The sequence below is a fragment of the Lynx rufus genome, unplaced genomic scaffold (assembly GCF_022079265.1).
Source record: "Lynx rufus isolate CCGP_SWC_20201006 ecotype Redwood Valley unplaced genomic scaffold, mLynRuf1.p SCAF_9, whole genome shotgun sequence".
NCBI lineage: Eukaryota > Metazoa > Chordata > Mammalia > Carnivora > Felidae > Lynx > Lynx rufus.
In genome coordinates, this window is record NW_025814897.1 from 61,891,609 (window position 1) to 61,963,697 (window position 72,089).

General features: G+C 39.4%; 5 protein-coding genes and 2 pseudogenes across 5 annotated transcripts; 2 read left to right on the forward strand and 5 right to left on the reverse strand.

Annotated features, from left to right (window-relative positions):
• Positions 1 to 802: 802 nt before the first annotated feature.
• Positions 803 to 1,738, reverse strand: LOC124505754 (olfactory receptor 51B2-like). Its single transcript, XM_047071787.1, has one exon. It carries the CDS (start codon positions 1,736 to 1,738, stop codon positions 803 to 805), a length of 936 nt encoding a protein of 311 aa, XP_046927743.1.
• A 7,063-nt stretch (positions 1,739 to 8,801) lies between these two features.
• LOC124505823 (olfactory receptor 51B2-like) lies at positions 8,802 to 9,695 on the reverse strand (annotated as a pseudogene).
• A 7,449-nt stretch (positions 9,696 to 17,144) lies between these two features.
• On the reverse strand, positions 17,145 to 18,077 carry LOC124505769 (olfactory receptor 51B2-like). Its single transcript, XM_047071804.1, has one exon. The coding sequence runs from the start codon at positions 18,075 to 18,077 to the stop codon at positions 17,145 to 17,147; it is 933 nt and encodes a 310-aa protein (XP_046927760.1).
• Positions 18,078 to 24,073: 5,996 nt separating this feature from the next.
• LOC124506265 (olfactory receptor 51B5-like) lies at positions 24,074 to 25,686 on the reverse strand. The gene has a single exon (XM_047072290.1). The coding sequence runs from the start codon at positions 25,684 to 25,686 to the stop codon at positions 24,718 to 24,720; it is 969 nt and encodes a 322-aa protein (XP_046928246.1). The 3' UTR covers positions 24,074 to 24,717.
• A 17,018-nt stretch (positions 25,687 to 42,704) lies between these two features.
• On the forward strand, positions 42,705 to 43,643 carry LOC124506267 (olfactory receptor 51B6). The gene has a single exon (XM_047072292.1). The coding sequence runs from the start codon at positions 42,705 to 42,707 to the stop codon at positions 43,641 to 43,643; it is 939 nt and encodes a 312-aa protein (XP_046928248.1).
• Positions 43,644 to 50,332: 6,689 nt separating this feature from the next.
• Positions 50,333 to 51,306, forward strand: LOC124505955 (olfactory receptor 51B6-like; annotated as a pseudogene).
• Positions 51,307 to 56,933: 5,627 nt separating this feature from the next.
• On the reverse strand, positions 56,934 to 57,881 carry LOC124506266 (olfactory receptor 51Q1-like). Its single transcript, XM_047072291.1, has one exon. The coding sequence runs from the start codon at positions 57,879 to 57,881 to the stop codon at positions 56,934 to 56,936; it is 948 nt and encodes a 315-aa protein (XP_046928247.1).
• Positions 57,882 to 72,089: the final 14,208 nt, after the last annotated feature.

Sequence of the window (72,089 nt, forward strand, 5' to 3'; positions counted from 1 at the left end):
ACTAATTGAAAACACAAAATCTATAATACCAGACTATATTAATATTATCAGACTGATCAAAAATGTTTTCATTTATCCAGCATTTAAAGAAAACACCAGATAAAAAGAAAACAGATCATTTCATGAAATTATTTAATGGTAAATTCATGAACTCAGGGAGAGTCTAGGGCAAAGCTTCATAAATGACACATTATCACTGGAAAAGCAAATCATGCTCTGCAATATAGTAATTATGAGGTATAGTAGAGTTCTATGGTCCTCAATCCATATGTCTAGTTCAATTTTGTGTCAGGCCACAAAATGGAGCTCCAAATGAAGACCTTCCTTGTATAGGCTATGGTTGATCCAGGCTGGACATTTAACTTGACCTTGCCTGAAATACAACTTGTACTTGTTATTGGTATAGAATTGGAGTTACCCTATATTCTCTGCTTATTAGAGTATTTGTCTAAATTTTCACTTACAAATTATACTACCTTATATTCTTTCTCTATATCTATACCTGTACAGATATAGATATATAGATTAGATATATAGATACAGATGTAGATATACAGATATATAAATATATAGATATATAGATATATATAGGTATATGTATATACATATACATATATACTTTTATTACTCTCTTTATATATATATATTCATTGCATTCCTGCTCAACTAAGTTTGTTGCTTTATGTAATAATTAAAATTTCATCTAACACTGATAAAAGAAGATTAGGTATAAAATTCAGGTCCCTTCCAATTATGAAAAGGTCCAGGAGTCCTGGAGTTCCCAAGATTCTGAAATAAAACCTCAAGCTCTCCTATGCATAGAAAATAGGCAAATGATGTTTCTCTGAATTTGCTTGGTCTTGATGCTATATATAATGGGGTTCATGAATGGAGGAAAGAGAAAGTAGACATAGCTCATGGTAATGTGGATCACACGTGGTGCATGTTTCCCAAACCTGTGGATGAAGGTCAGGCCAATCACAGTAATATAAAAGACCAGAACACAGCTAATATGGGAGACACAGGTGTTAAGGGCCTTAGCTCGCTCTTCTCCAGAGGCGATGCCCATAACTGTCTTCAAGATTAAAATATAAGAGAAGAGAATAATCAGAGCATCTAGGAAGAAAGTCAAAGCAACCAGAATAACTGGATATACACGATTAAATGTAATATCAGCACAAGCGAGTTTCATGACATCTTGGTGGAGGCAAAAGGCATGGGAAAGAACATGGGAACGGCAATATGGGAACCAATAGAGTGGCACGATTGGGGGCACAAGGGATAAAAAGCCCCTCATTAGTACCCCCAGGCCTACTTTCATCACCCGGGAATTGGTAAGAATGGAGTTATACCTCAGAGGGGTGCGGATGGCGATGAATCGGTCATAGGCCATGGCAAGCAAGACACCAGATTCCACAATGGAAAGGGAGTGAATGAAGTAGGCCTGCAAGAAGCAGGCTCCATGGCTCATCTGCCGGTGATTCATCCACAAGACACCCATCACAGTTGGCATCGTGGTCAATGTCACCATCAGATCTGTGCCTGCCAGCATGGCAAGGAAATAATACATGGGTTCATGGAGGCTGTGGTCATCCTTGATGAGGTAGAGGAGAGTACCATTGCCAAGAAGCACAGAGATGTAGACAGCAAAGAAGGGGATGGAGATCCAGTGATGAGCAGCTTCCAGACCTGGGAAGCCAGTCAGCAAAAAGGGGGCAGCACTAATATTGGGCCACATAGTATGTCCACAGTTAGAAAATTTATGGAAGCTATGAACACAGAATTCCAGATTTTTTAGTTTTCACTACCTCCTCATGGGAATATATTACAGCAGCCTCAATCACAATCTTTACACTTAGGATAATTAATTTGTATATATATGTTTTTACAATGATTTTCTCTTAGCAGAGCACTAGAGATTTCTAGGCTATACTAAAGGAGAAGAATCTACTTTTTTCTTAACTTATATATAATAGTAGGTTAATGCTTAACATTTTCTCAATTAAAAAATGTTTAAAACATTAGGCCACACCATATGTATATGCTAGAAAATGTTTGAGGCAATATAGGTTAAAAAAAAGGAAGAAGAAGCAGAAGGCAAATGTATACACACGGATAATCACATTGCTTAGTTACACTGCCTCTTGGTTTGATTGTAAATACATTGATATACTTGATATATTTAAACTTGATTTAATTTTATATTTGCAATTATGATAGAGTCTTTTTTTGTTATTAGAAAACTTTGTTCTGTTTTGAAATTGAAATTCAGCATTCTATGGAATTCTTACAAAAGTCAGAGCCCTTGTTGGAAAAAAATGGCCAAGAGCAGACAATGTCACACTTTCTCTAAATACATTCAGTTTCCTGCAGCCCATCCATGGGTCCCCCATTAAAAACTTCAAACCTGCTGTGATACATTTGTCCAAAGGGAGTCTCTGCTATTCTGTTGCTCACCCCAGGTGGGATATGTCCTTGATGCAGGCCCCTGCAAATTCTTTCTGTCTTCTCTGGACCGCATTTAACATCAGAAGGGCAAGAATTCATTCCATATTTCTGTTCCTGGCACTCACACACTACACACTCTAATTGTTGTAATGGTTACTTCTTTCTGTCTTATTTGAGGACTTATTCCAGACCTACCTTCTCAAAAAACCTTTGAAGAGTCCAGGTTAAAGACTTTCTGTTTGTAGAAATCACCTCCCCAGAGTTTCACCTTTTCAGCCCCTTGGGAGATTCTTTGATTTTTCCTTGTTCCTTTCTTCTTTTTTTTTTTTTTTGATAGTATCTGGGCCATTCTACTTGTCCCCAGCCAGGCTTTTCATGCATTTCCCTAAGGATGTGTTAGGAAAACTGGAAACTTAAATACTGCCCTTGTGGGGATGCCAGGGCTTGGTTATATGACCCCAACATCCCCAACACCAGCATTTATGCATGTCCTCCTATTGTCTATCTCAAAGGTCAAAGGAGTCATAAGTGCCTTTGTTACTCCTAGAATTTGTGAATTCCAATTGCATTTTTCTCTTTTTTTTTTTTTTTTTTTTTGTTTCTTTGGAGAAATCAGTTCTAATTCACAGGAACCTCAACAGATTTGGGAACAGCAAGGTGGATGAAAGATGTTTTATATTGTATTTTAAAATTACTTCACTTACCATTGCTCATTTTGTGATGGGGCTAAGGTGACGAACTTGTTCTTTTCATTAACAGAACTTAAAAATCTAGCGGGGACAAGAAAGAAAATATGTGCCACAAATTTACAAAACACTATCATTACCATATCAATGTAACTGTGCTAGGGAGAGCACATAGAAGGTTATCTTAAGGATCTGGGGAAAGTTCTTAGAGCGGTATTTAAGCTGAGAATTGAATAATAGAAGAGTAAGGAATATAGTATTTTTTATAAATAATTCCATGCAGAGAAAAAAACAAAAAACAAACCAACCAAAGAAAAACATGAGCACTAGTCAGGGGCTAAGAAAAAATATGATGAATTTAAGCAAAAAAATTATATTAAATTTATACTAAGAATTATAGCATCTCTGGAACAATTCATGAAAGAAAGCTAAACACAAAATGAATCTGTGGTAGCAGGTTCTGATCATATAGGGTCTTACAATTCATGTAAGGAGTTTCGACTTTACCCAAATGACATGAGTATGAAATAAGTGATAGGGCCACACATATAATCAGGTAATCTGGTTAAAGGCATGAGGAGCACATTAGAAAAGAGGTAGAACAAGTAAGGAGAATCAAGCTACAGTAATCCATGTGATAAGTGTGTTGGTGTGGATGTTATGGGGTGTTATCAGTAGAGTTGGATAAAAGTGGATGAAAGAGAGATTCTGTGACTTAGAAGGAATAGAGGGGCACCTGGATGACTCAGTTGATGGTCCAACTTTGGCTCTGGTCATGATCTTGCGGTTCATGGGTTTGAGCCCCACATCAGGCTTGGTGCTGACAGTTCAGAGCCTGGAGCCTGCTTCACAATCTGTGCCTCCCTCTCCCTCTCCCTCTGCCCCTCCCCTGCTCATGCTCTATCTCTCTCTCAAAAATAAATAAACATTAAAAAAAAAAAGACTAGAACTTAGTGATCAGTTGTATGTGTTATACTGTATGTGGTAGATTAAGGAGAAAGAATAGTGAATAATGACCTCTGCATTTCTGATTTTAGCTGATAAAGGGTGATTTCATTTACTAACAGGGATCACAGAAATAGAATGATTCTGTTCATTAATCAACAGTTGTTTTTTGATTGATTCTTTTGTGCTAAACAATGTTTTACACACTAGATTTGGAAAAGGGATAAAAGGAATCCATCCAGTTTAGGGCATTCTGTGTCTGTAAGCAGTGAGGCAGAGATGTCTCCTAGGCAGTTATATATGTCTCTACTCAGGACCTTAGCTTCCTCACTGTAGAATGAGGATGATAGGTCTGTGAAAAGAATTGTTGTGAAAATTTAATAAATACACCTAAGAATGATATTAAATGAGTTACTTTACATTGATGTTTAGCACAAATCATGGCAAATATTAAGACCCTGATAAAAGGTAGTTTTATTTTTTTTCCCTTTCCAGAAGGGTGAAGAGCCTTGCATGGATTGAAAATGAGGCAAAAGAATATACAATATTGACAAGAGAGTCTCTGAAGAGCCAGACCATAGACTCAAGCTAAGGTACAAAGTCAATGAAAATAGAAGGTATGGGAAAAGAAAAGATAATGTTCTGGAGGTCTCAATTTTTTCAGGGGAATGCTATATTGGGAATAATCAAAGGAGAAAGCTGGAAGGAGTGTCATCATTTTCAAAGGTATTTCACATTCTTTGTAATAATCTCCTTATTAGCTACATACTGCATCACATAACAGAATCATATTTGATAATCTCCCACTTTCTGATTATTCTTCTTCCTAAATTTTGAGTAATAATTGTCCAAATATTGTTATTCATTTTTGTTAATGTCAATAATGTTAATAGTAATAAAACTGTCTTATATTTATTATACATGATAAAATTAAAACACATATACATATGCATGCCAGTAGCATGATATACTCTCTGAAATCCTTGGAAAAAAACTCTTAGGAGGTGCATTTTGTTATTCCTAATGGCTAAATGATGTAACCATGGCTCAGAGATTCAGTGATCAGCTCAAGGTCACAAACATTGTCAAAGAAGGAGACAGGAGTAAAGCTGCTGTTTTATCAAAGGCCACACTATCTACCATAGCATACCATTTTTTTTAATAAGTTTTCTCTATTCTTTTTGTTTGTTTATTTTTGAGAGAGAGACAGAGACAGAGAGATAGAGGTTGAGCAGGGGAGGGGAAGAGAGAGAGGGAGACACAGAATCCGAAGCAGGCTCCAGGCTCCGAGCTGTCAGCACAGAGCCTGACATGGGGCTCAAACTCTTGAACTGTGAGATCATGACCCGAGCTGAAGTTGAACGCTTAACTGACTGAGCCACCCAGATGCCCCGTTTTCTTTATTCTTAAAGATAAAATGGCATAAGTATCGGTATCAAAAAGAATGATAATGGTTAAACTTTTAGCCTTTTTTTAAAAGTTTTTTTTAACATTTATTTATTTTTGAAAGAGAGAGAGAGAGAGAAAGTGAACAGGGAGAGGGGCAGAAACAGGGGCATCTGAAGAGACAGAGAATCTGAAGCAGGTTCTGCACTGACAGCAGACAGCCTGATGCAAGGCTTGAACTCAGGAACCATGAGACTATGACTTGAGCCAAAGTCAGACACTCAAACTGGTTTATATATACACAGTGGAATATTATTCAGCCATTAAAAAAGAATAAAATCTTTCCATTTGCAACAACACGGATGGATCTAGAAAGTATAAAGCTAAGTGCAATAAGCCAGTAGGATAAAGACAAATACCCTATCATCTCATTCATATATGGAATTTAAGAAACTAAACAAATGAGCAAAGGGAAAAAAAAGAGAGAAATGAAGAAACGGGCTCTTAACTATAAGGAACAAAGTGATGGTTACCAGAGGGGAGGTGGGTGGGAAGATGAGGGTAATAGGAGATGGGGATTAAAGAGTACACTTATCATGATGAAAAAAATAATAGGGCACCTGTGTGGCCCATTCAGTTGAGCTTCCAACGCTTGATTTCGGCTCAGGCCTCATGGTCTCATGGTTTGTGGGATCGAGCCCCACATCAAGCCCTATGCTGACTGCTTGGGATTCAACCTCTCTCTCTCTCTCTCTCTGCTCCTCCCTTGCTCATGCTCTGCCTCTCTCAAAATAAACTTAAAAAAAGGAAAAAAATAATGAAATGATAAAAAATTAAAAAATAAAGTTAGAAAAAAATGATTTTTTGCACTTGTTCTTAAAATCTAACTCGAGGAGCTAATCTCCAGGTGCATGTAAGTGTCAACATTTTCAGTTCCAGTGGTCCCCTAAAGAAATCTGTGGCCAGAAATATGAGAAACTATGCCCCAGCCCTATGGTAACTTATTTAAACCCTTGTAAAAACAAAACCAAACAAACAAACTTTTCATTTTCTAATGTATCCTTGCTGTTTGCTCCCAGAGGTATCAACTCTTGATTTTCATGTTTGTATCTGCATCTGATTCTCCATCTCTAACCCACTGTTTCCTATCGTAACTTATGTATTACCTCATCTTGATTATTTTGTCTGGGCTACTGATTTGGAAATGGCTTGTATTTTTCTTCTTGGGCACACTCCAGTGAACATCACTGGGTAGAAATGCTGATCTATCATTTTTTTCTCCCTGGGTGAGAATGCAAAGACCCATGTGTTCTATGAGCTTCTTCTATGTGTCAACTGCTTCGGTTTGTTTTTATTGTCCTGTATCTTCTTACCTTTCAGCAAATGCTCATACAGGCCTACCTTTTAGTGTGATAATTTGCAATTAGGCAAAAAGATACACATTAAAAATTGTTTTTGGGCACCTGGGTGGCTCAGTCGGTTGAGTGTCCGACTTCGGCTCAGGTCGTGATCTCACAGTTCATGGGTTTGAGCCCCTTGTGGGGCTCTGTGCTGACAGCTCAGAGCCTGGAGCCTGTTTCAGGTTCTGTGTCTCCCTCTCTCTCTGTGTGTGTCTCCTACTGTCCTTTCTTAAAAGCTCAGTGCTACAACATAGAATATTTCCTTTGGTTGTTTTAATAGGTCAAACTTCATTATTTGGATTCCTACTCATCCTCAAATTCCCACAATATTTTTCAAAGATGCATTTTATGCAGAATCAGCAATCATTTTGGGAGTTAATGACACTCACAGATTTTATATTTGTTTCTTCCCAAACTTTTCTTTCATATGTTTTTCTAAAATTCTACTAATTTTAGATCCTAAATATATCTTATATTTATCCACTAAATTTATCTTCACTTTAATAATTTTAACTGCTGGTATCTCTCCCTCTCTGAAATTGTCACAGTATCTTTTTTATTTTCTTGTGCACCTCTTGCCTTACTGAAATCTACATCATACCTGAGTATATAAGTTGCAAACATCACTGAAATCATGTCACACTCTCACTTAGATATATTCAGTAGCTTCTTGTAACTCTCTGAGTAGACACCCAAATCCTAGCCATTGCCAACAGGATGCTACTGATTTGACCTTTTCCCTGTCTGCCCTCTCGCTAGAGCTATTGCTCTCTTTGAGCCAGCCACATTCCCAGAAGTTTCCATGATCCATTCCAATGACAGCCTCCTCACATACTATTTCCTGTCTATTTTCACAAGCTAATTTCTAACCCACCCTCAAGTCTCAGTTGAAGACACACTCCTCAGGGAACCTTTCCTTTAGCTCAGTCTGGATGTGATCCTTTTGGGACACACACTCTCAAAATAATTCTTCCTTTACATGTTCTCACTAGTCACAGAGATAATCTTAAATTTAGGTTTCTTTGACTTTTGACCCCCCCCCCTCCAGTGGGTTGGATCTAGATCAGGCAATGTTTTGTATTGATTTCCTTGCAGTTAAACCATTGTTGTTTAGCATCATTCCTGTCTCATGCCTTAAAATATCAGCCAAACAAATGACTGAATATTACTATTACCACCTTGAAAACAGAATCAATGAGGACTGATTTAAACTTCTTAATTTTCTCCAAATATTAACCTATTATAAAACAGAATATACAAAAAAAACCTATGCAAAAAATGAGAAAATATATTTAAAAACCTGGAACCAAGGAGGTCTTTATCATATGGCCCCGAAATCTCAATAAAGTGAATAAAAATGAAGTTATGTGTGTATATAAAATTTTAAATTCTATACATAAAAGACAAATAGAAACTGGGATATATATTTAATATAAATGGCTCACTAGGTTCATTTATAATTAGTTCCCACAAATAAATTACAAAATTATGAACTCCCTAATAGGAAAATGACAAAAGAAATGATCAGAGAAGTCCAAAGTAAGCCATGCAAATGGCTACCACAAATTGTTGATGCTTTTTAACATGAAAATTAATTGCATGTACAAAAACCATAATATCAGAACTGCACTTAATTTTCCAGACAGATTAAAACTTTTTCTATCCTCTACTTAGAACTTAAAGAGAAGAACACAGAATGACAAGGAAACAAATCAACTCCTAAACTTAACAAGTGGCAAATCTATAAATTCAAGGGCTGATAAGCTTCCTAAATGGCATTGTATCTTTAAAGAAATAGAGGCTTTTAAGACTTAGTGGAATTCCACAGCCCTCTGTTCAGAGAAACGTCAGATCCCTACCATCTGCTCTGGGCAATCACCCACCTCAGAGTTTAACTTCCAAATCTATGTTTGGATAGAAGACAGAGAAAACCATATTAAATTTGCTTGGTCTTGATGCTATAGATGACAGGATTCATTAAAGGAGGGAAGAGGAAGTAGAAATAGCTCATTATTACGTGGACCACTGGTGGCACATTCTTCCCAAACCTGTGGATGAATGACGGACCAACCACAGTGACATAGAAGATGAGAACAGAGCCAATGTGGGAGATACAAGTATTGAGGGCCTTGGTTCTCTCTTAACCAGAGGCTATGCCCATGACAGTCTTAAGAATTAGGATATAGGAAAAAAGGGTGATCAGAGAATCTAGGAAGATTGTTAAAAGAACCAAAATTACAGAGTAAAGTCTATTGGAAGTTATGTCAGCACAGGCCAGTTTCATGACTTCTTGATGAAGACAGAAAGCATGGGAGAGAACATGAGAGTGACAATATGGAAATGAGAAAAAGCTGCAGGATTACAGGGATGATGGATATGAAACCCCTCATAAAAGCTCCCATCCCTAAAGTTACAACACGAGTATTGGTGAGAATGGAAGTGTATTTCAAGGGATTGTGGAGGGCAATAAAATGGTCATAGGCCATGGCAAGTAAGATACCCGATTCCATGATGGAAAGGGAGTGAATGAAGTAGGCCTGCAGGAAGCAGGCTCCGTGGCTCATCTTCCGGTGATTCATCCACAAGACACCCATCACAGTTGGCATCGTGGTCAATGTCACCATCAGATCTGTGCCTGCCAGCATGGCAAGGAAATAATACATGGGTTCATGGAGGCTGTGGTCATCCTTGATGAGGTAGAGGAGAGTACCATTGCCAAGAAGCACAGAGATGTAGACAGCAAAGAAGGGGATGGAGATCCAGTGATGAGCAGCTTCCAGACCTGGGGAGCCAGTCAGCAAAAAGGGGCAGCTCTAATATTGGGCCACATAGTATGTCCACAGATGGAGAGCAACTTTCTAGAAACCTTTAAACCAGGAACCTGGACATTTTAGTGGTATTTTATTACAGAAGCCTCAGTCACAACCTTCATACTTGGAGGTAATTAATCGGTGTGATAAACGTAACTCCACAGGTATTTTCCTTTTCCTCCACATGAATAGTGGAAGTTTGCAGGTTATAGTTAGATAAGGAATGTTAGTCTGTCTCTAATTAGAAAAAAAATTAGGTTAATAGTTAAAATTTTCTCAAATTAAAAGAAATATTTTCATTCATTTTTCTTACAATATCAGGTCCTCCTATTGTGTGTATGCTTAATATTTTCCTCCAGTAACAGTGTATAACAACAAAAAAAAGATAAGTAAGTACAAGTGGCCAAAAATCTTACTTAGTTGCTTTCTTGCTATGTTTGCTAAGTTTCTGGACACATTTAACTTTGATTTTGCATTTATCTTTCAAATTCATGATAAATACATACTTTTTTTTCCAGAAAAGCTTGGCTTTGTTTGTTTTTGAAATTGAACGTTCACACATTTCATTCACACACAGTCACCACCATCACTTCTGATTGCTTTCTTGCTTGAACAGATATCCCTTTTTGGAGGTTGACTACCGGAAGCTTGGTCCACAGACCAGCCACAACTAACAAGCATAGGGACTTGTTAGACATGTGGCCTTAGACTGACTGTACCTCCAACCCACTGAACCAAAATTTGCATTTGATCACCATCCCTAAGTGATTCAGGTGCACTGTAATATCTGAGAATCACTGCTCTCAACATTTCATATTTATTCCATCTTTGGAGACATGTGCTTTTGGATTCTTCTACCTGGCTGGTTTCTTTGTTCCTTCCAAATATCCTCATACATTTTTTTCATAGCTCCTTAATTCACTGGTTCTCTTGTTTTTCCAAAATATTTTGACATAATTGAATGTTCATATTCTTTCTCTATGTCTCCTCTTACCTCTTAGCTCCTGTTTCGTTGACGCTTGATATCTGATGAGCTGTTGCTTATGGGACTGGTCACATTACAATGTTCCTACAGCCTAAAGGTGTCAGTCATTTCTACTACATCCACTTTCTTGGTGGACACAGCCCCAGATACAGCACCTATTACATTTTATCCTGCAGTCTTCCTTTACCAAAAATTCAGAAGTGGAATACTTCCTCATAAAATGTCCTTAGTATCAAAAATAAATGAGAATCAGGACAATTCACAAAGAACATAACTCTTGTATAAAAAAATGCTCTGAAGTTACATTTGTGTGGGCATGGTACTCATTGAGATAGAAATCACCAACCCTAGGTGTTCCCTAAAATTAAAGCACATAAAGTCATAACAGAGGTTTATATTACTATTATTGTACCAATGTTCTACTCCTGAAAGTTTGCTGAGGTTTAAAAACAGGGGTGAGAAACCAATATATAAGAGGCAGAGAAAGGTAGTTGTGAGAGGTAGTAAATTAGAGACACCTGTTCTACAGGGAAAAAAAACAACAAAAACAAAAACCCATAAAGTCCTGAATTTATTTAAGGAAAGGAATTCAGAATGATTAAACTGTATTTCCAGACTGCAAGCTTCTCCTTGAAAATTAATTAGGTCTTCTCAAAGATGGATAATGAAATGTCCAAGACCAACAAGGACATAAGTTCTTACTATTTTTATGATCAGAAAAATGTTTGAGAAACAAGGAGACTGTATTTCTCTTAATAGCTAGGCTTGGATCAGAAAAATAACAAGATATAGAGAAATCTGTGATAGCTCTAAGAACTTAAAAAGCAGGACATGTTCCTGAGCCTTTGGAATAAAGAGAAAATCTGCCCAGGATGAAAAGAGGACTCTGATACTTATCCAGGAGCAGGTTGGGGGGAGGGTTCTAGGAGCACAAGATATAGTCATCAAACTGAAGCCACTATAGACAGTTTCCTCAGGGCTGGCACCATACTACATGCACCTTCCCAAGCCTACATTATGTAGCAAAATTTCCAAAATCATGGCTTGGCTGCATATGGGTTTATTTATTGACAAATGTTGAGAAAATTACATCAGATGCAGAAGAACTGGATAGAGATAGGAAAGCTATGGTCTTGAAATTGAGCAGCAGTTCCCAACTCAGAACATGTATTTTCTTTAGTGACTTCCTAAGGTTCTGGAGGACCTGTCTTATCAATATCTGATGAATTGTCACTCAAAGGGCACCATACATATGAAGGTATAGACAGCCAGTAGAAGCACCATTCCTTAGCATCATCTGGGACGAGTGGAAAGATGAGTATTTTGAATGTGCACAGAATTAGTAATCACACGCCACACGATCATTGTACCTATGTTGAATGCTGAGAAAATCATTAAATAAGTGCAGTCTCTGTCCTGAAGAATCTAACAATACACACCAGCAGAGTGTATAACTGGACTTGATCTCTGTGTGGTGTTATGCAAAGTATTGCCAATTAATGTTTCAACAGGGTCCATAATGATGAAAAGATATAGATAATCTACCAACCTGATTTTCAGGTTATGATGTTTTTCTAGGTAAATAGGATTCCTAGACTTGTAACAACACACACACACACACACACACACACACACACACCCATAGAAACAGCCCAAAGTGCTCAGTCTGAGAGCATAACTTGATTCTAAGTGGATATAGGGGAGGGAAAGAAGCCCTTCATTATTTCCTTTTGAGGTCCACATATCTTTCCTCTCCATTGTTTGCTCCTGCACCTGAGCCCTCTCTGCTTCTGGTCATGATGATGCGGTTCATGGGATTGAGCCCCACATGGGGCTCTGCACTTACAGTGCATCAGGTTCTAATCATGTAGGGTCTTACAAATCATGTAAGGAGTTGTGACTTCACCCTGAGAGCAATGAATGTGAAATAAAGGGGCAGGGGTCAAGATCAGATAATCTCTCTTGTAATTGTACTTTGGTTAAAGTATGAAGGACACATTGAAAAGGAGAAAGAGTGAGTGAGGAGAGTGTAGGATACAACTACAATAATCCAGGAGAGAAACAGTGTTGGTGTGGATGTGATGAGGTATTGTCAGTAGGGCTGCGTAGAAGTGGAAGGGAGAAGGATTGTATGGCTTAGAAAGAGGAAATGCTGGTGGGGTGCCAGGGTGGCTCAGTAGGGTAAGCGCCTGACTTTGGCTCAGGTCATGATCTCGTGGTTTGTGAGTTTGAGTTCTGCATTGGGTTTTGTGCTAACAGCTCAAAGCCTGGAGCCTGCTTCAGATTCTGTCTCCCTCTCTCTCTGCCCCTCCCCTGCTCATACTCTGTCTCTCTCTCTCTCTCTCTCAAAAATAAATAAACATTAAAAGAATTTTTTTTAAAGAAAGAGGAGAGGTTGGTGACTGAAGGCAGTAGATTAAGGAGAGAGAATTGTTAAAGATGGTATCTGCATTTCTGATTTTATCTGGGTGGAGATATTAAAATAGGGATCACAGAAGAGACCGACTTTATTTAGTAATCAACAGTTATTTGTTATTTGACTCTTTTGCACTAAGCACTGTTTTACATACTGGATTTGGAGAAAGAATGAAGAGAATCATTCAGTTGAGGGCTTTGTGTGTCTATAAGCAGTCAGGTAAAAATGTCTCCTAAGCAGTTATACATGTGCATCTTGAGTTTAAAAAACAAATATGAGAGTAGGAGGAAGGACCTTAGAATGATCAATAATCAGATCAGATTGGAAACTGTTTCAAGTTACTAGAAGTAGTGATTAAGAGCATGGGCCCTGAAGTATGAGCGTAGGTATGAGCCCAAAGCTACTTCTTACAAGTTCTGTGTCTTTAACACTGGAGCTTCCTCATCTGTAAAATGGGGATGGTGGACGTAGTTGAAACAGTTTTCGTGAATGTTAGTAAAGAATGATGGTCAAAACTGTGTAAGTTAACTTTATATATATATATATATATTGGCACAAGTCCTGGAAAATGTTCAGATCTACATAAGGGTTAATTCTGCTTTGTTTTGTTAAGTTTTCTCAGAAGAGTATAAAAGAATGAAATGTCTAGGATCAATTTAAAATAAATCCAAACAGGGACACCTATGTGGCTCAGTAAGTTAAGCTTCTGACTTTAGTTCAGGTCACGATCTCACAGTTCATGAGTTCAAGCCCCAAGTCAGACTCTGTGCTGACAGCTCAGAGCCTGGAGTCTGCTTTGGATTCTGTGTTTCTCTCTCTGCCCCTCCCCTGCTCATGCTCTGTCTCTCTCTGTCTCTCAAAAATAGATAAACATTAAAAACGTAGATTAATTAAATTAAATTAAATAAACCCAAGCAAACAAACAAACAAAACATATAGGATAGTGATATAAGAGCCTCCAAAGAACTGAAAATAAAACCATCTAGGTTGTCAAGGCAAATGAAGACAAGAAGGAATCAGAAATAAAAGTGTCAGTGGACTGGATACCCTGTGTCGTCCCAGGAGAAAATGACATTGGGAGTGACCCAGGGAGAAGCTTGAAGGAGCATCATTTCCAAAAGCTGTTTAAAACATATAATTATTATTCTTATTAGCTATGTATTTCATCATATGAAAGAATCATTATATATTTAATGATTTCCTACTCGCTGAAGTGTTCTTCCCTCCTATTTGAGTGTTGACAGGTCAAAATTTTCAGATGTTTGGCTTCGGCAAACTAATATAATTAATACTAACATAATTAATTATTGATACTAATACTAAGACAATACTAATAAAATTAATAGGACATATGAGTGCCAATAGCCTGCATTTTGTTATTCTTAACTGACAGATAATAAGGCTCAGAGATTAAATGACTTGTTTAAGATCACGAAGGTTGTAAGTGAAGGAGGCAAGAGGAGAGGTGCTTTTTTCTTCAAAGACCACATTCTTTCTGCCATACTGTGCTTTTTTAATTTCAACAAATTTTCCATACTTCCTAAGAATAAACTGATGCTTACTAAATTCAAAGATATTACATGATTACAGTTTTAGCATATTTAAATGTAATAGTGTGTTCCATACCTCTAGATATACCCCATCCATGTTATCTGAGCAAGTTTGAGAACAAGTATATATTGTAAAAGTTAGAATATAATTTTATACATAATAATAAGGTGAAGTAAAATTGGTAACTATTTCTATGAAATGTTGAATTTTTAAGATGTTTTTGCTTAGATAGATGATAAAAATAAAGATCATGCTTATTACATCTTGTTTACATAGTGTATAAATATGGAATTACTTTGTCTATTTCATTGTTTTTATTTGAATTCATTTCTAGGCATCACTCTATTAGAGATACTTATTATGTTATACTTACTTATGTCACCATTGTCTTGATTTTTTTAAATGTATCTTTTCCCTTGCTTTTAAATTCTTGTTTTATATTTTTATTTTTAATTTTTGAACTGCTTGGACTACACAGACTTATTATTCTTTTCTCTTTCATAGAATTAATGGGAAAAACCTAGTTAAAATGAAGAAAAAAGCTAGGTGAATTAAGAATGAGAGCAAACTGGGATGCCTGGGTGGCTCAGTCAGCTAAGCATCCGACTTCAGCTCAGGTCATGATCTCACAGCTTGTGAGTTCAAGTCCCATGTCGGGCTCTGTGCTGACAGCTCGGAGCCTGGAGCCTCCTTCAGATTCTGGGTCTCCCTCTCTCTACTCCTCCCCCACTCACACTCTATCCTGTGTCCCTCAAGAATAAATAAACATTAAAGAAATTTTAAAAAGGAGAGCAAACAATGATAGAAGACCTAAATCAATGATTTTCTTTTTTGTTGTTTATTTATTTATTTATTTAAAGAGAGAGCACACACAGAGAAGGGGCAGAGAGAGAGGGAGAGAAAGAATCCCAAGCAGGCTCTGCCACGGTCAACACAAAGCCCAAGGCAAGGCTTGATCCCATGACTGTGAGATGATGACCTGAGCTGAAATCAAGAGTTAGACACTAGAGGCGCCTGGGTGGCTCGGTCGGTTAAGTGTCCGACTTCGGCTCGGGTCATGATCTCATGGTCCGTGAGTTCGAGCCCCGCGTCAGGCTCTGTGCTGACTGCTCAGAGCCTGGAGCCTGTTTCAGATTCTGTGTCTCCCTCTCTCTCTGCCCCTCCCCTGTTCATGCTCTGTCTCTCTCTGTCTCAAAAATAAGTAAACATTAAAAAAAATTTTTTTTAAAAAAAGTTGGACACTTAAGTGACTGAACCACCCAAGTGCCCCTAAGTCAATGATTTTTCAAAGGTTATTTTATAAATAGCCATCTTCAAAGGAGAAATAAATTATTTTACAAGAGAATCTGTTGGTTACAGGAAATTACTCTGGGGATCCTGACAATTCCTTTTCCAGTAAATAAATAAATAAACAAATAAATGTATGTCATGGACTAATTATTGATTGAATACATTAGCATTTTATTTGCCAACACAATTTTCTATAATTTTGCTGAATGTACACATTCTCCCTAACCCTCTTTACCTCATGATGAACTAATAAAATATAGCTTCTCTTCCTGTATTGCTCATGGACAGATTCTCATCATGTTTACCCCTGTATGGAATAAAATGCCTGGGAAGCCCTGGGAGAGCTTTCTTTAAATATCTTAAATGTTTTAAGTCTGGAAAATTACAATATTTCTTGAAAATAGTTCATTTCACTACCATCCCCTCAATCCAGAAAAAAAAAAAAAGACAAAATGTTGCCCCTGCATACATATTGGAATGCTTCCTTGACTAGTATCCCTTTTCCATTAGGCATATGTTGAGGTTCTGAAGTGCATATCACAGAAAAAAACTTCAGGTGTCCAAGAAATGGAACTTTATTTTATTGCAGTGGTTTGAATTCCTCAGCCCATAAGTTTGAAGACACCACATATTATCAACTCAGAGCTTTCTCATTAATCCATTGTGGGCATCTAGCTATGCTGACACTGCTGGAATCCAAGCGCTTGTTTGGCCATGGGTTGTTTTGGTGGCAAGACCTCTCTTAGTCTGAATATCTTATTCTCATTTCCTTCCAATCCACTTTAGTGACATGCAGTACCTTTAGGGTTTTCTAAGACCCTCTGTCATCTCTGATGCACTCTCAAGCACACAAGAAATTTTTAACTGTTTTCCACAAAGTGTTGGGAAACTCTTTCAAGCTATTTTATTCCCCTATCATCGTATAGACTCTGCAGCCATTTCAAATATCATTGATCTCAGTTAACCATGAAGACAAATAATTCTGACAGACTAAAAAATGACAGTATACAGCAAACCAACCTACCAAACAAAGCACCAGGACTAAGGTCAATGTCCCTGGGAGTATGATGGGGGCAAGGGGTGAAGAATCAGCATGATGAGTCTGTGTCATTTAAATGACAGGAATGCTGGTCCCTTTGACTGTGAGCCACATTGGCTTTGTATAGTCCATGCTCCCAAGAAACACATCCCACAGTGGGGACAGACTCCAAGGTAAATAGATCAGAATCAAATTCTATGCAAAGAGAGAAGGCGATTGATGCCATTCCTTATCTGCTTGGTCTTAATACTATAGATGATTGGATTCATAAATGGGGGGAAGAGGAAGTAAATATAGCTCATGATAATATGAACTACATGTGGCACATATTTCCCAAATCGATGAATAAGGGTCAACCCAGTAACAGTAACATAAAAAACCAGAACACAGCTAATATGGGAGACACAAGTGTTTAGAGCCTTAGCCTGCTCCTTACCTGAGGCAATCCCCATGACAGTATTAAGGATTAGAATATAAGAGATCAGGATAAGCACAGAGTCCAAGAAGCCAGTTAATGAGACCAGCACTATAGGATAGAGTCTATTGAAGGTGATGTCAGCACAGGCCAGTTTGATCACATCCTGGTGTAGGCAGAAAGCATGAGAGAGAACATGGGATCCACAGTAGGGAAATCCAGAGAGGGTGATGATTACGGGCACAATAAGTATAAATCCCCTCATTAGAACCCCCAGACCTATCTTCACCACCCTAGCATTGGTGAGGAAGGAGGTGTATCTCAGGGGACTGTGGATGGCAATGAAACGATCATAGGCCATAACAAGCAAGACTCCAGACTCCACAATAGAGAGTGAATGGATTAGATAGGCCTGAAAGTAGCAGGCTCCTTGGCTGATTGCCCTGTGACCAAGCCACAGAACACCAAGCACGGTGGGCATTGTTGTCAAAGTCACTCCAAGGTCTGTGGCTGCCAACAGAGCCACAAAGTAGTACATCGGCTGGTGGAGAGTGTGGTCTTCTCTGATAAGGTAGAGGATGGTGCCATTGCCAAGGAGTATGGAGACATAAATGACAAAGAAAGAGATGGAAATCCAAGGATGAAATATCCCCAGACCTGGAAAGCCAGTCAGTAGAAAAGGGGCAGCACTGATGTTGGACCACATGGTGGATCCCTGAGAAGAAACAAAAAAGTTCTCTCTAGACCAACCCTGTGCAGTAGGAATATAATTTGAGCCATATGTGTGATTTTACATATTCTAGTAGTCACATTAAAAAGAATAAAAAAAGGGGCACCTGGGTAGCTCAGTCGGTTAAGCGTCTGACTTCAGCTCAGGTCATGATCTCGCGGTCCATGAGTTTGAGCCCCGCGTCGGGCTCTGTGCTGACAGCTCAGAGCCTGGAGCCTTTTTCCGATTCTGTGTCTCCCTCTCTCTCTGCCCCTCCCCTGTTCATGCTTGGTCTCTCTCTGTCTCAAAAATAAATAAACAAAAAAAATTTAAAAAGAATAAAAAGGAAAAAGTCAAAAGTAATTTTAATACTACATCGTATTTAATCCACCATCTCTAAAATGCAGTCCATCTATATCTGTATCTTTGTCCATCTCTGTTTCTGTCATCTAGTTTATTCTCCTCTCTATGGTGAACATATTTTATAGTGTAGGAAAGAAGTCAGTCTTTTCATTTTGGATCCGCCATTCACAATATGTGTCCACTGATTCTCCAAATAGAAATTGGTGATACCTACCTATATGAGGGACTTGACTTGGCATTAAGGACACAAACCTCATGGTCTTGTCACAAAAATAAGCTCTTTTTCGATGATACCATATATACTTGAATTATAGCTCACACTATAATAATTTGTGTGGGTAAGTATATTATGCAACCACACAGGACCAACTCACTCAGGAAACCCCTGAGAGGGGTGCCTGAAGCTTGTCCAGGTACCTCCTAACCCCATGGGACTGTTATATTACTAAACTTTTTGCTTCAAGGAAGCATTGCTTTTGGTGCTGAAGACAACAGATGGAAACTTAGAAGTGACTATTTCTTTTCAATTCCTAAATTCTACCTGAGGTAATCATATTTAGCTCATTAAAATGAAATAAGCTATTATTAAAAGAAGATGCAGGGTGGACCTAATCTAATCATACCCTTAAAAGCAAAGATTTTTCACAGACTAGTGATGGAATGAAAACCCAAGTATTTCAAAGTTTGAGAAGAATGTGACAGATAGTTGCTAGTTGGAAGATGTAAGGGACCACATAGGGAGGAATTCAGGCAGCTTCTAGGAGCAGAGAGAGATCCCAGCTGACAGCCTGTAAAAAATTAGGGACATCAGACTTATCGCCATAAGGAAATATATTCTGCCAACAACATGAATTAGTTTGGAAGTGGATTCTTCCCTAGAACCTTCATACAAGACCGCAGCCCGGCCACTGCCTTGACTATAGCTTCAGGACACCCTAACAGAGACCCAGGCAAGCCTACCAGACTGTGGCCTAGAGGACTGTGGTATTATAAACAAGTCTTGTGTTAAGCAGCTGTTTGTGGGAATTTGCTGCACAGCGATAGAATATGAAAACAGTAGCATTAAATATTAAACTAATATATAAAATCTATGAAAGTTAATGTGTCAATTAGACAATCTAAAACAAATTGCCCCGTGGCAAAGTCCTATAAAGCCTCAGTGGCTAACATTACACAGTTACTTTTCCACTCATATACGTGGTTCAGTTCATTTCATTTGGCTGTGGTTGGGCACATCTGGTGATTTCTGCCTCTCTTGCACTTGCACCTAACATTCAGCTGGATGTAATCTCCATCCTGTCATCTTCCTATTCCCTCCTCCTTATGTCCATTACAGTTTGTGCGTGTGTGTGTTTAAATCTTATTCCTCACTTTGCTCTCTCCCTGTAGCTAAGTCCCATATGTCTCTTCTGCATCACCCAGGCTCCTGCACAAAACTTAATGCAAAATGTTTTGTCTTTTACATCATATTACTAGCGTCTCAGACCTAGGGGCTCTAATTAACTCACCCAATTGAAACATGGATGTATTTTCAATCCAGTGCTAACATTGCTTTCTTTATTGACTGCTATGGGAATGTATCAGCCTTCCTGGAAGCAAAGACACATTTTGACATAGATTATCCGGTCATTAATGAAATTTTAGTAGTCTTATTTGTAACACAGTGATGCAACAACTGGCTGGTAAGCTGACATTAAACTGAGTTATGTATTGACATTGACTTCCAAATACTACTTACTGATATACTAATTGGCTAATGTGTAAGCTGATTGATCGAAGCACAGCCTTTACCAAACAAATGTCCAATTAAGAGTGACCAATAACTCACCAACACCCTGCATATGTGGTCACCCTCAGGCCCTCCAAACTCTAATATTTTCTCAAAGGTGGATATTCCTGACCAGTCCTGACTGGGTCTTACCCCCAGTGGAGCTCTTACACTGTGACCACCCCAAATCTTAAAGGAATGGCAATTCTTAAGGTTAGGCATAGAAGTAAGAACACACACACAGAGTTTTGTCCTATAACTGAGACTTCATCAAATTACTGAAGGCAAAAAGCACAAAGAAGAGGAAGGGGAGGACAGAAAGGCAACATAGGGAGATATGAGAGAAAGAAAACTGAACGTAGAGAATAGCATGAAGAGGAGGAAAAGATGTGATGTCAGAACCTGTGTATGTCATGATGGCCCTGCCCTGCACCTGTACTCCCAACAGCAGCCTCTTCCTCTTCCCACCTCTTCCAAAGAATATTCCTGTTGTAGGAAAAATAATATTGATAGCCCTGGGCTACCAAAAAGGTCTAGGTAGCAACCTGGATCTCTCGATTATGCGTATATGCACCCACGATTTAAAAATAAAACAAGACAAAACAAAAAAAGCACTGCATATCTCAGAGAGTCAGTATTTTCTAGGGAGTTTTTCTTTTTAGGGAACATTTCTGTTAGAATCTGTTACGCTGGACACAATCCATGGATACACATAGCTTTCCTCAGTTCTCTATTCACCATCTTGTAACATCTACGTGAAGGAAGAGTACTCCAAGAAGAGCAATCTTTATTTTCTTCCCTATTCTCTCCCTCTCATTCTCTCATGGTCACCCCAGCCTTACCTGGGGCACCAGGAATTAAGGGCAGAGGCAACTGTGGTCTTGATATAGAACCTGATGCAAATGTTATCTTTGAAGAGTGCTATTAGGACTAATTGGTAAAGTTATTTGTATAGGAAAATGCTTCCCCAGGGTCCCTTTGGCTGCTGAATAATTAGGGTTCTGAGATATCTTCTCCTGGCCTCCTCTGGGGAAGTAGGAGGACCCACAGAGCTGTGTCCTGTAACCCCACATTTTTGCTACAGACAGAAAGCAGGATTATAGCTTCTTCTAGCAGATGGAAGTTGTGCTGTCAAATCACCTTTGTCCTTTCTGATCTCTACCTGAACAGAGAAGATACCAACAAAACTGCATTTGCCTTTGTCATTCCTGAATCCAGGAACAAGGAATCTCATGAAATTTAAGTGAAGTTTGATAATTCCCTGACAATTACCTCCCCTTGGTTTCAAATGAGATGACTTATTATACAGTATTTCACACATGTATTCTTTTTTTATGTTTATTATTTTTTTTCTTTTAGAGAGAGAGGGACAGAGTGAGCATAAGTGGGGAAGAGACAGAGAGAGAAAGGCAGACACAGAATCTGAAGCAGGATCTAGGCTCTGGGCTGTCAGCACAGAGTGGGATGTGGGGCTCGAACTGACCAACTGCGAGATCATGACCTGAGCCAAAGTTGGATGCTTAACCAATTGAGCCACTTAGGCGCCCTTCACACGTGCATTCTTAAAGTGATATCATTTCACAAATGAGTGCAGTTACTGATGAATTCTTTTAAACAGTAGGCTTTTTATCTTTCTCTTAGTAAGTCTTATCCAGAGATAATAGTTCTTGCCTTCGGAATATAAGTCAAATAAAAAAAAATCTTCTTTTACTTTAAGTTATAAGGAATTTTACTTAAAATAAATTTTACTTTAAGTAATAATGAATAGTAATAATAATAAATAATAATGAACTGAAGTAGTGGAGATGGAGAAGGTGTTCTTTCCATCCTTAACTTCCCCTGATAATTTGTACTTGAGTAGAAAGGGCTGTAGTCACATTCTGGCATGGATAAGGATCTGATGAGCTCTCTTGTCTTGTCTTAGCCTCGTCTCCTAAATTTGTCCTGGAGTCTAGCCCAACTGCGAGAAATTAAAATGAGAACGGGTGCAATGTAGTGAACCATACAGGTCACAATTTAGCTTCTGACATTTCAGATTCAGTTAAGTTCCTCTTGAACTCTCCTCAGCCCATAAGTCTTTCTCAAAGTCAGTAGGATCTGAGAAGTCACAATTAGTAGGAGTCAGTCTCTGAGAATGATTTGAGTCTGAATTCCCTTTCCCTGAAAACTCTTTGCCAAGTGCAAACTTAAGGGTGACTTGATTTGGAAAATCATATTTTGAGCTGAAAATGAGGTCAAATAATGAGAACGTAAGACAAACAACAAGAATTCCAGCATTCTCTCTGTTTCATCAGTAGGAAGATTTACCCTCTCATCCATAGAACTTCACATCACTTGTGTATAACCATTTCTGGAAGCACCACTTCCTCTAGAACAGATGGAGGTCACTTGCTGCAAGACACCCCAGTCAGGATAACTTCCAACATGAGGCATAGGACAAGTCATTGGAGAATGGGAGCAGCTGTTAGCCTTTATCAACCAACACTCCAAACAGCCAGGTTTGAAGGCCCTGGGAGGAAGTGGATGGGGCACCATTTCCTTAAGTGGCCATTATGGCTCTGCTCTGCATGTGTTTTCCAAACCTTATTCATTCCTTTCATATTCCCTGCAATACTGCCTGTGAAGTACAGAATCCCAGAGGCATAATCTCTCTGATTTGGGAAGACTTCCCATCTCAGGTAGTGAAAGCCTTTCTTTGATGTAGTGTTTCCTGACAAAGGTCACACCATCAGTGCCTGTCTCTTGTGGGTCACAGAGCTCAACCTTCATGAGACTATGTGTTTTGAAGATATTGAGACAGCTTCATTAGCAAAAATATCTAACTTTCTGAGTTAAAATATTTTCCTCTGGCCTTACCTGGCAATGGATCTCAGCTCTGGCGTCATGCAGTTTTTAAGTCCTATTCCTACCCCATAATATTCATGATATATATGAAGGTAACATTCAGGCATTCTACAGATTCAGAGAAGTCTTTTTCTTCGGAATTTTTTCCTATTTGTTGATCAAGGAGCAAGAGAAAATAAAAGGGTAGGCATGGTAAGGAGATAATCAAGGACATAGTTCCAGCTGGAGTTTAGCTTTAGAAAGGAAAGAGTTGGTATTTGCCTGTGGTCTGCTTCCTGGGGAGCAGGGGCCATAATCTTGGTGAAGCAGTTCCAGTTGACTTGAGAATAATAACCTGAAGTAAGCAGCAAATGTGAGTGATGAGTAGCTAACACTCATAAGGGGCAAAGAGCAGGTACACAGTTCTGTAAAGTGATATGGACAAAGCACCAATCACATCAATAGCATCTTCTGTATATTTTTTCTCCTGACTCATCTACTTCCTTCTTTGCCCCAGTTGTAATGTAATGTAATGTAATGTAATGTAGACACAGCATCCACCCTGGGAGGATATTTTGACTTGAGTCACATTCTCTTCCCAACTCATCAGAAAATCTCAACCAAAATGTGCAAATCTATTCCTTCAATCCCTCAAGTTTTGTTCATAATAAAAGGATGGAGGAAAAAAAAAACATTTCTTCCATTCAGACAGACCAGTTAGCCATTGGTAAATGTTCTGGAGATGGTACCAACATCAGAGCTAACAGTGGAATAGTAAGATATGAATGAGGGCAAAGATGGAAGGGAACACTGACTATGTCTATTTCCTCTTTTTTATCCATTGTTCCTCTTATCACAAACTAGTTTTTCATAAGTTAGCAGTGCCTTGGGAAATAAATACAAGCTTATTTTTTTAATATTTTTTTAAATATTTATTTTTGAGAGACAGAACACAAGTGGGGAGGGGCAGAGAGAGAGGGAGACACAGAATTCAAAGCAGGCTCCAGGCTATGGGCTGTCAGCACACAGCCTGACATGGGGCTCGAACCCACCAACTGTGAGATCATGGCCTGAGCTGAAGTCAGACACTTAACTGACTGAGCCACCCACATTCCCCAAGCTTATAATTCTTGAGACAAATTCATGGTCATTTGATGGAGAGGGGAGGAATCAATGATATGGTTGGGATGTTAAGTGATTACAACACTGAGTGAGGAAGAATTCATACTTCTTTACTGGAAAGTTACAGAACATCAGTGGTCAGACACACAGGTTCCCACAATTTGTGTGAATATCTGTGGAGCAATTCATGGGAATGACATTGGATATAAACAGACCAAACTTTATTTCATGCAAACCAACTCATTATTTTATACCCTTATAACTCTTTTCCTATCTGCCACCTTTCTAAAACCCTAAAGGTACATATTATAAATACATTATAGACACAACTATAAACACCCATGGTGTTGTTATCACAAAAATTGAGTGGCAAACAGATATTAAATATACAATAATTTTCTTTAAGAAGAATTGCACAAACTAGATTAGACCAAAGACCTGAGCTTACAGAGGTACTATAGGGAAATTTTTAGCTCTACTTTAGCAATTATTTTACCAAGAGATTTGATCATGGGTGTTTGATATGAGATTTCTTTGCTCCACTGCCAAAACCCAGATTTCTTACATTTTGTGCGAGGGACTATGATGGTTAGCAAAAAGGCAAAGAAAGCCACTCCGGATCTGCTTGGTCTTGACACTATAGATTATAGGATTCATTAGTGGAGGGAAAAGAAAATATACATAGCTCATAGTGAGGTGGACAATATGTGGAACCTGCTTCCCAAACCGATGAATCAGAGACAATCCAATGACTGTGACATAGAAAACCAGGACACAGCAGATATGGGAGACACAGGTGTTGAAGGCCTTGGCCCTCTCTTCTTTGGAGGCAATTCTCAGGACACTCTTGAGTATCAATACATAGGAGATGAGGATGATCAGAGAATCCAGCACAAATATAAAGACTACAAGCACAACTGGATACAGCCGATTGAAGGTGGTGTCAGCACAGGCCAGTTTGATGACATCCTGGTGAAGGCAGAATGCATGAGAGAGGACATGGGAATGGCAATAGGGAAAAAAATAAAGGGGTACAATTGGAGGGATAACAGATACAAACCCCCTCAGCAGAACTCCCAGTCCAATTTTCAGCACTTGAGTATAAGTGAGTATGGAGGTATATCTAAGGGGGTTGCGAATGGCAATAAAACGATCATAAGCCATAGCAAGCAAAACACCAGACTCTACAAAGGCAAGTGAGTGTATAAAGTAGGCTTGAGAAAAACAGGCTACTTTCCCAATCTCCCTGTGATCCAACCAGAGGACTCTGAGCACCGTAGGCATCGTGGTCAAGGTCAGCCCTAAGTCTGTGGCTGCTAGCATGGCCAGGAAATAGTACATAGGTTCATGAAGATTGTGATCTTCCTTAATGAGAAGGAGGAGGGTGCTGTTGCCTAAAAGGACAGAGATGTAGATGAAAAAGAAGGGTGTGGAAATCCAGTGGTGAGCTGCCTCCAAGCCTGGGAAACCAGTCAACAGGAAGGAACTGGAATTGCCGTTCGGCCTCTCGTCGGGTTTATCCAAAGACATGTCTTTTTTTTCTGTTATTACCACAGAAATACAGCTCCACTTTCAAGGTATCCCTCCAACTATATCGTCTCAGAATTCTTTCTTAAAGGTAATAATGACATCAATATAAGCTATTGTTTCTCAAAACATATTCTCAAAACAAGTTGTATCTTCTGTGTTCTTAACTGCATATTCCTGGGACCATCCCTTAACTACTTAATTAAATCCTTGGTGTTTCATATGGTCATCTGCATTTTAACAGTCTCCCCAGGAAATGTTTAATCCATACTACATTTAGAAACCATCTATATCAACTATTCAGACTTCACAGAAAAAGCCCTATTTTGTGGATTTCAAGGAACCCAACCTTGACCTAACTATACTTGTCTTCATGGTGATTCCTAACTCACATTATCCTGTATATGTGTGACTTTGAATTCTCAACAAAAGTTCCAGGGGTCTAAGAGAAAAAAAAGGCATGGAAAGAAAAGCTGTACCACTACCACTGTTGCTAAGGAGCAGACAGATATGAGGAAGAGGTGCTGTGCCTTCCCAATTCATGGATCTGTGTTGGAAAAACAAACATTACATTTTAATTAGCCTCCCCCTGGATACTACATAACTTTTAAATATCACTACAATAGCCTAATTTTAAGTTAGATAATTATAGACCCTGGAGCTGGAATAAATACTTAGGCAAGCCAAGGACATGGCTCATTGACTTTGTCCTTCAGTTTGAAAAAAAAAATTATCTTATTTCCATGTAATTTCCTTCTCCCTCCCCATTATTTTTCTGTGGACCCACCCTAGTAACTCCCTAAAACCTGATTTCTCCCCTTTCAAGCTCTCCATTTGTGTGAAACATCCACCTTCTTGATCTCCTTCCTTCTATATCCAGCTGTGGGCTTCTGAACCTGTCCTACCCGTAATAAATGAGAGCCCTTCTGCTGCTTAAACAGAGTTGCCTGTTAGTGGAAGGAAGAGTTATGTCCCGGTTTCATTGTCTCTTCTGCTACTAGATTATGGACTACTTGAATATAGAAACTATGTTTTATTTGCCTTACTCAACACCTAGTGAAGTACCAAACATGTTTTGTATACATACACACATATTACATACATACATCAATTATATGTAAATACATGTATACATACATACACATATACATGCATACACATACATTTATACAATTATGCATATATACACTAATTCACCCAATATGTTTTCAGCATCCACTATGTGATAGGGATGGCATATTAAGTACTGGGATTAAATGCTAATAAGACAAAGTCATGGATTTTATAAGCCATAAATTAGGTTAGAAAATAAATAAGAAATATTTAGATAAATATAAGTGCAATTTTAAAATAAAACAGCACTATTTAATAGAGATTGATTGGGATGATATTGCATACAGTTTATTAATTTGGATGATCTGTCTCTGAGGAGGTGACATTTGAGCTAAAACCTGAATAACAATGAAGGTTGGCCATATGAAGATCTGGAGGAAGACTCTTCCATTTAAAAGGGAAAATTAGCATGTCTGTAGCTTGGTGAGCAAACAAGACAGAGACAATAGGTACTTTCAGAGACCCAGGTGGTGGTCAAGGGCCTTATAGATAACATAGGGCCTTATAGACAACACTGGAACTCTATTTTACTACAAATGTGATGAAAACACATTGGACAATGTAAAAATCACAGTGGAGGAGGGCATAGTGACATACTGAAATCTGCATTCTTAAATTATCAGTTGGAATGCTTTGTGAGGAATGGATAATCAAGCAAGATCCAAGAAAGGATAGTAGTTAGAACACTATCAAAATAATCCAAGCTGGGGATGGTGATTATGACTAGGAAAGCATTGGAAATAAAGAAAATTTAAACAGATATAGATACATTTTTTAGGTGGTACCAAGATTTGCTGATATATTGGAAATGGGAATGAGGGAGAAACAAAATAAGACTGGCTCATTTCTTTGTGTGTGTGATCTATGGCTTGAGCAAATGGAAGGATGGTGAGGTCATTTCCTCAATGGAGTAAGTCTGAAAGATATATTTACTCACAAGGAAATCAAGAGTTATCAGTAAATATGGTTGAATTGGAGCAAATGGATGTCCTTTTTTTTTCTTTTTACATACCAGAACAGTTTATTCAAGCTTTTTTCCTAACTTAAAAACAGATATTCTCATTCAAGTATGCTTCTTTGAAGTTATTTTGCCAGTGGAAACCACCACCCTTAAGATGTTCTCAAAGAAAACCATCCTCTTACCTTGTACCTGTACAGATGAGATTGAACTGCAAGCTTCTAGCAATGAAGTGGTGCCAGACAACTGGGCATGAGATGATGATTTAACCCTTTGGGGCTGACACTAAGCAACATAAAATTGGCAGAATCATTTCTCATTCTCCACACTCTGTCTTCAGGATTAAGACACATAAATTTAGAGTTTATTGAAAATATAATGAGTATTGTTAATTTTTCAGTCACTGGATACAAAGATAATCCCACATAGGTGTTCCTCTTCTTAAGTATTCTAAATACAACCTCATTCCCCTTACTTCTCTGACTCTTAAGCAACGATCTTAACCCAGTGTCTTAAGGCAATTTAGTGAAGAATTCTCATTGTAAAAGAATATGTAACACAGTAATATAAATCACAATAAAGCTACTCAAAATGGAGGAGAACCATTCTATTTTTCCAATAACCTTCAATTCAGTTTCCTCTTCTCTATTTCCAAGAATTCCTTTCAGATCTAACTTGTACTTGGTGCTATGAGAAATTCACATGTCTTCAGCTAGGAGCTTCTCTTAGTTTCTGAGAAGAACATTGAGGAATGATTCAAAAGCTGAGTAAAGACCATAGGGGAGGAAAGAGGTTATGAAAATTTGGAATAGCACTAAGAAGAAGAATATATAGTTGACTAAATTCAGGCAATCTTCTACCATTTACAGCTATAACCATTCTCTACCTCATTTCAATATAGTGTGGGATTAGAGGTGCCTCTGTGATCATCCCCTAGAAAGGACAGGAGACATGTGAGAGGGCCAACCATATTCATACCATGGAGCATGGCAGGTGTCTCATATGCCCAGATACCTTTCCAAGTGCTACCGAATTCACTGAGATCTGTGCACTCATAGAGAGCCATGAGCTATAAAAATCCTTTCCTTCTTCTTCCCTCTGTTTTCTCTCTAGATAAGCTTATAGAGGAGTGCCCTAGTACCCTTTCCTATATATGCTGGGTGTTTGCCCATACTCACATGCTGCCTCGCTTGGATGTTAGGGATAAAGAACGGGGTTCTTGGGTCCTGCCTGGGGACTCAGATCACATGGCTCCTTCTCAAAGTCAGTTAAGAGATGCAGTCAGTTGAAGCTATTAATGAAGAAAGCACCTCCCCAGAGTTTTCCCTTTTCCAGCCACTGTAGCTCTTAAAAAGCATTTTCTCTATCTTAACCCCTCCTGCGAAGGAGATGGAACATTTAACTAATCTCTCCAAGGTCTTAAAGCATCTTCTCCCAATCAGGTAAGGGGTTAACAGAGCCTCAGGTGGCAGCTTTATGTGTGAGAAATCAGAGTGCTTGTCTTTGTGGCCCCAGCAGACCTTGGTATCACCTATGGGAGACCATTTATCCTCCACATCTACTTCAAAGGTCAAATCTCTCCCAGTTGATCTCAGGAGAAAACTTAATGCATCTTATTAGCCTAAGGCTTTTGAATTAATTATATTTTCTGCTTGGTTTATCTCAAAGCTAGCTTGAAAGTGGAAAATTAGGTAGACTGGAGTCAATATATAAAAGTCAGTCAGCCTCCTCTAGTAACTAACATGAATCTTCAGTCCTCGTTTTTCCCTGATTGGCTTCACATTGCCAGAATTTTTGTTTGCTGGAAATGACATGAACATACCTATAACACAGTGCATGCCTCATCACTTTAGCCCCAAGGATGATAATATCTGTGGTTTCTCCTTTGACCATGCATGGCAGGAACCATCTTCCCTGTTACTGGTTTTAGAGGAAAAGAAACATATAGTACTCATGAACAAATTTCCTGTCCCTAAAGATCTGTTTGGGTTTCTACCATGTTTTGTTAGGATTAAAGCAATGTTTAATGCAAATCTGAGATGCAAATGACTACTCTTAGAATCATCAGCTGGCTACTAACTGTGGTAGGCTGAATTGTGTCAACTTGAAAATATTCGTATGTTGAAGTCCTAACTCTCAGTACCTCAGAATGTGACTGCATTTGGAGCTATGCCTTTAAGGAGGTTATTAAGTTAAAATGAGACTGTTAGACTGGGCCCTAATGCAATCTGACTTGTGTCCTCAGAGGAAGAGGAAATTTGGGCATGGAGACAGACAACAGAGTGCACAGAGGAAAAGCCTTGTGAAGACACGGGGAAGAGATGGCCATCTACGAGGCAAGAGAGACTTCAGATGAAACCAACCCTGCCAATGCCTTGATCCAGGACATCGAGCTTCCAGAACTCTGAGACAATAAACTTTTGTTGTCTAAGCCATGCAGTCTGTGGTACTTGGTTATTGCAGCTCCAGAAAACCAGGACACCAGTAATGTAAACATGGACAAATTACACAACCAACCTGTTTAATACTGAATGTATATTAAGGTATAAACTTAATAAAAATTATACAAGACTGGATGCTAAAAGTTACAAAATTCCAATCAACAATATCAAAGAAGACCTGTGTGAATGGAGAGATGTACTTCATGGATCAGAAAACTCAATATAGTAAGCAGGTCAATTTTCCCTGCTTACCAATTTCCCTGCTTTCCAATTGACCCATAGGTTTAGTACAATTCCTGGCAGTCACAGCAAAGTTTTTTTTGTTTTTTACAGACATAAACAGGCTTATTCTAAAATATATATGGGAGACAAGAGATCTAAATAGCTAAAACAATTTTGAAAAATAATAAATGGGAAGAATAATTCTGTTCAATGTTAAGGCCTAGTATATAGCTCTTGTAATCAAGGTGGTAATGGTATTGATGGAGGGACAGCTATATAGAAATATGGAACAGAATAGGAAACCCAGAAATCAACTGCCCTAGATATACCCAAATGATTTTTTAATTTTCTTTTAGTTTTTATTTGTAAAAAATTTCCCCAGCTTTATGGGAATATAACTGACATAACAACATTGTGTGAGTTTTAAGATATACAATGTGATAAATTATATGCATATATATTGTACAATGATTAACACAATAATGGTAATAAACACCTCCATCACCTCACATAATTACCACTTGTGTGTGTGTGTGTGTGTGTGAGATGGGAACATTTAAGATTTACTCTATCAGCAACTTTCAAGTACATAATACAGTATTGTTAACTATAGTCATTGTGCTGTGCATTGATCCCCCAAATTTACTCATCTTAGTATATGTGCTGCCGAAGCGAGCACCCAAATTTACTCATCTTAAAACTGCAAGTTAGGTCCTTGTGGTCAACATCAGCCCATTCCTGACCCTCAACTCCCAGCCCCTATCAACCACCATTTTACTCTTTTTCTGACTTTGATTTTTTTTAGATTCCACATATAAGTGAGATCATCCAATATTTTTCTTTCTCTATTTGACCTTATCATAATTTCACTTAGCAGAATGCCTTCAAAGTTTATCCATGTTGCCAGGATATCTTTTAATGACTAAATAATATTCCATTATATGTGCATGTATACACATAAATGTATGTGTATACAGTAGCTGTTAAGCAGCTGACTCTTGATTTCAGCTCAGATAATGATCTCATGGTTCGTGGGTTGGAACCCCATGTCAGGCTCTACACCAACAGTATGGAGCCTGCTTTGCATTCTCTCTCTCTCCCTCTCTCTCTTGCCCCTCCCCTGAACATGCTATCTCTTTCAAAATTAATTAATTAATTAATTAACTTAAAAAAAATAAAACCTGATATATATGTTTTTCTTTATCCATTCATCTGTTGATAGTCACTTAGGTTGTTTCCATGTCTTGGTTACTGCATATAATGTTACAATGATCTTGGAGGTATAGATATCTCTTGAGATAGTGATTTCATTTCCTTCAGCTATATACCCAGAAGTTAAATGCTGGATAATATGTTAGGTCTATTTTTAATTTTTTTAAAGTAACCTCCATTGTGTTTTCCATAGTGGCTGTACCACTTGACATTTCCATCAACAGCACACAAGGGTTCCCTTTTCTCCACATCCTTACCAACATTTGTTATCTCTTGTCTTCTTGATAAAAGCCATTCTAACAGGTGTAGGGAGATATCTCATTGTGGTTTTCATTTGAATTGCCCAGATGATGAGGGATGCTGGGCATATTTTCATGTACCTGTTGGCCATTTATATGTCTTCTTTGGGAAAATGTCTATGTAGGTCTTCTGCCCATTTATTAATTGAACTGTTTGGTTTTTTGTGTTGTTTTGCTTTGCAAAAAAACTGTTTGCTTTTTTTTTGCTTTGTTTGCTACTGAGTTGTATGAGTTCCTAAAATATTTTAGATATTAAGCTCTTATCAGATATATGGTTTGCAGATATTTTCTCCCATTCCATAGGTTGCCTTTTCATTCTGTTGGTTGTTTTTCATTTTGTTTTGCTGTACAGAAGCTTTTTAGTTTGATGTAGTCTCATCTCACTTGTTTTTGCTTTTGTTACTTGATCTTTTGGTGTCATATCCAAAATATTGTCACTGAGAACAATGTCAAGGAGCTTTTCTCCCATGTTTTCTTTTAGCAGTTTTATGCTTTTAGGTCTTACATTTAAGTCTAATTCATTTTGAATTACTTTGTGTGAGTGTGTAAGATGGGGATTTAACTTCATTATTTTGCATGTGATTATCAAGTAGTCCCATCACCACTTCTTGAAGAGACTTTCCACTCTCCCCATTGAATATTCTTGCCTTTCTTGTCAAATACTAGTTGGCCATATATGTGTGAGTGTATTTCTGGGCTGTTGATTCTGTTCTATTGGTCTATATGTCTGTTTTCATGCCAGTAAAACTTTTTTGATTGCCCTAGCTTTGTAATAAAGTTTGAAATCATAAAGTGTGATGCTTTAGGTTTTATTCTTCTTTCTCAAGATTTCTTTGGTTATCTGGGAATTTTAGTGGTGCCACATGAGCAGTTAGTCAAGAAAAGTGTTTAAAAGGCATCCAAATTAGAAAGATAAAAATAATATTATCTCTGTTTCCAAATGATATGATCTTATATAGAGAAAATCCTAAATACTCCATTACAAAAACTATTAGAAATAATAAGCAAATTCAATCAGGTTTCAGGGTACAAAATCAACATAATAAACTGAGTTTCATTTCTCCATACTAACAATGAACTATCTGAAAAAAATCCAAGAGAGAAAAAAAATACCATTTACAATAGCATCCAAAACCATGAAATACTTAGGAATAAAGTTAACCATGGAAGTAAAAGATTTGTACATTGAAATTTATAAGGCATTGATGAAATAAATTGAATAAGATACAAATAAATGGAAGGATATTTCATGTTCATGGGTAGGAAGAATTAATATTTTTAAAATATCCATACTGCCCAAAGGCATCAAAATTCCAAAGGCATTTGTTTTTTCTTTTTTAGAGAGAGAGAGAACACAGCAGGGGAGAGAGGCAGAGGGAGGGAGGGAGAGGGGGAGAGAGCAAGAGAGAAAGAGAGAGAGAGAGAGAGAGAGAGAGAGAGAGAGAGAGAATCTCAAGCAGGTTCCATGCTCAATGAAGAGCCTGATGCAGGGCTTGATCCCAAGACCATAGGATCATGACCTGAGTTGAAATCAAGATTCAGATGCTCAACCGACTGAGCCACCCAAGCACCCCTCCAATGGCATTTTTGAATTGATTTCTGACAAACTTGCAAAAGTAATTCAATGGAATAATGATAGCTTCATCTAAAAATAGTGTTGGAGTAATTAGCCATCTCTGGGGAGGGGGGTGGAGGGAGAAATACTCCCACTTTATACAGAATTAATTCAAAATTAATATAGACCATAAATTTAAGTGTAAAATGTGATACTCTAAAACTTTTAGAAAAATACAAGGGCAAATCTTTGGGGCCTAGGGCAAAGTGAAGAGTTATGTTTGACATGGAAAGACTCTGTTAAGAGAATGGAAAGGTGAGCTACAAACTTCGAGAAAATATTTACAAACAACATATCTGACAAAGACCTAGTATATGGAATGTTTTAAGAACTCTCAAAACTTCACAATATAGAAAAATCTAACAGTAAAATCAGAAAATAAGCAGAAGACATGAACAAGCATCTCACTGAAGGGAATGCATAAATGGCATATAAATTCATGAAAAGATGCCAACATCATTAATTATTAGTAAAACGCAAAGTAGAACCGCAATCAGATATTACTAAAGCATTTCAGAATGGCTTACATGAAAAATGGCACCAAATGCTGTCAAAGATACAGAGGATTTGGAGCATTCAGACACCGCTGGTGGGAGCAGAAAGTGGTACGGCCACTCTGGCAAACACTTAGCAGTTTCTTGTAAAACTAACCATGACTTACCTTATGGTCTAGCAGTTGTACTTTTGTGTATTCATCTCAGAAAAAATAAAAACATACACCAACCCAAAAACTTGTGCTCAAATGTTTATAGCAGCTTTTTAAAAATAATTGCTAAAAACTGCAAATAACCTAAATTCTCTCCAGTCACAGAATACTTAAACAAACTGACAAATCCATACAATGAATTGCTGCTCAGCAAAGAAAGGAAACAAACTATTAATACATGCAACCAGTGGATACTTTTAAGAGAATTTTGCTAAGGGAAAGGAAAGAAAGAAAAAAAGAAAGAGAGAGAGAGAAAGAAAGAAAGAGAGAAAGAAGGAGAAAGAAAGAAAGAAAGAAAGAAAGAAAGAAAGAAAGAAAGGGAAATAAACAAAGGGAGGAGAGAAGAAGGAAAGAAAGAAAGAAAGAAAGAAAGAAAGAAAGAAAGAAAGAAAGAGATAGAGGGAGAGGGAGAGAGAGAAAGGGAAGGAAGGAAGGAAGGAGCAGAGAGAGAAAAAGGGAGGGAGGACGGAGAGAGGGAGGGAAGCAAGAAAGCCAATTGAGTCTATTTATGTAATTTTCTTGAAACAACAAAATTTTAGATACACAGATTAGTAGCTGGCCAAGGTTAAGAACAAGGGGAGAGGGGAAGGAAGAGAAGTGAGTATGTCTATAAAGGAGTAGCATTAGGTAGCCTCATACAGATGAGTCAGTTTTGTATGTTGGCTGTGGTGGTATTTATAAGAATCTGCGATGTGACACAGTTGCATAAAACTGTATGCACATACATAAAAGTTCAGTGTATATAAAAATAAGTGCATATTTAAATAATCTCTGTGGATCATACCACTGTCGATTTGTGGTTTTTGACATTATACTATATTTATGCTAGATGTTTTTATTGGAGAAAACTGGGTAAAACTTCCACAGGATCTCCCGATATATATTTTTGCAACTTCTTATGAGTTAATAAGTATTTAAAAATAAAAAGATAAGAAAAAAAATACTCACCCTTAAATATAAGGTGTGTTTTGTTTGTTTTAATGTTGAACTTGCAATGAAACACTCTATGTATATACTCCTGTGAAACTTAAGAACCCACACGTGCTGCTGGGAGCTGGTGGACCCTTGGAGATATTCCTTCAATACCTGGATAATATGCTCCAACTGTCCATTGGTCTGGGAGTGGTGGAAACAGTGATTAGACTAGGAGATATAAATCTGAAAATTCTTGGGAAATGACCTCCAAATATAGAGTATCAATAAGGAAGCTGTTGTAGACATGTTGCTCTGCAGGCTAGATTCCCCTTCAAGGAAAGACTTGCTGTCCAGCCCTGGGAGAGGGGTCACCAAACAGTCTCCAACTCTCAGCTTCTACAGAGTCTCTCAGCTGCAGGGTGCCATTTTGCCAAAGGTCATGACCTTATTTCTTAGGTGACAAAGTGAAGAGAGGTCTTAAAAGCCTGGCCATTTCAACCCCCACACAAGGTAATACTGTTGGGTAATAAATACTTGCTCCACAGTTTCTTGCTATGTTGGCTGGCACTTTGTCAGCCCATACCTCAGTTCCATTTCTTCCTTTGACAAATTCTGTCTCTTCCTTTCTTTCCAAAGCCTAACCTCTAATAACCAACCTTCACCCCCAACTCAGCTTTGTATCTGCTTCTGGAGAACCCACCCCGTGACAGGAACATACTCAGCCTTCAGGTGTCTTGACAATCTGTGAAAGTATAAATTTCACTGCCCCACAAGAATGTAAGTGTTCTGGATAGAGAGCTACTGGAGGTGATAATCATGACTTTCTGCTGACAAAACCATGCTGTGACTATGTGAAAGGGTGCAAGAGGGTGCCTCAAACTACAGGTCTTTCTGGGATCAGAACAGAATGTGGCCTAAACAAAGGCACAAAATTAATATGGACACCAAAATGGTTCTTGATCCCAACTTTATACCATAGAAAAAATTCAGTTTGTGGTAAACTTAAAACAAAGCTATTGTAAAACAACAGAGGGATTTTTATTCACCAATTTGGGATTTAAATCTTCTTACATATTACACACAAATAAGAACCATAAATAAATCTGCATTAAAAATAACTTATTTTGTGAAAAAATTATAATAAAGAGAATTTTAAAAATGAGCTGTAGAGTAGCAGAGATATTTGCCATACTTATATTTGATACAAGACTCATATCAATAATTTATAAATAACACCTGAAAATCAATAAGAAAATGACAGCCCTCTTTTCAGAACAGGCAAAAGACTAAAACAGGTCCTTCACAAGAGGCAACTGACCAATAAATATATAAAAATGTGTGGACATTATTGGTCCTCAGGGAAGTGTGAATTAAAACCACAGTGAGAAGCCACAATACACCCAGTAGACTGACTTACAAAAACCCTGAAAATACCCAGTGTGATTAAAGATGTGAACCAGTTGAGACTCATGAACTGCTAGTGGAATATAAAATTATGTAATCGCTTCAGAAAATACCTGACAGAATCTATTACCATTGGTGAACATAGTCTTTCCAAAGACTTGTATCCCTAATTAGTCTAACAGAAATTCATATGTACGTGTGCACAACGATCAATTGAACATGTACCAGAATGATCAGGGTAGTGTATCTGCAATAGCCAAGCTATCACTATTCTATTTTACTGTTAAGAGTAGAAAAGTAAATATGGGCTATATACATACAATGGGGTGCTATACAGAAATAAAAATGAACATTCTACTGCTCCATGCAAACACATGGATATTTCTCACAAACCTAATGAGGAGCATAGATGCCAAACACAAGGAGCACACAGAGTATGATTCCACTTACATAAAGGTTACAACTGGGTAAAATAATCAAGTAGCTGGACTGCATAAGGGCACCAAAGGGGCTTTGCTGTGCTGGTAAAGGTGTGTTTCTCGTTATGGGTGGTAATTACCATGGTGAATTTACTTTGCAACGAATTCATTGAGTTAGACCTTTATACTTCAGCTATATTTCTTGATGTAAATTTACTTCAATAAGTTTTTTACTAAAACAAATGCTCATTGAATTATTTTCTGATTGTCTATTTAGGTTTATACATTTTCCCCAATACTGTTTTCATTTTAGCAATAATTACAGGATCAAATAAATGTAAGTTAGTCTGTAATTAAATTAAATTGAATCTCATAATTTGCTTAATAAAAAAAAGAATACATCTGTGTGTTTATCTGTATATCCTCTATCTATACATCTATGACTAAAATCTAACACAGTGAATTTTTTAAAACTTTTTTCTAAGTAGAATGGTGTATGTTGAGTTTGTGGTTTTAATTTGGAAATGAGAATTACTCTTCATCAGGGACACATCATTAAATTGCCTGTGACATCATCTACCTGAGTAGCAGAAACTGGGGAATATGACATTGATTCTATAGTATAATCACTTGGATATCGATGTACCATTAAATTGCAAAGATGAAATTTACTTCTCAAATAATTCACTGTTCAGTGGGGGAATCTAATCCAAAATATAAATAATTAAAATAAGTGTAATTATGACAGAGGTAGTAATAGCTGACATTGACTGAGTGCTTATTATATGTCAAGTACTATTCTAAGTGATTTATATTTAGACCTCACAATAACTTTATGCAATGGTGATTATCATTACATGCATTTTAGAGATATGGAACATAAGGTGCACTGCGGTTAATTTCTCAAAGTGTCAAAGCAGCACAGCAAGAGTCAGAGTCACAGTGTAAACCAAGTGCTCAAGTTCCAGCATTCAAGATGTTTTAAAATATATATTTATTTATTTTGAGAGAGAGAGAGAGAGCAACAGAGAGGCAGAGGGAGAGAATCCATGCTGTCAGCACAGAACTCAACATGGGGCTTGATCCCATGACTGCAAGATCATGACCTGAGCCCAGATCAAGAATCAGGCACTAAACCAACTGAGCCACCCAGGTGCCCCAGCATTCATGCTTTTAATCGCATGTATACTGTATTGCCACTTTTTGTATGAGAAAAGACATTAAGACTTTTGGCTTCCAGAAAATTGGCATTATGGTTCCTGTCCTCCATATCTGAACTCAATTTGATTACAAGTGACTCCCATCCTTGTTTTGTCTTCTTATGGGGAACATGGGGATGGAGGATGTAGATGGAGGGAAAAGAGAAAATCGGGGACTGGAGAGGGCAGCTCCCTTCTCTGAGATGGGGCTCTGGGCCAGACATCAAGATTAGGGGAAAGGCGACAAGATGAGAAGAACTCTCACTTCACCAAAGTGACGTCCTGCTCTCCTCTAGTTTGAACTCATTCCTCATTTCAGGGAGAAGGGTTGGGAGTTCCCACATACAAGTGGGGAAAATGCTTTCTCAAGAACCCTGTTTCAGTCCGCATTCCTAGCTGGTCTGCTTGTCCTTCCATATGCCTACACGTATAAACAACCAATCGCTCTCCTAGCAACAGAGCTTAAGTAAAAGCCAGGACATAGAGACCTTAGGGACTGCTGTTCAAACCCCCAGATCCCCCACGTCAAGGATTCAAATAAAGATAAAAAAAGATGAAAAAAGGGAGGCACAAAGGGAAGGAGGGGTGCAGAGAGGGAGGAACAATGAGTGATCTAAATCAGGAATGGACCCTGAAGACAAGCTTCTGAAGTCAATGTTCCTACCTGCCAGAATTTTGTGCAGACCATGAAAAGAATGGCATTATGACTAAATCCTTAGTAAGGCTCAGGGTTGCAGATTCATGCCTATGGAATGAAGAATGAAAGAAAAAAATTCAGGTCAGTGAGGGTATGTAATGAATTTTCTCTCTGATATCTCACTGCAGGTATCAAAGTAGAGAGGACAGGAAATAGGGAGCTGATTTCTTGGCAAAGAGAACCTGATAGTATTCTCTGTCAAGTGTATGTGGAGAAGAGATGCGGGTCTTTAAGACTCTCCAACATCTATAAAATCTGATTTCTTTAAGGATTACCTACTCAGATGTATCTAAGAAGGCCAAGAATCCAGACAGATTATGGAACACACGAGGCAAAGAAGACTTATGGGAACAAACCAAATGGTAGGTGTAAGCTTGGGGATAAATTACGCATTTCTAATTCTTGTTCTCCCCATGCCTGCACCTGTAGCCTCTCTGACCTCTGTTCTAGCCCTGTGATTTTCTGCATGGACTTTTCCCCTAGAAATCCAGAAAACTGACGGGGTTAGAATCTCTTGAAAAGTGTGAGAAACGGTAGCTTTGTAATTATAAGAGCTTCAGACACTTCCTGGAGAATAGTCCCTACCATGCAAGACTGTTAAACCAAGTCAAAGTTAATCTTGGATGGAGTGTGGGCAGTGTGTGCCATTAGATTAGAGACGGCTGTTTGCATAGCTGTGTATCTTCAGCACCTGGAAAAGTCCAGTGCAATAGGCATTCAATTGAGGATAGGGTACAGTTTTTTCTCTCCATATCCCTTATAAAAAACAACCCTCAGGTCATCTCGCTGGGGATACACAACAATGTATTCAGAATCAATCAACCACTTAGGAGGGCGTACCAAGCAATCCACATGCTTTGATGATTTGATAGCCTGCTCAAAATCAGGCATGTAAGATGGTCAGAAAATCAATTTGTTTGTGTCAGCAAACCAATCATTCAGTGACTAGAAAAGAAAACAAATCACGTGCAAGGCATTCTGCTAAGAAGTATGTATTGAGAACGGAGCTCTGCAGATAGAATAAATAGAAGAATGGATTATAAATGTGAACTATTCAGAAAAGAATGGTAACAGAGAAAGGTTAGGAGATTTTAAAAAAAGGAGGAGAGATTAAGTATTTATGATAGAGGAAGTGTCAGGAAAAGGGGAGGAAAAGAGTCTAAGGGAAATTGCGGGAGCATGTGAAAGATAAAAATCTGAGCAGGATCTCTGGGGTGTCTTACAGAGCCCACAGTTCATGTATCAGGGTTTGAGACTTTGGGAATTAGCTTCTCATCAAGGAAAACCCAGGTCCACTCTAAGATTCTGGGAGATGATAGGTGGCTGCAGGGATGAGGCAAAAGTCTAAGATTTTTAACCCCCCAACATTTACAGATAACCTCCTGTCCAACAAAAATAACTCTGAGCAAATTAAGTAAAAATGTTCAGATTTTCAGTATGAATACATAATAGAGAGGCAGTAAGCTTGGTTGTACTCGAAATTACTACATAGATTTCACCCTTCCTAGAGTCTTTCTAATTAATCCACAGTGCATAAACAGGACTGTGCCACTGGCTGACTGTATCACCTTGGACACATAACCAATATGACTGCAGACTGGGGAAAAAGACTGCTATAAAGATTCTACTCCCCCACTCCCCCCAAAATGAGGCACATGTAGTGTCCTAGTGTCTTGATACATAATGGAAACTCAGAAATGATGTATTCCTTACATTCCCTTTTTGAAGCTATCTCCCCTGTCTGGTGCCCCCACTCCTGCTTCTTTAACGTCACATAAGCTGAGTATTGTCCAAGCCTTTCACTCACAGGCAGCAGTCAGCTATTCCTCCTCCTACCCCTATGAAGACAGAGTTGCTTTTCCCTCAACCTACTCCAGTCCCTGGGCTCCAGGCTTTCGCAGCTTGCAGAAGTCCCCACCCTCACTCACCACCCTCTTCTCCTCTCTCTCTCCACCCCAAACACCGTCTTTTATCTACTGTTCAAGTGAACTCTAGTTTAGTATTTTCAGATACAGCCATACCCAGCCTCCTCAAAACCCCCATCATCTTATATTGGTTCCCCAGGCTTGTTAAGAAAACTTGACACGTCTCAGAGTAAGTGGATAATCAGAGTGAGTGGATAATCATGGTGCGTAGCCACCAGGAAGAGAGTGAAGAGGCTCTTCTCCGTAATAATAACACCAGAACTTCAAAAGTGAAGAACAATTTACCCCTTGCAAAGCACTTTCTCACTGGCAATCCCATTCCATTTTCACAACCTGTGTCAAGAGCATCACTGGGCAAGACAGAAATTGCCAGTACCATTTAATTTTTTTTTTAACATTTATTTATTTTTGAGACAGAGAGAGACAGAGCATGAATGGGGGAGGGTCAGAGAGAGAGAGGGAGACACAGAATCCAAAACAGGCTCCAGGCTCTGAGCGGTCAGCACATAGCCCAATGCGGGGCTTGAACTCACCGACCGCGAGATCATGACTGAGCTGAAGTCGGACGCTTAACCGACTGAGCCACCCAGGCGCCCTGCCAGTACCATTTAAAGATCATGAAACCACAGCCCAAGATGAAATAACTTTCCCAATATTATTATTGTTACAAAGTAGCAGAGCTGGAATAACAAATACTTCTGGAGGTAAAAACTCAATAATCTTATACACCTTTTTTCATGGGCAAAAAGATGTCCTAGGATTCATATATCAACTTCACAGCAAGAGGTTCTTTTCAAAGCATGTGAGATACACAGTCCCTACCAACCAGAGTAGAAGGTGGCTCTCCTTTTCTTTGAATGATGCCACCAATGCATGTTTTTTTTTTTTTTACTCCTAGAGTTTGGCTACGTATACCAGGTGATGCCTGAAATCTGAATGTCACAGAGCCTTCTCACTTTTGTTAAATCTCATCACACTCCACAGTTTGTAAAAAATTTTCTTCTTGAACTTGCCTAGATAACAGATTTCTATCTTTGTACCTCCAAACAGGTGATATGTTAACAGTAATCTGTGCTGTTAACAAATAGTGCTCTCAAATGTTTGTCATTAAATCCCCTTTTTATTGCTCATTTTTGTATCTACACTATAAAATTTTGAATTCTTTGAGGCACATCACATCAATAACCAAAGAATTATGATGCTAAGCAACATGGATTTTGATGTCTACGTGTTCTGGAGATAAACCATATAATTTGCTCATATCATTTTTGTGATAAATGTGATATATGATATCATATCATTTTTCAAAAGTCTCTAGAGCTTCAGGTTTTTTCCTCCAGACATAATGAGTATTGATCATTCCCTCAAATCAACTAAGTCTATTTGATTGACTGATTGATTGATTGATTGATTATTTATTTGTTTTGCTATTGATGTTCATACTTGCTCGTCTTGGAATTAATTCTCTACTGATCTTTCAGGTTTCATACTTTCTGAGAAATATCACAAGTGAAGATAAAGAGTACATTGAAAAATACACTGTAAGTTCCAACACTATCATAGCACTATTCAAATATACTGATGTCTTCTTGCATTTTGCCTTTATTTTCTCGGTTATATAATTTATAAGGACATCAACTAGGTCTATTCTGTCGACATTGCTGTATTTCCTGTATGTTGTACAGTAGCAATGAATAATACATAGAGTTCCTTATACACTCTATTCTCCCATACCTAGAAATCTCCAAATAATGACTAAATTATCATCCTTGCTATCACTGGAAGTCAAGACTGATAAACATCTTATGAACAGGTAGCACACTCAAGGGCAACTTCTACAGAAGAGCTTCTACTGCATTACCTGAAGGGAGCATTTTCTTCTTTGCAAGGCTTGCAATGTGGCTCAACACCACCACTTCCCTGTTTCTGCTTACTGGTTTCCCAGGCATGGAGAAGGCACACCACTGGATCTCCATCCCATTATTAGGGGTTTACATCTCCATACTTCTTGGTAATGGCACTCTTCTCTTTCTTATCAGGGATGATCATAACCTTCACGAGCCCATGTACTATTTCTTAGCTATGCTGGCAGCCACAGACCTTGGAGTGACTTTGACCACGATGCCCACAGTTCTGGGCGTTCTATGGTTGAATCACAGAGAGATTGGCCATCAGGCCTGCTTCTCTCAGGCCTACTTTATCCACACTCTTTCTATCGTAGAGTCTGGTGTTTTGCTTGCCATGGCCTATGACCGTTTCATTGCCATCCGCAACCCCTTGAGATATACTTCCATCCTTACCAACACCAAGGTAATGAAGATTGGGATGGGGGTATTGACAAGGGCTGGTCTGTCAATCATGCCAATAATTATCCGCCTTCACTGGTTTCCCTATTGTCGATCCCATGTACTCTCTCATGCTTTCTGTCTACACCAAGATGTCATCAAGTTAGCTTGTGCTGACATCACCTTCAATCGTCTCTATCCAGTTGTGGTTGTATTTGCAATGGTCTTGTTGGACTTTCTTATCATCTTTTTCTCCTACTTTTTGATCCTTAAGACTGTCATGGGCATTGCTTCTGGAGAAGAAAGGGCCAAGGCCCTCAATACGTGCATTTCTCACATCTGCTGCATCCTGGTCTTCTATGTCACTGTAGTTGGTCTAACATTTATTCATAGGTTTGGAAAGCATGCTCCTCGTGTGGTCCACATCACAATGAGCTACATCTACTTCCTTTTCCCCCCTTTTATGAACCCTGTTATATATAGCATTAAAACCAAGCAGATCCAGAGTGGTATAATTCGTTTATTCTCTCTGCCTAACTCTAGAGCATAAATTTGACTCACTGCTCTCCAAGAATAACTCTGGGAACCTGGACAAACTGACAGCTTTGTTGTTAGGAGCAACTAGGGAAAGACATGTCAGTGGAAACCTACCTCTCTCTGATAGTCAGAATATCATTTCACATAGCCCATTTATTGCTAGATAGCAAATGGCATAATATATGTACATGATTAAGCACATCTCTCAGGTGTCCAACTGATTTATTCTTTTCAGAAGTAACTCACCCTGTTTAGTGGGCATAAGACACCTGATCACACAATTCTTGGATCTAGACCATTGGTCTCTAACTGAGTCAAAGCCCATTGTTTTTCCAAATGTTCTGCATGTCTTGGCTCTGATATACTTAGCAATGACGATCCTAATCTCAAACATTCATCTATTTTTTTTTTTGCTAATATGGAAATAGTTGCTATTTCTAGAAAACTGCACTAAGTGAAATGATGAGCCTTACCCAATCCTCAGTTCAATATGGCAACTCTAGGGAACCTATATGTAAGTCTGTCCAGTTAAATGTTTGATAAATATTTATTAGATGTTATTATTATTAATAACATATATGTAAACATATGTAAAAATATAATAACACAGAGATAATTCCTAACCCAGATGACCATTATCTTGATGAGCTAGTTCTAGATACAGGGGAGTAGAGATATATATTTTCAAATACTAAAATGGTATTAAAGTTCCAGCTTGGCAATATACCACAGATAATAAGACTAGACTGAAGGAATGTTAAAAATACCAGAATTGACACATAGTTGGTCATACGTGTGAATGGGGAGGAGGGAGGCAATGCCTGTGACAAGAAGAAAATGGTCTTTCCTGGTTCCAAATAGCTATGAAAGTTTATTTTGGTCACAGTCTAGACATGGGGAAGAGTTCATGGTCCTATGGCCAGCTGAAGAGTAGTACACATGACTCAGGTGACAGGTTTTAAAGTGAATCAGAGAAGATGTTCTTATGAACAGAAGATTGAATACGAAATGCTAGGATCATACAAGGTGCCACCCAGTGACTAGTCACTTCCCTTCACATAGAGGGAGCCTATCACTGGGCTTTGTCATGCTGACATTCAAAGTGGTCTCGGACTCCTGCCCCTACTCTTGCTTATACGAAGGTAAGAATTTTCCAGAACTCCTGGGATTTCTGAGTAGCATGGAAAAAACAAACATGAAACCAGACCTTTAGAGCAGCTTCCAGGTTCATAAATAATCTCTACCAGATCAGCTCAATGGACTGTTTCTTTGTTCATTCATTCATTCATTCATTCATTTTTATTCAATTCAGCTGTGTATCTGGTCTGTATGACATTTGTCTCTCTCCTTTCATAGTTTATAGACAGTGTGCTCCAGAAGGACAATGATATTATAGGTCTTATTTCCTACTCTATTATAGAAACTGCCACATGGAAAATCCTTAATAAAATACAGGTTTTTGATCAAATGAATAAAACTTAAAGTGACCCACGTTTCTATGTGTCTGTTGGTTTGCTGGTTCTTCTTCTATTTTTTTAATGTTTATTTATTTATTTTGAGAGAGATAGTATGTGTGCATGGGAGGAGTGAGGGGCAGAGAGAGAGGGAGATCGAGAATCCTAAGCAGGCTCCATGCTGTCAGCATAGGGCTCTAAACGGGGCTCAAACCTACGAACCTGAACTGTGAGATCATGACCTGAGTTGAAATCAAGAGTTGGATGCTCAGTCGATTGAGCCACCCAGGCACCCCGGCTTTTCTGATTATTTTTCTGAATCTGCATGTCCTCTGAATGTCTCTGTTATTATGCCCTGTAATGTCTTCCAAAATTTGAGCATTTAAGTTGTATTCTCATGGAACACTCTCAAAAATATAAATAAGCTCACAACTTTTTATGCCACGATGCATCCTTTCTCTGAACTCTCGGGAATCAACTCAGAGGGATCTAAACTCCATCAAAGGAAATCTTTCTTGACTTTCTCTCTAGGCCCAATGATCCTGGGGCCTTCCATAGCAGACTAATATAAAGGGCATTAGGATAACAATATCTTTTAGAAAGTCTTCAAATGGCTGCATTTGATTGACACCTCCAAAAGTTTCTCTCTTCCCTTTCTGTCCTTCCTTACGTTGCAGAGATGGTATGGAGAGATCTGAGAAAGAGCTCATAAGAAATATAGGACTGGGAAGTCAGTTTCTTTTTGATGGAGGTGAGTTCTATGAAACAGAGCAGAGTTCTGGGATCACAATGGTCCCAGTTGAACACCTGGGCCAAGGGAGTTAGGGTGGGGAAATTTTCCTAATAGAGCAATTTAATGCCCTGCTCTGGTCCTTTTATCCACATATGTTTCACTGTAAAGGCAAAGTCCTGGGAGTTCTCAAAAAAAAAAAAAAAAGCAAAAAGGCCATCCTCTCTAACTTTTCTTCCCTACTAGTATGTGATGCTTAAAATTAATCACCTTTCTGGTGACAAGGCTAAACCCAAACAAGGATACAGCTTGAGACCTTGGGGCACCACTGTTCCAAAGCTCCAAAGCTGGGAGAACAAAGAAGGGAGGAAGCAGAAATGGGCCTTGGGGAGGACCTTCTGAAACAAATGCTCCTTGAAGCTTGGCTTCTGGGTATGATCTAAAGAGGAGGTGTTGAAGCCAAGACTTTGGCCAGGCTTAGGGGTCTAGGGTCACATCTATGGCACCGATGCACAAAAAACTCATGAACAGGGGCGCCTGGGTGGCGCAGTCGGTTAAGCGTCCGACTTCAGCCAGGTCACGATCTCACGGTCTGTGAGTTCGAGCCCCGCGTCAGGCTCTGGGCTGATGGCTCGGAGCCTGGAGCCTGTTTCTGATTCTGTGTCTCCCTCTCTCTCTGCCCCTCCCCCGTTCATGCTCTGTCTCTGTCTGTCCCAAAAATAAATAAAAACGTTGAAAAAAAAAATTAAAAAAAAAAAAAAAAACAAAAAACAACTCATGAACAGGTCAATAAGAAGCTCCAGTGTTTCTTGTCCTGGAAGGCTCAGCATAGGGAACAGGTCATGGGTAGGGTATAGAGAGTTGGTTTAATGAAACTTACAGAGAAAGGCAGCAATATGTCAGTCAAGAGGTGATGAGGCATAAGAATATATCCCAAAGACTCCCCTCAAAACTGGGCTCCCAAATAATCTTTTCTTACAGATTTTTGGAATAGAGAAAAGCCAAAATCTGTCTTCCTTACTAGGCAGATGTAATTTGGAAGAAAAAAGCAAAAGACCTACAGGAATAGAGGCAGACAGCTCTAGAATAATTCAGAACTCTGGGATAGATTATCTATTTCCCTTGTTGCTCTCTTCAGCTATTCGTATGAGCTTCCTCTTGACCCCTGTCAGTGCCACCAGGTATTTACCACCACCCCCCCACCCCGCCACCCAGAGCCTAAATCAGGTTGAGGAAGGGAGGCACTATAATGACTATGGGTATAGACTAACAGAACAAAAAAACAAAACAAAACAAAACAAAACAAACAAACAAAAAAAAACAACTTGCCAAACAGACCAGCCTCAGATTAAAGCAGAGGCAGACTTTACAGAATCTGACATTAGACACTTTACTTTAAATTGCTGCGTATTCCCAGAAGTGGGCCTATTATCCATCAGGAGCTAAGTGTGCACATTCTGTAACTAAAGGCAGAGTAGAGCTTCTTTGTTCATTCCCTTCTTTAAGAGCTATAGGCACTGTAGATTTGCAGGATCTCAAACCCCACACAGATAGAGAGCTATAGTGGATCTGGTGCTGGGGTAGGGGAAGGTGGTCACCATTTTTATCTGCAAGGGATGCTGGTAAAAAGGGAAAAAGCTGGATGATTTGGGTAGAAAGCCATTCAGAGCCAGTATTCACTGGTATGAAAGTCAAGAATTTCAGTTCATGGCTTGGGAAAATAGAACTATTATGCACTGAGCCATATAATGAGAATTTGGTCATTAATTTCCATCTACTATTGCACACCATGTATGAGAACAGATGGTATCGCTCGGTCTAAATTACATTGTCAGACAGTAGAGAGGATGTCAGAAAATCGGATGATAAGAAGAAAGGTTACAAAGCAGACAGGGATTGGGGAAAAGAAACAAAAGGGAGAAGGATCCAAAAGCAAGGCAAATGTGAAGTCTGTTATGTGAAAGTCTGGGTGGTGTTCCTCCGTGAGAAGTCACATGAGAGAAGAGAGACTCAGAGTGTCTTCTTGAAGCCGCCACATTTTTGGATTAGAATGATTAGTTTGGGGAAACAGTTTTTCATCAATCCAAGATCTTAAGGGCTCCCCAGGAGTGGACACCCCCGTGAGTTGATGTATAAACTTTTCAAGGTCATGAGGCAAGTGTTGTCAAGTTACAGTTCTTTGCAGTATTAAAAATGATTAAAGAAGACCATGTAGGGGACACAAACAAACTTTATTTAACACGTCACGAAGTGGAGTCTCTACCTGGAGAACTGCAATATGGGAGAGGAGGTGGGAAAGCAGAAGTGTTTTATAGGATGAAGAATAAAGAATAAAGAATAAGGAAGAGACAAATATCTTGAGAAAATATCTTGTCTGCAGTCACCTAGGCAGCCTTGTGTGGGGTGAGAAAGCTCAGAGTTGGCTTGGAGTTTGGGGCCTGCCTGACTGGATACACTGCATGTATGGTCAAGTGCAGTGTTTACAGGGACTGAAAGTTGTCTAAGTTTGGTGTTACTGATGTGGCACCACTGGGCAGGAGAGCTCCATTTTGTGCCTGGAAAATTATTTCAACAGCACGAAACTATGTCATTGAGTACATATCCTAATTACCAATTAATTGAAAAATGGGGAAAGTAAGATGTTTGTGGACATTCTATTAAAAAATAGGCACACTGGCCACACATCCAGGCCACGTCTGCTGTATGATAGGTAGGAAGCAGTTATGCTCTCCAGCTGGGTCTTCCCCCGCTGTCTGGCTCCCTCCACCCATCTGGGTCTCAGCATGTCAGAGGAAAGAGACCTGGCTAGACTTGTGACAATAGGCAACTCAGACCCATCCCTGCCAAAACCAAGTTTCTTTTTTTGTGTTTTGGTTTTCACATTCTGCTTCTCCCAGCTCTACCGGGACGAAGTTCGCCTCACCCCCAACCCATGTGAAGCCCAAGGTTGCAGGCTTCCCTCAGCCTGGTTGGTGCTTACCAAAGTGCCCCTCCCCTTTTCCCACCCACCCCCCATCCTGTCCCAGACACCAGGAACCTTCACTAGCCTCTAACTATTCTCAGTCACTGTCATCTTAAGTCTTCTTAAATCCCTATTATCTTATACCTCTTCTCCAAATGTTTTGAGCAAATTGGAATGACTCAGCATACCTGAGTGTGAGTGACGCTGGCCTTCCTCTGCCAAACAAATTCAGAACGGCCTTCTGATTAAGCGTAGCCCAAACCCATCACAGAGGCACAGTGTCGCCCCACTTACAAAGTCCACTCCCGGATGATACTGCATTTAGTCCTCACAGGTCAAGGGACACTTAATTCTCATTTATTTTTCAGAGGAGGATCACAGGCTGAGGGAGTAGAAAGGGTCTACCCAAATTACATGGCTAAAGATTGGAGGAGCTGGAATGTCAGCTAAGGAATTACCTGAAAGTGAGTCTGGAGGTCTCAGAGGCTTCATACAAATATGAGATGAACTCACTCTAGAATATTCTTCTTAATGCTCGTGGTGATATACTGGTATTTACCCATGTCCTAGCTTATCCCAACACTGATAGAAGTATTTACAAAGCACAGATGCTTAAATGTTTTTGAGCTTTACTTTGTGGCAAGAAGGCCACCAAGGCAGCCCTTTGGTATGACTTTTTGAAACCAATAAAACCTCTACAGTCTAATCATTTGTTACTCCCATCTTGAGTTCTCTAACTGCATTGAGCACAAATTATTTCTTCAAGCCCATTCTTGCCTCAGGAATTTCTCCTCTTCTTTTCCCTCAGGGTGAAAATACCCTTCCTTTTTACCTGATTCCCATGTACCTGTCAGATGTTACATGCTCTGGGAAGCTTTCTTTGACCATGCCCAAACCTTGCCAGATTTAATAAAGTAAGCCATGCTCCCACAGAGTTCTGTAAATCTTCTATTATAATTTTCATATTGCTGTTATTCCTCTTTCATTCTCTGAATCTATTTTTAATATAATTTGTTGTCAAATTTGCTTATATACAACACCCAGTGCGCATCCCCACAAGTGCCCTCCTCAATGCCCATCATCCATTTTCCCCTCTCCCCCACCCCTCTATCTACCCTCAGTTTGTTCTTTGTATTTAAGAGTCTCTAATGGTTTGCCTGCCTCCCTCTCTGTTTGTAGCTATTTTCCCCCTTCCCCTCCCCCATGGTCTTCTGTTAAGTTTCTCAAGATCCACATATGAGTGAAAACATATGACCTCTGAATCTACTTCAAGCTATAAGGACAAGAACCAGTTCTATCTCATAAACTACTATATCCATGCTGCCTAGTACATTGCCTGGCACATATGTTAAACACTGATTTGCAGTTGTTGATCGGATTACTTTTTCCCCCCATCTCTAAGGCTTTCCTAAGAAAGAATGTTTTATTTCTCTGGAGTCACTACAGTTTAGGGAAGAGCTACAGGAAGTAAAAAAGTAGAAGTGGCTAAAGAAGAATGTCTGAAGACCTAACGTGGTCTTTCCTAAACAGAAGATTCACCTACTGTAATGCCCATTATGGAACGCAACACCAGTGCCCCACCCTTTCTGCTGACCGGCTTCGTGGGCCTGGAAAAGGCTCACCGCTGGATCTCTATCCCGTTATCTGTCATCTAGATTGCCATACTTCATGGCAATGGCATTCTCCTATTTCTCATCAGGGTTGACCATAACCTCCACGAGCCCATGTACTATTTCTTAGCCATGCTGGCAACCACAGACCTCGGGATGACCCTAGTTACAATGCCTACAGTGCTGTGTGCGATGTGGACAAATCATAGGGAAATCAGCCATGGCTCCTGCTTTTGCCAAGCCTGCTTCATCCACACTTTCTCTGTCATACAGTCTGGGATTTTGCTTGCCAAGGCCTATGATCAGTTTGTTGCCATCCACAACCCACTGAGATATACTTCCATTCTTACCAACACCCAAATGGTAAAGATTGGAGTGGGGGTTTTCATGAAGGGATTTACAGTCATCTTGCCTCCAATATTCCCTCTCGATTGGTTTTCCTATTGCAGATCCCATTTCCTCTCTCATGCATTCTGCCTCCACCAGGATGTCATCAAATTAGCCTGTGCTGACATCACCTTCAATTGCCTATATCCTATTGTGATGGTATTTTCTATGGTCCTAATGGACTGCCTGATAATCTTTTGCTTCTATATTTTGATTCTCAAAACTGTCATTAGTATTGCATCTGGAGAGGAGGGGTCCAAGGCACTCAACAAATGTGCCTCCCACATCTGCTGTATCTTGGTCTTCTATGTCACTGTTTTGGTTTGACATTCATCTACCGATTTGGGAAGAAATGTTCCCCATCTAGTACACATCACAAATAGCTACATCTACTTCCTTTCCCTTCTTTTATGAACCCTGTCATCTGTAGTATTAAAACTAAGCAGATTCACAGTAGTATTCTCCAGTTCCCATCAAGAACATGGTATTTACTTTCTCCTGTCTGGAAAAGGACTGAGAGATTAAAAACATAATAATTTGACAGTCATAAATTTCTAAGGAAGACATTAAAATAAATGTACAAATGCCAGAAAAAAGTATTTCAGATACAACTGTTTTTTTTCTGCCACTCCCCTTTTTTCTCCCATGAGGATGAAAGGAAATAAGTCATGTAAAACACTAAACAAAGAGCAAGGTGCTTAGCATAGCTCAATTGATATTCATTTTGTACTTAACTCTCATTCAACTTGCAGCAGCTCTGATGTGACTCTGGGTTCATGGACTCTGAGTGGCATGGTCCAACAAATTGAACACAGATTCCGTTCTTGGTTGTTTTTTCATATGGACTGGACATCCTTACAACCTTGCAACCATTAACTTTTATCTGTTGTGTCCCATGTGTGCACCACCTGCCTTTTCTAGAACTTGTCATCAGTGAAGCAGAGTCTTTCTGAGCTAATTTCCAAATGGTTGCTATTGAACACAGTACGCCAAGAAGGCAACTGCACAAGTAAAATAGGAATGCTCTATTTTTACGTAGTGAAGTGCATTCACATCAGCAAGTAAATCAATTCCTGATCTAGGGGAAGAAGTTTTATTATGATGATGCCGACGAAAGGAAAACGTGCTAGTCAGAAATTATATATAATCAGAGCCTCAAGAGGAAATTAATTCAGAGTAGAACTGGACTTGATTGGTACTTGGTATGTATTCCTCACGTGTGCAAAACCAAGGTAACAAAGGGTAGGTTATATGTGTGCAATTATGTAGGAAGAAAGACAAAGAGGAAACACATGTGTTAGGAGTAGGAGAAGGTCTGGGCTGTTGAAAAGGGTTTCATGGCAGGCTGTAGGGATGTTTCACGCACATATCGGGTAAGGAGGGATTCAGATAAGGTCTCATTCTTAATGGTGGCAGGAAGGGTAGTTATAGATTCAATATAAGAAGAGGAAGGAATACATTTGCCAGAGTTCAACAAGCCTTATACAGGCAACCTGTATAGAGTAAGATTATTTCCCTAAAGACTGATGAAATCAGGGCCAAATATAAATGAACTGTCTTCTGCACATTCCCTTGCCCTTGATCGCCAAAGAAGAACTTCCCAGAATCTCTAGATTTTTGGGTAATATGGAGGCAAGCCAAATGTGCAAATGTGGGACTCTGGCAAATGCTCTGGTGCAATTTACAAGCTATGTAATGTGCCATGTGTGTGTATCAGGCACATGGATGAGCATACCTTCGTATTTAGGAGCACCTGCCACACATGCAATTTCCTCCTTCTTCCTCCTCCCTTACTGGACTATGAAAACCACTGTAACCTAGCTTTAAGCACAATGCTTTGAGTAGAGTAGGAGCTTAATAAAATGTTCTTTATTAAACTGAATAATAAACGAGGAGTGGATGATGTTCCTGTGTCTCTCTATTTTTTTTTAATCCTGCATCATTATATATAGACAGTTTACATGTAGAGGTAGAGATAGAAGTCTCTGTATTTGGGGCATCCCACTAAGCTGTTTGCACACCACTATGTGACAGGAGACTCCCGAAAGTGAATAATCAAAGTCTCCTGTGTACAAGGTCTGCCCGTTCCTTCCCAGGCACATAGTCTGAGTACACTGAGGCCAACCTCATAAGACACCTTTCTCAACTTCCCTAACTTTCCATTGATGAATTTTCTTTTGAATGTAGATATATGAAATGTTGATTTTTAGTGAACAATTTTCAATCATTGGGGTCTCCATGTTTTCCTAAGAGCTACAGGATACCCAAGGAGAGAAAAAAGAGAAAAAAAATACAGAAGAGGAGTCTATAAGGGGGTTTCTCAAGTTATGGCTGGTTCTTCACCTCCTTGTCATAGCAGCCTACTCAAAACCAATTACAAAAATAATGTATTTTTAATAACCTTGAATTCCAGCCATAGTTGATTGCATCTGACAAGGAATATTTTTTTTTCTTTTTATTCTTTGAAGGAGAGAAAGAGTGAACAGAGGAGGGAAAGCAAGAGAGGGAGAGAGGGAGACAGGGAAAATCCCAAGCAGGTCTGCATTATCAGCGCAGAGCCCAATGTGGGGCTTGAACTCGCAAACCATGAGATCATGACCTGAGCCGAAATCAAGAGTCAGACACTTAACCAACTGAGCCATGCAGGTGCCCCAGAACATTTCTTTTATCTGGGAAGGAGTTATATAGACATTTAGATCATTAGTGCCAGGAACTGAGCCACAATTGAAAATAAAGTCTTTACTATGTATCAGAAGTCCATGGAAGTATCTAGCTAACTGAAGGACTGGTGGTCACTGAGTAACAGGTTCTGCACCTTGAGAGCAGTGTTATTAGAGTATCATTGGTGTTTGCCAGCTATGGAAACCATGAAATTAGAGCGTAGGGTAATGCCAAAGACAAAACTATGCCAGTCTGGTTCCATCCCAGCAATAAGTTGTCAGCATTATCTTACCCACCCACCCATCCCCCGCCTTGGGGAATAAGGAAGAATAAGATCAAGCATGTGGTAGAAAATACCGTGAAGAGATGCATTTAGATAGAGATAGAACAACCCAGTATTCTGCGGTACCAGTCAGCAAATTTCTTCTTCATACACAGCCATGGATATGGTTTTACTACGCCAAAGAAGTTCTCCCATAAAGAATATTCACACATTAAAACATAGTGAGATACACACGTCACCCTGTCACCTGACAGGGCTCTAGGTGTGACGGACTACTGTCTTCACACTATTCTGGGTACATTAAGGCACTGGTGAGGCTGAACATTGCAATAAAATGCACTCATGTGAATTTAACACAACCTGATACATTATGCAGTAATGTTTTTAAAAATCTTTAGATAGAACCTTTGAGTATCAGGGTTTGGTGCAGATATCACTTCCACTTCAAACAACATTCTCAACAGTGTCATAGATGTCATTCATCTAACATCATATAATGTCATACCTACTGGCTTGAAGGCAGGATGAAGATTATGTCCCTAGCCATTCTTAGAGGGTCTCTGCCTGCCTCTCAGGGGATATGAAAGCCTGACTGTGGCCAGAGAGGCACGACTATAAGCTGGAGAGGGGGGCCCAGGCTCATCAATAGCACTGGGAATCACACACAGTGAAGCACCAGTAAGTGCCAGTTAGAGCGGGACTTAGGGTCAGTCAACCAGCCACGGAGGAGCCAGGCAATCAGTTATTTGTGAGGGCTAGCTGGTGACGCAAGGGCCCCTGAGAGACACATGTTGCTCGTCCAGCTCTATGCTTAGGATCGAGTGACTTAGAGGTGAGCCCAAGTGGACAAGATGAGGAAAGACAAGCCTCCAGTAGGAAGAGAAGGTCGGTGGAACAGATAGGAAAGAAAATGAGTGAAAGACAGGTAGAAGACAAAGGAGAGAGGGCCAGGGAGACAGGGGTGAGGGTCAGAAAGGGAACCCAAGGGGAGGTCTCAAAGGAAACCAGGGTGTTCCCCTGGGACCCTAGTTCAGGGAAATCATTCTTCATCAGTGACTCATCCTTACCTGTCCCCAGGCAGGAGTCCCCATGCATGCAGGGTTGAGAGGTCTGAGGCGGGGGTACTATCTGAGCCATGAGACAACAGGAATCAATTGCTCAGCCCCTCCCTGGACTTGGAGTCTTATCTCTCAGGCACAAGCCTTCTGCTCTCCAACCATTCCCCTCCCAAGCTTTGCAAATACTGCCTCCTGCCCCTATAGTGAAAGACCCAGGATACAGCCTCTAGGAATGGGGCAAAGGGCTATCCCTCAAGGCTCCTTACAGTTCAGATGGAAGAGAAGCTCTGTCACATGCACCTTGCAAAGTCACGTAACCCTGAGTCTTAGTTATTTCACTGTTAGGTAGAATAAAACCATTTTCAACACACAGTGGGTTTTTTTTTTTTAATGTTTATTTATTTTAGAGAGAGAGAGAGAGTGAGAGAGAGAGAGAGAAAGAGACAGAGTGAAAGCAGGGAGGGGCAAAGAGAGAGGGAGACACAGAATCCAAAGCAGGCTCCAGGCTCTGAGCTGTCAGCATGGAGCCCAATGCGGGGCTTGAACTCATGAACCCTAAGATCATGACCCAAGCTGAAGTTGGACACTTAACCAACTGAACCATACAGGTGCCCTGATTTTTTTTTAAACATTTATTCATTTTTGAGAGACAGAGAGAGCATGAGTGAGTAAGGGGCAGAGCGAGACGGAGACACAAAATCAGAAGTGGGGTCCAGGCTCTGACCTGTCAGCAGGGAGCCTGACACGGGGCTCAAACTTAGGAACCATGAGATCATGACCTGAGTGGAAGTCAGACACTTAACCGACTGAGCCACCCAGAGGCCCCTCGACAGAGGTTTTTGAAGTTACAATGAAAAAAAATTCTTCTGACATCCTGGTACATCAGAATAGAGACACTGACACACTATATGCATTTAAACATATGTAAGCATTCTGCCATCTTGACAAAGACAAGGCATTTCCCAGTCCTTACTCAGCAGTTAGAAAGAAGTCACACATTTCCCAAAGTTTTACTTCACCAAGGAGAAACTGCCCCTCTTTCAATTACACCTCACAAGTAACCCAAGCTTCACTTGGGCCCTTTGCTCCCAAGGGAGCCCCCAGCTCACTCACAGCTCCCATGGCTCTCCAAAGGGAGGTCTGGAATCGCATTGGTGCATAATCTGCATGTCCAGAATAGTGGACTAAGCATTACAATTATTGTAAATTTCAGGTGTGTAATAAACACAATAAAAACTACAGATGTTGGGAAAGCTCTTGGCTTTCCAGTTATATCCTGCTCACTTTTTTCAACATGTTCAATGGCAAGAATTTGTTCTTAGCTACATTATTTTCATCAGGGACCAAAACCAATGATATAAACCTTTTATGAAAACAATCAGGCTAGAAGAAATTGTAAATGACTCATTCCACCAAAGCCTAAGAGAGTCTTTCAGGAGCATTGATCATATTATCACTTCCCAAACAATGTGATCCAGGGAGATGAGATTTAGTTGTAAAGAATCTTTTTACCCAGAGAGAGCAGAAGATGATAAAGCCAGAAGCAGTGAAAAACATGTCTGACAGAGGACTCTATGGTTACAATCAGGGAAGACATGAACTCATGTTAACTGATAGATAAAAATACTATTGGTTAAATAGAATTAAGAATTTAAATATTTCATGAGTAAACTCAAGCAAAGAGAAGAAGCTAAGAATTACAGCTTTGAGGAATTTGGCAGGCAAAAATCTCATGTAAATGGGGCAGCTACATAATGGGTAGATGTTTCAGCTTAGTTTAAGTTACAAATTCAGGGAGCATAATAATATAGGTACCTCAATTCCTGCTTCGTGATTCATACATGACTGGACACCCAAACGAAAAACTTTCCAAGTTTCCCAAGTTCTTTTTCTTTTTAATTTTTAAAAACAATTATTTTACAGAGAGCAAGAGAGCAGGGGAGAAGGGCAGAGGGGAGAGAGAGAATCTCAAGCAGGCCTGCACTGAGCAGGCTCCATGCTCAGTGCAGAGCCCCATATCAGGGTTCGATCCCATGACCTTGGCATCATGATCGGAGCCAAAATCAAGAGTCAGACGCTCAACTGACTGAGCCACCCAGGTGCCTCACCCAAGTTCTTTTTTATAAGCAATAATACCCAAAACCTACTTCTCAACGCTCTAGTGCAATTGTCTATGAGAAACGAGGTGAAAAATTCTTTGACGGATCTGTTTTGTTTTAATACTATAGATAATAGGGTTCATCACAGGAGGTGCTAGTAGATAGATGTTGGCCAGGATGACATGTACAATTGGAGGGGCATGCTTGGCAAAGCGGTGAGTCATGGAAAGTCCCACCAAGGGCACATAGAGGACCAGAACAGCCAGAATATGGGACAGACAGTTATTGAGAGCCTGGAAACTTTCACCCTGGGAGCTGATTCTCAAGACACTTCTCAGAATGAGTGCATAGGAGACCACAATGAGCAGGGGGTCCAACGTAGTAAAGACCAGAGCTATAACAAATCCATACCAATTATTGATAGTGGTATCAGCACACACCAGGCGAATCATGTCTTGATGAAGGCAGTAGGAGTGGGAGAGATGGTGGGAGCCACAAAATGGAAGCCGTTTCAGTAGGAATAATGCAGGAAGAACAGTCAGAACACAGCGGAAAATGATGGCTATCCCTATTCTTCTGATGACCCGGTTGGTAAGGATGGAGACATAATGGAGGGGGCGGCAGATGGCCACATAGTGGTCAAAGGACATGGCCAACAACACGGAAGATTCCATAAAAGACAATCCATGGAGGAAGAAGAACTGGGCAAAACAAGCCTCAAAGCTGATCTCTGAGGCATTAAACCAGAGGAGTCCCATGACTGTAGGCAAAGTGGTGAGGGTAAGCCCCAGGTCTGTTAGAGCCAAAATAGAGAGGAACAAGTACATGGGCTCTTGTAGGGAGGGCTCTATCCTGATGACAGCCAGGATGGTGATATTGCCCACAATGGAGACCGTGTAGAGACAACAGAAGGGGATGGAAATCCAGCCATGGGAAACCTCAAAGCCAGGGATGCCCATGAGGATGAAGAAGAAGGGGACTTGAGTGGAGTTAGTAACCCGAAACATGACTGGAAGAGGCAGCCTCAAGACCAGAGCTCTTTCCCAAATCTGTGAAAAGTGGACAACATAAGGATTGAAATAAATAGTCTATGACTATCCGAAGTCACTCTGTGATAGATCATCAAGTAAGACCTGGGGAAAGAGAGCTATCTGGGCAATGAGTTTACAAATGTTTTATCAGTTTTGCTTGTTTTAGCTCTTACCTTGCCATCTCTTGTCAACCACTGAGTTGACAGCATGAAGTTCTCATTAGTTTTAACCCAAAGACTTCTTTATACATCCAGAAGGCAGTTATGCCTTTGCAGCAGAAGGTATAAGGGTACATTATGGCCATTGGAAAGAATAACTGTGGAGAAGAGATTACTGTAGGACACCTTTGGATGGCATGGGGCTAGGAGAAAAAAAGAGAGAGCCGAGACCAGTAAATGTAAAAAAACGATTCCAATATGCTTATTGACTCTTTTGAATCAAGTGAACTATAAAGAGAGACTTGAACTGAGGTAACAGAGTGGGGAAAGATAATGCCTGTCTTCAGAGCCTAGGATTCCTGAGACAGAACTTTTAGAGGCCATATGGTGCAAGGACTCTGTTGGAAAGGACCTTCCATGAGCGAAATGGGTCAAACATGGGTGCTCAGATGTCTGTCAAAAGAACCTATATTAGAAGACTAGGCCTAGGAAGCACTTTCTTGGAAAGAATACAACAATAATAGTAGGAACATCTCCACAGGAACAGCCTAATAGCATTGGAATAAGGCAAAATACCCTCTTGGTGCAGAAAGCAGTTGGATCCATTGGATCAGCCAGTAGATTTCTGGGAAGCTGTTTAAGTTCCTATTGATGGATGTGAAAGGGAGCAGAATCTGCCACCCCAAAATATGCCTGTTTGGCTTAACGATTATCTTGAGCTGATTATTTCTAAGAAACAGCAGACCTAGAACAAAAGCTGAGTAGATGTTACCTTTCTGATCCTTACGCTGACCAGTAAGAGACATTTGCATTTATAGAGGAGATCTGGAAGAGGAGAAGGAGTAAATCTTTGGAAATTCTTACCAATCTCTTCTCCACAACTATTCTTTCCAATGGCTATAACACACCGTTACACCTTCCTGCTGCAAAGACATACTGTTATGCATGACAACCATTCCCTTGTTTACTGTGCTTTTCCTGGGAACTTCCCACTAGAAGCCCTCCCTCCTACCCATCCAGCCCCCGACATTTTTCTTCATCTTTATCCTAAGAAGGCATTCAAGGTGATGGTTTGGACCATTTCAAGGAGTTACTCACTTTTATTGGGTATGTCCCAGGTAGACTGGAGGTATATATGTTATTAAAATTTTAATCATTTGTCTCCAATTAATCTTTTATTATAAGGAGTCCTCAGCCAAAAACCTAGAAAGGTAAAGGAAAATTATTTTTCCTCTCTTACAGTGGTTTGGATAAGCTATTTCATCTTTTTGTTGTTGTTTTGTTTTGTTTGTTTTTAACATTGCTGTATGGTGAACCTTCCTTGTGTTTTCTCTAACTTTGCTCTTGATAAACTCAAAATATCTTGCTCTTTTTGTCCACCACCAAAAAATGGAAACCATTACTTGGGAATCCTCTTGCGACTGAGGGTGATCATAGGTGTTATCTTATCCACTGGGAAGACTGACAGATTGAGGAAGCAGAAGAGAATAGGAATGGAGGAAATCCTGGGCTATGGAAACCAGAATCTCTTCCTATTGACCTATTGCTACCCTGCCTCCATAATGGCTTCAGAGCTCTGGCAGCTTTTTCAACATTCATGATGAGGGAGCATAAGGTAAGCTGAAGGCAAAGTAGAAGCTAACAACAGGTCCCACACACACCCAGGTGGGATGTGTGTGACATTCCTCAGGCACTCCTGGCTGCCCAAGAACAAAGGAAAGGAAAGAAAACAAATGGTTCAACTGATGTCTCCATCAGTTTACAAACATCTTAGTAAATTACAAGAAAAAGGCAATCTTATCAATAGCCTAATCTCCAGGAACTCCCTACTGTCTTAATGATAATGATTTGCCAGAGGGGAAAAAAACAACAACCTTAGCTTAACAAAAGCTAGGCCTCCAGTAATCTGTGAGTCTTCTTTAGCATATGAAAATCGCTTTGGAAACTTCCCCTTGAATTTATCTCCCCCAGCTCCATAGTATATAACCAGGCACCCTTCACAACCCCAGTACAGCTTTTTTCTGCCCATAGGTCCTATCCCACGCTTTAATAAAATCACCCTGTGTGCACCAAAGACATCTCAAGAATTCTTTCTTGGCTGTTGGCTCTGGACCCCACTATCACTCGGAAAGCCATCATTAAGAGACTCTTGTTTTGGTGCCCTTTCTCCAGAAGTAACATTACCCATAGAAAGTTCCCATCAGCAATCTGTGCCCTGGCACAATACCATAATCTAGTTTTAGCTCATGTCCCTCAAGCTCCGGGAGTCTCACCCTTCCTTCCTCCAGCTTGGTAGTGACATGTATCTTTATATCCATAAGTCTTCCTGCTCAGCCTCACTTTCTATCCCACCTTTCTGGTAATTCATGGCCATGTACATCACCTGTGTCTGTTAGCCAGATGCCTTGGTTTTTCCATAGAACTGCTTTCCCTGCTGAGCAGAAGCTCAGCTTTGTATAGACTTCTATAGGTCCTCTGGGAAAGAAGTAGCCCTTGGGGCTCACAAGAGTCCAAGGTACACAAGAAAGATTTGTGTGACATAGTATGCTGTGGACCACACCTAGTTAAGGGACACGAGGTGCATACACATTTCAAGCTGATTTTCCAAGAACAACCTGAGCAAACTCAAGACCAAACCAAACCAATCAAATAAACAAAAAGCTCTGTGTAGTTTCTCTAGAGATACCTGAAAGAGAATTTCTGAGATTCTTTTGACAGAAATTATTGGGAGGAAATTCTTTTTATGAAGTATTTACCAAATGAAACACTGGAGCAGGAACTTTCCAGCACTCTTCTCCATTACACACTGTGGTGGGGTTTTTTTGTTTTTATTTGTTTTGCTTTGTTTGTTGTTGTTGTTTACCGTTGATCATAAAGATAAATAAACTTAGAGCCAGAAAAGTGCAATGATAAAAGATGGAATTAAGGATGAGGTAATTTAATTTATTCTCTACCACAACAATATTAGTATTTTTCTTTACAAAATATTTTCAAAATTTTTATATCCTTTTCCCCATTATGCTCAGTAATCCTTCCTTTTTTTAAAAGAAGCACATGGGGCGCCTGGGTGGCTCAGTCGGTTAAGCGTCCGACTTCGACTCAGGTCACGATCTCGCGCTCCGTGAGTTCGAGCCCCGTGTCGGGCTCTGGGCTGATGGCTCAGAGCCTGGAGCCTGCTTCCGATTCTGTGTCTCCCTCTCTCTCTGCCCCTCCCCTGTTCATGTTCTGTCTCTCTCTGTCTCAAAAATAAATAAACGTTAAAAAAACATTAAAAAAAAATAAAAGAAGCACAAATATTGCATTTTCCTCCCTAAGTGGTTGTAAGTTAGGCTATTTGGATTCAAACCCTAATTTTAATACTCACGAATTGTGTGACTCTGGTCTGGTGACTTAAACTTTCTTTGTACTTTCAGTATGTCAAGGATAATCATCCTGTTTGGGAAAGTGCTGAAGACACTTCTTGGTACTTATCAAGGCCTAAATAATCATTAGCTATAAATACTAATTGTACTAATAGCAGACTGCTATAATAGTCATTGTTATATTATTACTATTATTATTACTAATATTATTATCATTAACATTATTATTAGTCTCCCTACTTTCAAGGATGCAGTTATTTTAACTATTTTCTTCAATCTGTCTTTTTTCCTAATCTGCAGGCATGGCACCAAGATCTTGATAAGAAAATTAGATTATTAGGAATGTGTTCTTGTTAGCAACTTAAATGTTGTTCGAGGATCCTCATGTTTGTTCTCAGAAATGCTGGCAAACCTATCTTACTTAACTCTTTAATGCCAGGAACATTGTTGTATCTTGGTAACGCATAAACCAAAATGACACACTTTTCCCAGAAAGAGTAGACAAAACACTAAGGCGTAAGAAGGAAGCCAAAGGAAATGTGTTATCAGTACTTTTAAGCAAAGGGAGCAAAGAAAGATGAGATATATATTTCTAATGATATTTCAAATCCATAGTATTATTTCAAAATAAGTTCTCTCCCAACAGATACTACGAAAGACTGAATAATACACATTTTGACTAGTATGCCATTGACTTGCATTTTAGAAAAGAGGTGAGCTCTGACACTAAACCTCTTTATTCAAATTCGGACTCTCATCCACCAGCTAGAGATCTTGAGCTATTTAGTGAAACACACTGTCCTTCCACACCACAACTCTCAAGTGTTTCCCAAACTGTTGAAGAATTTTACTCTTCCACAAGCAACATCTGGGAGTTCCAAGTGTTCCACATCCATAACAACATATGATACTATCAGTTGTCTTAACTGTAGTCATCCTGGTGTCTAGAAGTCATTTTATGGTGGTTTAAATTGGCATTTCCTTAATGACTAATAATTTGATCATCTTTTCATATGCTTCTTAGACATTAGCATATCTTCTGTGAAAATACTTACATTAAAAGTTTGCCTGCTTTCATTGGACTGTCTTCTCATTATTGAGGTATAAGAATTCTGTATTCAATCTGGATCCAAGCCTTTTTCAAATGTACATAATTTTTTTTTCAATCTCTGGATTGACTTTATTTCCTTAACAGAGTCTTGTGAAGGGCAGATTTTGTTAATTTTAATGAAGTTCAATTTATTAATTCATTTTTTTTCTTAAAATAGATCATAAAGATTTTTTTCCTATATTTTCTCCTCGATGTTTTACAGTTTGGATATATTTTTATTATGTACACCTAGGTCTTTGCTGTGTTAAATGAACTTTTGTGTAAGGTATGAGATAAGGTCAAAGCTAATTTTATTTTTGTATAAATATATAGATGGACCAGCACCATTTATTGAAAATATTATTTTTTCTTACAAAAATAGTTGGTGACTTTGTCAAATATCAATAATTGAGTTATGTGAAGATCTCTTTGTGAACTCTCTCATCTGTTTTATTGATGTGCTTGTCTCTCATTATGATTATTTGGCACTCTTTTACTGAAGATTTACAGTAAGTATTGAAATTAGGTAGTATATGAGCTGTACAAAACTGTTCTTTATTTGTAAGGTGTTTAGCTAATCCAGATCTTTTGCATTTCTATAAAAAAATGTGAAAAATCTATGGAATTCTACAAAAAAAATGCTAAGAATTTTTCCCCCTACCTTCCAAATGAATGTGCTAAGGTCTTATTCTTTTTTTTATTGTTACTGGATTCACTTACTATTATTTTGTTAAGACCTTAAAAACAAACAAACAAAAACAAACAAACAAACAAAAACTGTTCATGGATGGAAAATATAAGGTAGTAATTTTCTTTCCTCAGCAAAATCTTTGCACTGTTTTAGAATCAGAAATGTGTTGACCCAGTGTTGGTATGTTTCTTTTTTATCTATGATAATGTAATTTCATGTATAGCCTAATTTAATCTTTGTACCACTGTTCAGATATGCTTTACCTCTACTTATATGATAATTACACAATATTTTGTTATTATTTTGGTTTAATATCGATTGTGTTTTAAGGAATTCAATAGAGAGAAAACAGTCTTAATCTCAATTGTTATTTAGCCTAAAAATGTTTATTTTACATTAGGTTTTGAGGTAAATTTTCACTAAAAATCTACATGAAGAGATTTTATCTCCACCACATCACAAATGAAATCGCACATTTTTTCCTTTGACCCCTGTGTTTTCTGAAGAAAAGTCGTACAACATTCTTTTCATAGTTTCTTTGTATGCAATGTGTGTTTTTTAATATTCATTCACCTGTATGTTTTCTTTAATTGACCTTGCTCCATATTTGCTGAGCATCTGAATTCATGGGTATCCTTTATGTTATAATATTTAAAAACTTCAGGCAATAATTCTTCAAAAATTTTTGATCTTTTTTTCCTCTCTTCTTCCCTTCTAATACACCAATTGCACATGTGGTCGACATCTTGATCTACCATCTCTGGGAGTCTTTTAATTAAAAAAAAATCTTTTTGTTTCATTCAGTGTTTCTGTTTGGATAATTAATATTGATGCATCTTTGAGTTCAGTTACCCTTTCTCCTATGCTGTCCAATCTGCTCTGGATCCCATCCAATAATATTTTGATTTTAGTATTTTATTTTTCTCTAGTTGGATTCTCATTTATTTTTTTCATACTTTCCAAATATTTCCTGAAATTTCTAATCTCATCCACATCTAAATTCCTCATCTTGTCTTATCCAAAGTGGAGGTACATTGGGAAAAAGACAAACAGCGTTAGCTTAATGGAAGATGAAGGGTAAATTTCAGTCAAACTTTTTGAGAAAACACTTCTAAGCTAGGAGAAAACTCAAGAATATTCTTCAAATACCATTCAAAATGACTCTCTTCTGGGTTGAAGCTAGAGGCAGAGAGCACAACTGGATATAGCCCGTCAAAACTGAAAAGAACAGATGGTCACCATTCCAAGATTCTATTGGAGGCCACTTGCGGCATCTCTTTTCTCTGTTGTCCTTTGGTATCTACAGAATAAATAGGTTTTGAAAGGTCTTGTGTCTCCTCTCCTATTCTGGTTGTTGGAAGGAGAGGATATTCTTTATGTACTGGAATTACAAGTAGAGAGATGTGGGTAGACCAGAAACCAGAGAAGGCTTGGTCTGACCATCTACTGCTAGGAAGCTCTCATAAGAACTGTCAGTCTACTGAGTAGTTCAAAGAAGGCCACTCTCTTGTTTCCACAGCTTTGCTTTATACTCAATGCGTCTAAACAGGGATGATGTAACAAAAATACCTCTGTAGACTTTGAGGCTCATGAGAGTAGAGACCCTACCATTTATCCACTGCTCTGTCCTAAAGCCTTGTGCCTGGCACATAGTAGGTTCTTAATAAATATTTGGAGGATAAATGCATAATTGTGGGTCTCCGTGAATGTCTCTACGGAAGCCTGCATGTTTCTGGGTGTATGAATGTGCTCTGTTCAACTTCCCTACTTTGACTAAAGAGATACTTTTATTCTCCAACTTTGACAACTAGTATTCTTCTTGGAGCATATCAGGCACCTTCCCTGAAGTGAGTACTCAAGGTCACAGGTCAGTGGTGATGGTTGTTACTAAGCGATGAGTAAAGTTTCTTGGGATCAGAGTCCACGTGAAGCTGCTGGCAGAGGCCAGCTGAAGAAATCGGAGCAGAGGGGTCCTGGATAAAGGCAGGGCCCCAATAAGCAGTATGCTGTTACTTTGAAATCAGCCTAGAAGTTGAGCCTCAAAAGTGGGAGGAGGGGTAATGCAAAGCCTATTAGACAATACTGTGATAATGTGTGCTTACAAAGAAGCAGAGCCACAGCCCGGTCCTTTGTCACCAGTAGATAGTCCACCTCCTTCCTCATTTGCCTACTAGTAACCATCCCACTGACTACATAGCATAAAACCTGCATGACATAGATAAGAAAATTTAGCCCTTAGCCTTCCTCATTGCTGTGAATGAGGAAGCACAGAGACAGCAAGAGTTTGACTCTTTCTCAGTCTCCATAAGAAAATATATGTAGAGCAGTTTGCTTTAATTCAGGATACGAAGAGCTACTTTATTTTTTCCAGAAATTATCATGGGCACCTGGGTGGCTCAGTTGGTTAAGCATCTGACTTAGGCTCAGATCATGATCTCATGGTTCATGAGTCTGAGCCCCATATTGGGCTCTCTGCTGTCAGTGCAGAGCCTGCTTCAGATCCTCTGTCCCCTCTCTCTCTGCCCCTCCCCTGCTCTCTCTCTCTCCCTCAAAAAATAAACATTTAAAAAGAAAAAGAAATTATCACTTTGTTGTTACACATTATTGTCACAACAGCTGCCAAAATGATGTATACTATAAACATTTTACTTGCTAAAAAACAAAATTATAAACCTGAGTGATTTTGAAGATTTAATTAGCTTTATTAAATAATTCATGAATCCAGCAGCACCCCCTCCAGCAAGTAGAGGGGAGCTCCTAGGATGTGAATAAAATGGAAGGTTTTTATAGAAAGGAGAGTGGGGCAAGAAAGTCATAAGCAAAAGAAAAGAAAGAATTATTCCAGGCAAGGCCATTTTCCTTTAGGAGGAAGAGTACAGTAGTCTCCTCACGCAGCTGACCTCAGCTTCCTTTGGGGAGTTGGGAGTGCTATGTGACAGACTTCTTGGTGCCCATTAGAAAATTCCTGACTGACCTGTCAAGACTACATTTCTGGGAGAGACTGAAATTGATATTGTTTTTTCCAAACAGTCCTAGCCACTGGACTGTTTTCCAATGAGGATGAACTCATCCTCTTGGAAGTTGGCATGAAGAAATGAAAGTTCTTAGGACTTTGAAATTCAGTCACATCACTTCATTTAATGCCAGCCATGTGACAAAAAGCAAGTGATTTAATCTTTTCCAGCTTCACTGTCTTTAGCACGCTAAAAAGAAAACCAGAGGCCCAAAGTGGCATCGCCAAGGTTAAGGCCCTAAGTCAGTAAACCAGGGCCAAGATTCCTTTTTGCCCTTAGCAAAGTGTCATCATGGAGGCAGCTGAGCTACTAGAGGGAGGTCACTCTGCCTATTTCAAGGACTTGTCAATGGGCTGTAGGCAGTAAGGGAATTTTCATTTGCCTTTGTTTCCCACATCACCATGGCAAGCCCTTAAACCCCTTACCGTTGTTCTTGGATAGCCAGGAGTGTCCCAGGAGTATAACACACATTCCACCTGGCAGGGAGAAGGGAGTGCTAGCTTGTACTTTACCCCTGAGCTTGCCTTATGCTTTCTCATTAGAGTGGCCTAGAGAAAAGTTTGGGAAATGTCAGGCTTGTTTTGGTGAGACAAGTGTTTGAGTTACCTGAGCTAGATGGGCTATGAGCAGAGACAGACAAAACAAACAAACAAACAAACAAACAAACAAACAAAAATACCAGGTAGACCTTAACCCAAGCTAGAGGTGAGGGTAGAAGGATTGATTTTTGGCTTTTCAAAAGGGGTCTCACCAAAAATTTGTCACAGTGAAGATGAAAATTGGTTCTTCTTTGGAATGACTGGTGAGAGACAGGATATGAGGAAAGAAGAACTTACTAAAAAGATTGCTACAGGAAGATGTGGAGCCTTCCTCTATGAAAACATTCTAGACTTTCTATGCTTGCATAGATGCAGACATCCAGGGAGGCAAGGCAATGGGAAATATAGATTCCAACAAGAAGCTTTCTCATGGGCTCAGACCAGACTGCAAGATCCCTTTGACAATCCCAACACGCATAGGTCTTTCCAGCCTGGAAAGCCCTTAACAATCACATACCAAAAATGTTTATCTAAGGAGGGCCTTGCTCACCAGGCCTGGACCTTGGATCAGAAAAAGGTGTGCTTTGTGGGGTCAGAAAAATAATTTTCTTTCTACCCTTCTAGGTTCATGGCTGGGACCACCTCCTTCCCCCATGATAAAAGGCAGATTAACTACAGAAAAACAAGCAAGTTTAATAACATGCATACCTCCTGTATACATGGCAAGTACCCAGGAAAACTGAGTAACTCCCCAAAATGTCCCAAGCCACCATTTAAAATCCCAGATCCATCTAAAGACAAAAGATGTTGGGAGGTGGGAAGCCAGTTATGGGAGGCTAGTGGAAAAGCACAGTGATCAAGGGTAAGTTTGTTATGCAGATTTAGGTCTTTGCCTTCCCCAACGACCAGTTTCCAGAGGTTTAGTCCTTTTCCTCATCCTGGTAATGGAGGGAGACATCCTTACAAATGGAGATTTCCTTACAAATGTAAATGCCTCTTACAAAAGGGTAACTTCTGCTTGGTTGGTTTTCAGAGCTCCCTTGAGCCTTGCTGTTTCTTAAAAATGATCAGCCTAAAATAAGCCTTATGCCAAAGAGGAATATTTTGGAGCCACAAATTCTGCTCCCCTTCAGGCTACAGCCATTTTCTGCAACAGAGACCCCTCCCCCAACCCAAGTGAGTCTGAGTCTGGAGAAACCAAAAACCTTGAGAAAGGATTTCCTTTAGTTCTGTGTCTGGTCTGACTGGGGATTCAAAGCTTGGTCAATGTAACCGGGACTAAAGGCACTCAGACACATGTGCATCCTATGAGGTTATCTTTAATATCTGAGAAAGTAGAGAAAATATATCTCTCCATTACTTTCACGATTTTATGTGGGTTATAGGGTTTGGGTATGTCTGTTGTCTGTATGCATGAGACAGAGGAGGAATGCACCAGCTGGCATTTCTCAGAACTTTGTGGGAGATCAACAGGATGTGGGAAAATGAAGTTGGAAGATGTATTTTCTTAACCTGTTGGGAAAGGAAGTTTGAATTTAAACCCATTTGGGGTTGAAGGCTCCCCCTGGTGGTTGTATTGGAAAACCACAAGATGCATATTGACCTGGCTGTTCTACAGTAATCTCATACCCCGCCAAGCCTGACTCAGTTACCTAGGTATTGATACTGGGTAGAACCTCCCCTAAATATAACTGGGATCCCGAAAAGCATGCTAGGATCCAATATATCCCTGTCTCTCCCACAGGCTTTCTCAATCTCTGGTACAGAGTAGGCTTACTTGTTCTCCTTGTGGATAGGGAGTGAGCTAAGACAGTCATATTATCACATACACACAGCTGTCTCTGTCTGTATCTTTCACACATGCACACACACACACACACACACACACAGCTGTCTCTGTATCTTTCAGACATGCACACACATACACACACACACACACAGGCACATGTGAAAATAATATTATATGCACTGAAAGCCACACTAGCACACATACAAATAGGTACACTCTTACATTGATACTTTTAGTAATGGATTTAGATACTCTAGTAAGGGATTCTTTTTTTTTAAGTTTATTTATTTATTTTGAGAGACAGACAGACAGAGTGAGCAGGGGAGGTGCAGAGAGAGAGGGAGAGAGAAGGAAACTCAAGCAGACTCTCTGTTGTCAGTGTGGAGCCAAACATGGGGCTCAAACTCACAAACTGTGAGAACATGACCTGAGCCAAAACCAAGAGTCAGCCTCTTAACCTGCTGAGCCACCCAGGTGCCCCAATACTTTAGTAATGGATTCTAAATACATTCAAGATTAGACTCATACCAACATATTGATATACCACATCCCTAAGAATCACCTACCTACATTCACTTCACTTTATATTCATAAGATTTCATTGTTGGGGAGGGGAAAAATTTTACTCTACTATTCAACATTCTTCTAGCTAGTCTAAGAATTAAACTGACATGAGACAGATTAATCATTAATAAATCATGAAACAGAAGAAATTCAAATTTAACTACATATATACGGGGGCTCCATAAGCATAAAAGACCCATAGAGAGTCAGTCAAGCAATTGAGGACTATACCATCAAGAACTATGGAGAAGGGGACAGGGATTTGGGACTTTAAAGGAGAGAGAGATAATTCACAAGAAGATGAAAAGAGTAAAAATTTGGTAAACAAATGTTTGCTGGGCCTCAGAGAAACAATGAGACAGAATAATTTTAACAAGCAGATTTTGCTAGGTTCCTCCCTGTCTACCACACCTAGTTCATATTATACTGTAGTTGTCTATGGTAATAGTTCTCTTCCTGGAACAGGTGTCCTATCTAAATTCTTTTAGGCAGTCAATGGGAAGCAAAAAGAAACCTTAGCCTTCTGTTTCTTAAAAATAATTAGCCTAAAATAATCCACACGCCAAAGAGACACATTTTGGGGCAGCAAATTTTGCCTCCCTACACCATCATTACCCAAGGGGACAGAGATGTGCCCAAGAACTATTCCTTTGTTGTTCGGTGCCACCAGCCTTCAGAAACAAATTCTGCCTTCCCAGCCTGGGACAAACTGTTCAGTAAACTGTGTTTAACACAATCTGTTTTCTTTACCAAATATGATCTTCATAAAGAGAAAACTATGTCATGTCAACTTACGTATCTGCAAGGCCTTGCTCAGGGTTTTTCAGAGCAGACACTTAATAGATGCATAGCAAATGAAAATTGATAAGAATGGTTAATGTCATTTCAATCTTCATTCTAAAGGATTTTTCTGTGATATAAAAAAATAAAACAAAAAGACCTAAGAACATTTTGTATTTCTTAAAATGACAATTCCTTGGGCGCTAGTCCTTCATTTATTGTATAATTCAGAGAAGCAGAGTAGAAAGCTATTATATAGATGCTAGCAAGAAATATAAGGCAAATAGTATTGCAAGCCTCCAGATAAGTGGAAGGTTATCCATCCATTCCATAGTATCATTTAACCATGTGAAAAGCTAGGAGTTATTCTCACCTAGCACCGTGCACCAAATAATGTCTGTTGCCAGTGCAGATTTTAAATACTTTATACATATTGCTAACAATATCTTCCATAAAAAAAAATACAAGGTCATTCCTTGCTTTGTTAAACTCAATCATCAATATGCATACATTCTTCCAGACTCTTATCTCTGCCTACATCTACTGTCTCATTCCAAGGTATTACTTCTCTCAAATTTTATATTTGAGTTTTAGAGAATTTTATGGTTCTCAGAAAAATTTCCTCACCTCTATGCCTTAGCGTATACCCCTCCTTCCTGCCATTCCCTTGCTATAAAGTCCTGTCTCATGATTAATTCTTACTTAGTCTTCATAACTCAGTTGGAGTGCCTTCCCTGTGCCTCCCAGTTGGGCTAGTTGCTATGCACCCAAACTCCCATAATTGCTACGTCCATGTCTTTGGTTGTCCATATGATTGTTGTATCACTTCATATGTCATAGGGGCCCCCAAATAATAGCAATAGTTGCTGCTGATGGTAATAACAGAAGCAATTGTTCCCTAACTTGGCTCCCTCTAGGACATGACCAAAATTATGTTCTCAATAAAGGCAGAATATTCTCAAATTTTTCTGGTAAGAATTTTATTTCCTACAAACCTAATTGAGGATTTTCAACTCTCTCCCTCTGTTGCCTGAGCCAGAACTCTCTTTATCAACTACAATTTCAAAAGATGACCTGCTCTCTGCATCCTGTCCTGTCACCCTAACTCTGCCTGCCTACAGTCTGTCCATAACTACTGGCTATTTACCTCGTCTGAGGTGATGCCGTCTTCTATCTAGGTGTATCCTGATCACACTGGCATGTCATAAACTTCAGAGGTCTCTGTCCTCACTTTGGGTCTATATGTCCCATTTGGGGGGTTCACACTCATGCAAACCTGATCAACCATCTCCTGCTTATGATTACATTATTATAATACCTTGTTCATGCCAATCTCCAAGTGTGTGTGCGTGTGTGTGTGTGTGTGTGTGTTCCACGGGAAGAGAAGTGTGCATACGACCTGACCACATCAATCAATTCAGGTTTTGTAGCTTGGACTGAGGAAGAAACACAAACTGACTTTTCTGAGACGATGGTATTTGTTACCAGAAGAGGGAAGAAGGCAAGAAGAGAGGGAACGTTGGGGAAAAGACTCCTTGCGTCAGGGCTTGTTGAAGTAGGGTCCGCATATTCAGATTTGAGTGGAGAGCCTCAGGAAAGCCTGAGAAACGGGCTGGAGCATGCATTTGGGATGGGAGTGTGTATGGAAGGTTTTCCTCTGGCCAGCCTCTAGGCTCAAAGGTGCAGTGTCCGGCAGAGACAAAGAGTGAAGGAATGATCTCATCAAAGGAAATAGGTAAATGGGCCTGAAAATGACTTCGAGAATGGGAGGACATGGGAGTGCTGGAGGCTCTGGTGCTTCCAGGAAGGTGAGCAATGTGAGCCAATGTGGCAGCTGCGTGGGTGGCCTTCATACACCACGTCCGGCCTCTCTGGCAAACTGTGGGACCATTCTGATGAACACAGGGAGGGATCAGATGAGGTAGCAGGTGGCCGGGATCAGTTTCCTCATAAAGCAGGAAAAGGGGATGAAGCTGTACCATTTTTCTGCCAGCAGAGATCCAGCAGCCTGGAGATTAAGTCCTATAAAGTGAGGGCTCTTCAGCCTCAGGTGAACTCATGGAAGGAGAGAGGGATGTAGAGGGGAGAGGAGTCGTGTCGGCTCTTGCCCACAGGGCTTCCAGCCCTGGGGACTCTTTGTTTGTCCTCAGCTTCTCCCAGCTGGTGCCATGGTGCTTCACATGCACAGAGAAAGAAG

Bases quoted from the DNA above. Each gene is read 5' to 3' on its own strand.
- LOC124505769 (XM_047071804.1), bottom strand. From the start codon at position 18,077: ATGTGGTCCAACATCAGTGCTGCCCCTTTTCTACTGACTGGCTTTCCA.
- LOC124506265 (XM_047072290.1), bottom strand. From the start codon at position 25,686: ATGTCTTTGGATAAACCCGACGAGAGGCCGAACGGCAATTCCAGTTCC.
- LOC124505754 (XM_047071787.1), bottom strand. From the start codon at position 1,738: ATGTGGCCCAATATTAGTGCTGCCCCCTTTTTGCTGACTGGCTTCCCA.
- LOC124506267 (XM_047072292.1), top strand. From the start codon at position 42,705: ATGTGGCTCAACACCACCACTTCCCTGTTTCTGCTTACTGGTTTCCCA.
- LOC124506266 (XM_047072291.1), bottom strand. From the start codon at position 57,881: ATGTTTCGGGTTACTAACTCCACTCAAGTCCCCTTCTTCTTCATCCTC.